The 72089-nt window shown below is 40.2% G+C and overlaps 3 protein-coding genes and 3 pseudogenes across 3 annotated transcripts in view; 3 read left to right on the top strand and 3 right to left on the bottom strand.

Moving 5' to 3' along the window:
- Window positions 1–1194, top strand: part of LOC137271723 (3-oxoacyl-[acyl-carrier-protein] reductase FabG-like) — a 6565-nt gene extending 5371 nt beyond the window's left edge. The window contains exon 8 of the mRNA XM_067804135.1: window positions 1039–1194. Within this exon, the coding sequence (XP_067660236.1) occupies window positions 1039–1194 (156 nt within the window). The remainder of the gene's footprint in view (window positions 1–1038) is intronic.
- A 14266-nt stretch (window positions 1195–15460) lies between these two features.
- Window positions 15461–22843, bottom strand: LOC137271722 (uncharacterized oxidoreductase TM_0325-like; annotated as a pseudogene).
- Window positions 22844–23986: 1143 nt separating this feature from the next.
- Window positions 23987–35637, top strand: LOC137273521 (3-oxoacyl-[acyl-carrier-protein] reductase FabG-like). The gene is made up of 9 exons (XM_067806247.1): window positions 23987–24238; window positions 24894–25033; window positions 27525–27617; window positions 28705–28843; window positions 30029–30069; window positions 30499–30568; window positions 31479–31515; window positions 32823–32898; window positions 34732–35637. Exons 1-9 carry the CDS (start codon window positions 24202–24204, stop codon window positions 34885–34887), a joined length of 789 nt encoding a protein of 262 aa, XP_067662348.1. The 5' UTR covers window positions 23987–24201; the 3' UTR covers window positions 34888–35637.
- Window positions 35638–38745: 3108 nt separating this feature from the next.
- Window positions 38746–46320, bottom strand: LOC137271721 (uncharacterized oxidoreductase TM_0325-like; annotated as a pseudogene).
- A 1497-nt stretch (window positions 46321–47817) lies between these two features.
- On the top strand, window positions 47818–62612 carry LOC137272426 (3-oxoacyl-[acyl-carrier-protein] reductase FabG-like). Its single transcript, XM_067804807.1, has 9 exons — window positions 47818–48141; window positions 49120–49259; window positions 50114–50206; window positions 51243–51381; window positions 52485–52525; window positions 52947–53016; window positions 59777–59813; window positions 60587–60662; window positions 61554–62612. Exons 1-9 carry the CDS (start codon window positions 48105–48107, stop codon window positions 61707–61709), a joined length of 789 nt encoding a protein of 262 aa, XP_067660908.1. The 5' UTR covers window positions 47818–48104; the 3' UTR covers window positions 61710–62612.
- Window positions 62613–66623: 4011 nt separating this feature from the next.
- Window positions 66624–72089, bottom strand: part of LOC137271720 (uncharacterized oxidoreductase TM_0325-like) — a 9244-nt pseudogene continuing 3778 nt past the window's right edge.

The following is a 72089-nucleotide window of genomic DNA, read 5'->3' as shown; positions in this document are numbered from 1 at the left end:
CTGAGATTCTTACGATTTGGTTGGATAACGAGAGATGACCTCTCATGCAGTTACGTGACCGAACTACGTTTCCATTCATAACAAGCACGTGAATTCACGTTATTGCAGTGTAACTTCATGCAAAAAGTGTACAACAGTACAACATTCTTCCGCAAGGTCTTTCTGAAAACGGTTTTGGTTTTTCGTTTGAAATCATAAAAATAACAAAACAAACGCTATTTTGTCAATTCATGCACGTGGGTAATAAATAAAATACCACAGTTGGTCTCATTACATACGAATTATACGAAACTCGTGACCTTCCTATGGTATTCGGACACTCGTTCCGTATAATTCGTATGCAATGTGACCTATTAGCTATTCGCTGTGTGGCATTCGCTATTTACGTGTCATATCTCAAAGGAGGGTGACAACTGAAAATATTACCCGCTGCCACGGTAAGTGGCAAACTCTCCACCGCGAAGCTGTATTTTTAACAGTGCAGGGTTTATAGTGCTAGTTCACCTAGATACCATGCCGCAGTTAACAAGTGGTACCACTGGTCAAATAATTCAGAACATCACATTTTTGGTTACGCCAGTTACTATAAAAATGAGATCTAGAACTGACTGTCAGCAGTTGGTACCAGACAGTCAGAAATAATTTTTCTCGAACTTCACGGTACTATGGAACAGTTACTACTTTCAGACTGACCACTCTCAGGCCAGGCCATGCGCAGAGATATATTTTTAATTCTTCATTTGCAGTGCAATGGGTAATTTCTGAAGAGTGACTGAGACTGAATGGGGGTACTTTCCATGGACAAAAGAAAGTGTCATCCTTTTAAGATGTCTCTCGATAAGTAGATACGAATCAGTCGTTCATGACATGAGAATGCCAGGTGTTTATAACAATTTTCGCATTCGCAGTCTCTGACTGATCGGCCGTTCTGAATTACACGTGTAATGAGATGTCTTCAGATCTATGTTTAGGGGAGATTGTAATAGGAATGACCGTTGTGGTAATATCTAAAGAAAGGTTGTTATTATACATTTACAGCTCCTGGAGGCACAAGCCAATGCCACGCCTCTCGGCAGACTGGGAACACCCCAAGACATTGCTGAAGCTATTGGCTACCTTGCCTCCGACGCTGCAAGTTACGTGACGGGACAGATCCTTTTAGTTGATGGGGGTCGACATTGTACCTTAAAGTGAAGCTCGGGTTGTGAAGTCGAAGCTGAGGACGCATCAGTTAAATTCAGCATGGTCAAACCAGATCTGCTTATAAGCTTGGATTACTTTGGGAAAATGCGTATATGTAATAAAGATGAGAAGTGAATTGTCGCATATGTGAAACCGCTTGATGCTTGGTAAGAGTAGAGTCGTCCGCCATAGAATGATTACATCACACAGTTATTGCAGCTTGAGCTGGTAGGTTGTAGTCATAGTATGTATTTCTCTCTCACGCACACGCACGCACACACACGCAAGCACACACTTAGAGGAAGGCGCGTATTTGGCAGTATAGCTGCTTATCATTTAAGTAGAGCATTTAACCCGGCGTAGTTGTTTAAAGAACCGAGGAACAATTTTTCTCAGCGAATTAGCATTCCCTACAGAAGTTAACAGGTTGATTATTTTGATTCACGAGGCCGTGGAAAATATGTAACACTGCGCATGATATCTACGTATAGGACTTTCGGTTCCTGATGGTAAGTTTGATGCATTATTTCTGGAAAAGGAAATAATTTTAAAATAGTATAGAGAATTCATCACGAGTGTCCTTTATACTGGGAATATAAGGATTGTATGCGAGAATATTGAAAATGGTTTCAATTGATAAAGTCACGTGGCATTAATCATGTTTTGCCATGTGTGCTTCACTTGTCAGAATAAAGAACAATTTATCGTTCTTTTTGCGTTTCTATTATCACTTCTAATTATTCCACTTGATTCAGGTAGCATGTTTTCCTGAGGTTTGGATGAGTTTCCTTGCAATGCTTAATCTATGCGTGAAGAACAGGTGAAGGCAATAGGGCTCGATGGATTGCAATTGCTGAATCTCCGATAGTAATTAATCGATGATAGAAATGAAAAAAAGAACTATCGATGAATCGATAGTATGTGTGACTATCGATAGTTTAGTAATTGGCTTCCGTTGATAAATGCGCAGCGCAATATCCACCTGGGAGCTGGAATGTTTGGGAGCAGACTTGCAGCTGCAGCTTCATTGAGTTTGTGTTTTAACCGTTTACTTGATCTAGGTTTCAGGTTTCTTGTCAGTTATTTGAAGAGACTGAAACTAACCCAACTTGTTTTTATTCCATATAAACAATACATTCAATCGGAAAATGACTTCAAATGAGACAATTAAAGGGGAAAGACTATTGCAATAGTATTGGAATAGTAGGTCGCAACAGACTATCGCTATCGCAATAGTTGTTTCCCCCTCAATAGTCACCTCATTTCAGCAACCAATGCTTGTTGTAATAGGCAATTCACGGGTTCGGTTGGTCTGGACGCGGACTTGATTGACACTTGTGTAGATTGATGTTCATAATGTTGATCACTGGATTGGACTGTACTGTTAATTTAGAGTGATTTTTCAAAACGCCTCGCCCATGGGCGAAAACCATTTGGCCCATGGGTGAGAATATTTACTTTTACTCAAAATACACCTTTTCCCATGTTTTGGAAAGTATGTTCATAAGTATCATGTCACAAAATTCAACTCAGTTTGAATTAATTCCGTTAATTTAGAGCTATTTAACAAAATCTCACACATGGGCGAAAAACATTTTGGCCCATGGGCGAGAATATTTCCTTTTACCCCAAACACATCTTTTCCAATATTTGGAGGATGTAAATGAATGAAAGTACATTTATGAGTATCATGACAGAAATTTCAACTCATTTTGACTTAATTCCTCTAAATGAGAGCAATTTTGAAAACTGTCGCCCATGGGAGAAAGACATTTTGGCCCATGGGCGAGAATATTTGCCTTCACTCAAAATACATCTTTTCCTGTGGTTTGGAGGTTGTAAATGAATGAGGATATATTTATGAGTATCATGGCACAAAATCCAACTCATTATGACTTAATTCTGCTAATTGAGACCGATTTTCAAAAACATCTCGCCCATGGCCATGAGAGAGAATATTTCTTTTTCACTCCAAATACATCTTTTCTAATGTTTTGGAGGATGTAAATGAATGAAAGTGCCATTGTGAGTATCATGACACAAAATGCAACTGATTTTGACTTACTTTTACGAGTTCAGGAAGATTTAAAAAAGATATGCCAGAATAATTACTTTTACTCAAAATACATCTTTTCCTGTGTTTCGAAGGTTGTAAATGTATGAGGATATATTTGTAAGTATCATGGCACAAACTTCAACTCATTTTGACTTAATTCTGCTAATTTGTAACAAGTACAAGAATCTAGACTTCCACTTAAATTTTCATAGTTTTTTTTTTTTATTATTGTCTTGGAGGTTGTAAATTTATGAATGAAAGTGTGTTTATAAGTATCACGACAAAAAAATGAAATCATTGGGGTCTTAATTCGACTAATCTCGCTCGTGGAAGAAAATATTTTCGTTTGCTTGTTTTCTTTATTTTGCAAACATATGGTTTAAAAATAGATGAAATTCTAATGACAATTCAGTTTAATTTCGTGAGTTTTTAATTTTATGTCGCACTCAGCAATATCCCAGCAATATGGCGGCGGTTTGTAGATAATCGAGTTTGGATCAGACAATCCAGTGATCAACAGCATGAGCATCGACCTGCACAATTGGGAACTGATGACATGTGTCAACCAAGTCAGCGAGCCTGACCACCCGATCCCGTTAGTCGCCTCTTACGACACGCATAGTCGCCTTTTGTGGCAAGCATGGGTTGTTGAAGCCCTCTTCTACTCCAGATCTTCACGGGTCCCGAACACAGAGCTTTACTTCCAGCAACATATACAGTACACTTAGAATACTAAGCCTTGAGATTCTTTTGAATTTAGGTATTCTATAAATATAACAAAATTCAACCTATATCTATGAAGTTGAAGTTATTTGTGAAAGCCCTAATCAAGAGTGACCAAACTCCAGTGACTTTGCTGGGACACATTAATAAACGGTGTTGTGAGATCTTTAAACTGTATTGAAATATGTCTTGTCAATTCCACTGACATTCGCCAAATGTACCTACCTAGTAGTTTTAAGTGTACCTACCCAGTTTAGCATGTTTCGTTTTAATAGTGTGGTCTCCATGTTTAGTAATTCCCGTTTGCCCGTCCCGGCTTTTCTTCGTCCGAGGTTTTATGGGGTATTCTCCTATTTGTCAGACCAGAAATAATCTACAACAGGGGTATGTCACTCGCTTGTTTTCTTTACCATTTGTACCAATTAGTATGCGCCTCGTCATGCTCCAATGCACACAGTGACCTGATTCGTTTCCATCGCAACTTAGGCTGCGTTTAACAGTACTTCAGCCAGTTTACTGTATCAGCCGAAATCTTACAATGAGTGAATGAATGAATGAATAGCAAGGAGTATATGTGAATGAATGAAAGAAATGATAAAAGAAAGAAGTGCATATGTGAGTGAATGAGAAAGATATAATATAAGAAAGAAGTACATATGTGAATTAATGAAAGAATACATGATACACCACGGCCATCGCTTCCAAAACATGCTACAGAACGCAAAACTATCGTTTGATCACATGTGTTAGTTAACATCAGCTTGTTATTGTCTCCCTGGTCAGACGTAACAATTGTCAGACAGGTTAAAACAACAAACTATCTGGTTGACTGCACAGCTGCCTGTTGACGTAGTATACCAACATCACCTACTTTTCCTGTGTAACCTTCATCTACATCACCATCCATTGAGCAGAGAGCACAGAAGGCCCTATAACTGTAACCACTGAACCGTGGCGTCTCTGTGCTCCCAAGTTCCCAAGTGGGGGTGTCCTTGTCTACCTCTTCCATTAATCTTTAAAACGTCTAACAAGCTCAACGCATGCATCTTTTTTTTTTTTATTGAAATGTGATGTTATACATATCATAAGAGTATTTTGTATGTATTATTCAGTTGATAAATTATTATTTCATGATACATATATGTACAATATTTTGCTTTGATTCTGTAACTACCCACATTATGACATTGAGACCATTCTGATTTATCGAGTAAAATACGATTGTATAGTTTTGAGTTTGAATCTTGGCATATTTTACCGGTTTGCCACTTTTGCACTCTACCTTTTTAAAGGGGGCGTGCATATTTTGGTGGTTTTTGGTATTCCATCTATTCATTTGGATTTATTAATTTATTTGTTTTTGTTTTGTTTTTTTACTGCTAGTGTGCTTTGATAACTGTAAATTTATTCTGACGTTTGACGAGCGGAACATGAAGTGTTGTTATCATTGATATGTATGTTTATGCTTGCCAATCCAGTCACGATTACTTGAGTAGATTAGTTTAAACTATAGATTAACGTATCCATACTATTAATGTGTAATCATTATATCGGGATATGAGGAATACGTAATATAATCAAGATTGACTTTGCGTTTACTTTTCTATTTTTTTAATAAATTTTCACTATTTTTGCTACACTCGAAAAGATTTACTTTGGCTTTCGTGATTGTGGTCTCTAAGTATTTTAGAAATTATGTTGTTGAGACAACTGGAACTGTTGATCTGCAGTCTTTCAAAATTCATTTTCACGAGATACATTCTCCCTTTTTACCATTTCTAAAAATGAACATATAACCGTTTACACAAAGGTATCTTCCCGTAAAATAAGTAGGAAGAAACGTGAAGCATAGCAGCGCATTTGCCATAACTGAAGTTGTTAAAATGATCCTGAAAACTGTCATTTCCAACATTCACCTTGCAAGCAATTTTATCAAGAAACTAAATAACTCATTACTAATGGAAGGAGTGAACTGAAAGCCCATTTTATTAACTGAAGTCACTGATTGAACTCGCTAACATCGATTCACTTACATTCTGGTACACGTGTCTTATTTCGTTTCCTGAGGACACACATTTTACTTTTTTTAATAGAAAATCCGTGTCTAATCCTATAAAACAACACCGTTGAAACTACACCAAACGATTTCGACCTCGACCCAAAACAAAGGTTTAACTTACAGGACTACCCCGTAGATATCCCTTTCTTGATAACGAGTTTAACAGCTACGAAATGCTGCTTATCTTATAAGAAGTTGTATATCCATAGAACTTTCGGGGTTTTTTTTCAAGTGATCATGACCTGAACACATATTACTTTGTCAGAGACTTCATAAGTGATTTTCAACTTCTAATCCACACACTGATTTCCACTTTTTCATCATTTTGACTTTTATCTCAGTTTGTTGAGTATCGCAGCATAACTCGCAAAGACAATGGAAACTGAGCGGAACGATGACGCTTTCTGTTTCTTCCGCGTTCACTTAAGTATTTTCCGCAAAGCGCCTACGACAATTTGCGCCGAAAAAGTCATGTCTCATCCGCTGGTCTTGTTTATTGGAGTAAAACAGCTGCCGCTTTCAAGTGTATTTTACTTGTCATATACAAAATTCATCCATGGATCACATTAGGTCATTAGGGGACACCAGCTTTGAAATGAACAGGTGTTCGTGAGTCTATATGGATGAAAAAGACTGATTGTGCAAGACGCGCAGCCAAATATCTCACATTCAAAGGAAATCTCGAATTGATTGTTTTATAAGGCGTCGAGCTGACCAGTTGGTTTTGGTGTTGTGTATAAACCTCCTTGGCAAGAACTTTGTCGAAGGTCACATGCAACCAAAAAATCAAACATAATTAAAACACATTTATCACTTATTCATGACATATAATATACATTGCTGCTTTTAAAAAAACAAATAAACAAAATTATAAGCGTACAATCGCGATTCAAAAGTGCAATATTTTGTACTTGGGCTTACTTCCCCCGAAACGAAGCCCTCGGGAGACCGAACCCAGTCTTAGCACCTGGATGTGCACTCACGTGGAACGACGGATTCTGATTGGCTGTTTCATTTGCTGATCTGCTGAGGGTTCATTGTGTGTACAGACAGATGATCTGTTTGATGGGCATTTTAGAAGTATAGCGAGTCACAAGAAAGTAAGATTCTTTATGGATAACAACTTCTTTTTGTGTACTTGATGCGTCGTTTCAGTATGGATTCATGTACTGTTGTCAAACAAAATCATACACACTAAAACAAGTCGTTGTCCATGAAGAATGTATATAGAGATGTTGGGTTTTGAAAATACATGTTCTCCGAATTTGCGCTCGATCCAATCAAAAATGACATCAGTAGAGATGGTAAACTACTGCGTGCCTGGAATCTGTCATTCGTCCAAGTACAAGGCAGGACTTGAAACTGACGAGAGTTTGCACCAGTTTCCGTCAGATCAGAGACCGTATAATAGATCTATTATATGGTCTCTGGTCAGATCCAGTCATCCGAAAAAAGTGAATGTAGTTTGTTTGCAACCCACAGACATAAAAACATGTCATGTGTATCACACGTGCCTAATTACATAATGTGGCAGAGACGGGACTCGGGTGCACGAGTCATAAATCAACTTATTTTTTTTATGTCGTATACTCTGATAGGTGTTAAGTTCAAATTACACGTGGTCAATGATTGAAGTTGTGTACTGCATGTTGTCTTTAGCAGACAGGCAGGCAGATGAATAGGTGTGAATAAACCAGACACTGAGCTTTCTCTGTGACAGAGACTGCTTACCACAATCAACAAGTTTTTTTTACGTAACGAGTAGATCATTTACTTGTTTGTGTACACAACCAAGATTACACTACTGCTCACGACCTCAGACTCTGGGCATGCATACTGTTTCAAGCTCCGCGAACCTATTCACTGCGCATGCGTTATGGACGCAGCGCAGCACAGCTGTTGAAACCAGTTTTTCCCCCAGCGCTGGGGGGAATTTAGTGAAACGTTTGAACTCGCGCGGGCTTTTATTTCATCGCGTTTTTTTCAACTTTATAGGTTGAATTGGCATTTTTTATGATTTGTTTCGGTAAGTGCATACCGAAAGGTACCAGAATCTGCAAAGTTGTGTTTTACTTTGCATGTGACCTTCAAGCATACCTGCTTTGTCCTTTTGCAAAACCTGCACGTATTAGTCTTTCAAAGACATTGACATTTATGTGCATGTGCTCTGGAAAACCTTGTCCGGCACGATATTCCTTCCAATTTAGTTATTGTGTGCATGCTGCATTTCAATTTTGGAAATGTGCTTAAAACATATTTTGATTCTCAAAGAATGTGGTTCGTTTAGCAGGCAAACTATTGCTTTGATTAACACTTCACCAGTACTATACAATATTACAGAATACACAAAACCGGATACACAAAAACGACAAATTATAGCATTGTGATTTGGGGTATATGGGGTTATAGGAGTCCCTTTTTATCCACCGAGACAAGTCCTACACGCCCTGGTGGGGTGTGGATTCGGGGGAGGGGGTAACGGAGGAGATGACCAAGACACACGTATCAAGTCTTTGAATGTCATTTAGAAGTGTAAATACATAAGAATGAAGATTTTATGGATATCAACTTCTTTATGAGAGAACACAACGTTTCGGAGACCATCAAGACCTACCTAAAAGCCAACGGTAAAGGACCCAGCTGTGAACACCCTAACCCGAGAGGATGCATCTACCAGATCCCTTGCAACTGTGGCGACCTATACATTGGAGAAACGCTGAGACCAATCAACACCAGAATGAAGGAACATCAGACCTCAGTCAGGAAACTCGACCAGAAATCGGCCATCTCTGAACATATTCTCAAGAACCCTGAACACTCAATTCGATGGGAGGACACTAGGATACTATCTACCAACAACAACAACTGGCGCCAAAGGAAACTCCAAGAGGCCATCGAGATCCGGAGACAGAAACCAGCCATCAACCGCGACCAAGGAGTGTACCTACCAAGTGCCTGGGACTTATTGATAAATTAATCTCATCTACCTGTGTACATTCTATCTATGTAATTCATGTATAGCCTATCTACCCGAGTACATACTTGTGTTTGTACATCACCAACCCTCATGTAAACATGCTCACCCCCTATCGTGTGTTATGTACATCATCCTATCATGCGTAATGTATCACCATTGGCTTCCATCCTTATCCCCAATCATGTTATGTAAACATATCCAATCAACTGTAATGCATTACCGTTGGCTTCCATCATTGTTATCTTAACTATCGGCTTCCTATCAGTGCTTGTTTATACTAGCTTTCGTTAACTCATTCCACTTGTTACTTTGTTATTGTTTTACCTGTACATATAAATACACCTCTGTATCCCTTTCTCAATCACCTGATGAAGGAGTAAGCATTAACTCCGAAACGTTGTGTTCTCTCATAAAGAAGTTGATATCCATAAAATCTTCATTCTTAAGACACACGTACTCCATACGCTATCATGGTCTTCCTTACTGCTTGAAGATCGACCTTTTCTCACTGTGGTCTATGATGACTTCGGTGAACGGAAAAGAACTTATTCACTGTGAAAACCAGAAAATAGTTTAATCCGTCCACGATTTTATCATAACACACAAAGCTTGATTTTTAATTTTTAACAGGAAACTAATTAACTTGTCAAAAACCTTCTCACAAATGTTCAGTGTTTCTACAAAGAGCTAGTCAGACACAACAAACCATAACTCTATTTTTCATGTTTACTTGTATGATAGTTGTATTTGATGTAATGATATGTATGCATATGTTATTATATGATAGTTCATATGGATGACGAGACATGCTTCATTTATATTTTGTATTATATGCTGTATGGGTGAGGTACTTTAAAGCTTGTTCACCAGTCCCAATCAGAGGTACAAAACACACAAATATACAACAACATGGAGATGTGTGGCGAAAATAAAGACCTATGGAGAACATAAATGTCTTAACTGAACAGAAATCATTCCCTCTATAGGTGAAGGCCGTGTGAGATTAATTAAACAAAGAAATCTAGTCGACCATGCCTCCTAATCCTCTTACTCCTTAAACAAACAACTTGCCTGGGCTGTCTAAAATTGAATTGAAAATTTTGTAAATTCGATGTTTCGGGTATCACGTAAGGAGGTAATCAGGTGTCAATACTATGACTTTCGACGCTCCGGACATGTAGGAAAACCAAATACGTTATAAAGTACAGTAATGTGGTCACTATGAGAGAGGCAGACAGTCTGGTGAGCGCAGCTCATTACGGAAATCTCTTGTCTTTGGAGCTGCTCGTTGAGGCGCTGAAGCCTTCTGTCAAGTTCTTCTTTATTCTTTATTGTGGCCACTGTGTCACAATATGCAGTTTACATTGCTCACAGACCCTCGATTCAGGATGACGCCAACTTTCTCGACTACTGTTCGTGCGACGACTATCATTCAGGAATTGGTTCCACAGCTCATTCTTTCATTCATATCTTTGTGTATGTGTTTTAGCTCGTTAATTAGCGTAGAGACGAGTCTTCTGCTATTCTCGGGCACAGGTTCTCCAAGGCAGTCGACGCTCCAGGTGTTATTAGAACAGCGTTGAGCACTGTCACACTCCACTGCTTTTCGACAGTCCTGTTGTGTATTTGATAAAACATTCGACAATCCGGGTGTGAACCAAAAGAGGATACCACCATTCTCATCGGTGGATGAAATGGGATGAAGAAAGCCCGCATACTCTTCATCATATTGCTACACCGTATTTACCATAACGAATGTTTAAATATCACTTTATGTAAATAGAGCATCAAAACAAGCTGAAACCATGTATTATATTAACATGGTACTAACTATAGTCGATTCGAACCACTGCTTTACAGTTCACTGACTGCCGTGGATACAGGCTTTTCCCACGTGGCGGGGTAAAACTTAATGATCTATTCTCCCTCGCAAGGCCACGTGAACCAATCAGAAATGGACATTCTTAAATGGGGTAGGAGAAATGTGCCCTGTACGTTCTTATGAACCTTGATCTTTCAGGTACATTTCATCAGTTGTGTACAAATACTGGTCTAGAATAATGCTTCAAACACTTTAATACGTATTGATGAAGGGGCTCCATATATGTTCTTGTTTACGTCCCGCTCGTCAAACGTCAGAATAAATTTACAGGTGTCAAAGAAGACTCACTCGCTAGGCCACTAGCAAAGCAAAACAAAACCCAAACAAAGCAAAAACAGATAAATCAATTACTTTAAACAAATAGATGGAATACTAAAAAACACCTAAATATTAGTATGCACGCCCCATTTAAAAAGTGGCTAAAGTGGCAGATTCACACTCAAAACTATTCAATCGTATTTTACTCGATAAATCAAAATGGTCTCAATGTCATAGTGTGGGTAGTTACAGAATCAAAGCAAATATTTTACATGTTTATGTACGATTTATTTAGCAAAGCCAGAAAAATCCAGGACAAACACGGCCGCCTCTCCTCAATACGTGGGTTTGTGAGAGTGAGGGTACTCCCTACAAGGCTCACTCCCATTAGTTAACAAGGCGTCCTCCCATTTTATGTATTTTTTACTCGATAGGTACGGAAAATTAATTAGGCGATGTGGGTATGTCCTGACTGGTTGATTTCTCAGGATTAGGTGAATTGGGTATGGGAGAGCCGATATGTTATGATCATAGGGGATTTAGGAACCATGTTGGAGTGAAGGAATGACAAAACTCTGTGATAGATTAATGAGTGTCTTTTTTAAGCATTATGAAAATGGGAATGGTAAATAAACACAAAATGCCCTAGACCTGTCCAACGGGTCATGGATATATGTATCATAAAATAATAATTTATCAACTGAATAATACATACAAAATACTCTTATGATTATGTATAACATCACATTTTAATAAAAAAAAGATGCATGCGTTGAGCTTGTTAGATGTTTTAAAGATTAATGGAAGAGGTAGAGAAGGACACCCCCACTTGGGAACTTGGGAGCACAGAGACGCCACGGTTCAGTGGTTACAGATATAGGGCCTTCTGTGCTCTCTGCTCAATATATTAAGGATGGTGATGTAGATGAAGGTTACGCAGGAAAAGTAGGTGATGTTGGTATACTACGTCAACAGGCAGCTGTGCAGTCAACCAGATAGTTTGTTGTTTTAACCTGTCTAACAATTGTTACGTCTGACCAGGGAGACAATAACAAGCTGATGTTAACACATGTGATCAAACGATAGTTTTGCGTTCTGTAGCATGTTTTGGAAGGGATGGCCGTGGTGTATCATTTATTCTTTCATTCATTCACATATGTACTTCTTTCTTTTATTATATCTTTCTCATTCATTCACATATACTTCTTGCTGTTCATTCATTCATTCATTCATTCATTCATTCATTTATTCATTGTAAGACTTCGACTCATACAGTAAACTGGCTGAAGTACTGTTAAACGCAGCCTAAGTTGCGATGGAAACGAATCAGGTCATTGTGCATTGTGCATTGGAGCATGACGAGGCGCATACTAATTGGTACAAATGGTAAAGAAAACAAGCGAGTGACCTACCCCTGTTGTACATTATTTCTGGTCTGACAAATAGGAGATTACCCCATAAAATCTCGGACGAAGAAAAACCGGGACGGGCAAACGGGAATTACTAAAAATGGAGACCACACTATTAAAACGAAACATGCTAAACTGGGTAGGTACACTTAAAACTACTAGGTAGGTACATTTGGCGAATGTCAGTGGAATTGACAAGACATATTTCAAAACAGTTTAAAGATCTCACAACACCGTTTATTAATGTGTCCCAGCAAAGTCACTGGAGTTTGGTCACTCTTGATTAGGGTTTTCACAAATAACTTCAACTTCATAGATATAGGTTGAATTTTGTTATATTTATAGAATACCTAAATTCAAAAGAATCTCAAGGCTTACTATTCTAAGTGTACTGTATATGTTGCTGGATGTAAAGGGCTTCAACAACCCATGCTTGCCATAAAAGGCGACTATGCTTGTCGTAAGAGGCGACTAACGGGATCGGGTGGTCTGGCTCGCTGACTTGGTTGACACATGTCATCAGTTCCCAATTGTGCAGGTCGATGCTCATGCTGTTGATCACTGGATTGTCTGATCCAAACTCGATTATCTACAAACCGCCGCCATATTGCTGGGATATTGCTGAGTGCGACATAAAATTAAAAACTCACGAAATTAAACTGAATTGTCATTAGAATTTCATCTATTTTTAAACCATATGTTTGCAAAATAAAGAAAACGAGCAAACGAAAATATTTTCGTCCACGAGAGAGATTAGTCGAATTAAGACCAGAATGATTTCATTTTTTTGTCATGATGCTTATAAACACACTTTCATTCATATATTTACAACCTCCAAGACAATAAAAAAAACCTATGAAAATTTAAGTGGAAGTCCAGATTCTTGTACTTGTTACAAATTAGCGGAATTAAGTCAAAATGAGTTGAAGTTTGTGACATGATACATATAAATATATCCTCATTCATTTACAACCTTCAAAACACAGGAAAAGATGTATTTTGAGTAAAAGTGATTATTCTCGCCCATGGGCCAAAATGTCTTTCTCCCATGGGCGACAGTTTTCAAAATTGCTCTCATTTAGAGGAATTAAGTCAAAATGAGTTGAAATTTCTGTCATGATACTCATAAATGTACTTTCATTCATTTACATCCTCCAAATATTGGAAAAGATGTGTTTGGGGTAAAAGGAAATATTCTCGCCCATGGGCCGAAATGTTTTTCGCCCATGTGTGAGATTTTGTTAAATAGCTCTAAATTAACGGAATTAATTCAAAATGAGTTGAATTTTGTGACATGATACTTATGAACATACTTTAAGCCATTAACAACCTCCAAAACATGGGAAAAGGTGTATTTTGAGTAAAAGTAAATATTCTCACCCATGGGCCAAATGGTTTTCGCCCATGGGCGAGACTTTTTGAAAAATCACTCTAAATTAACCGAATTAAGTCAAAATAAGCTTAATTTCGTGTCACGACACTAATAAATACACGTTCATTTATTGAAAAGCTGCAAAGCCTGGAAAAAAACATGTAGTTTCAATGAAATTAATTATTCTCGTCCATGGGCCAATATGTTTTTCACCCATGGGCGACATTTTTAAAAATCGCTGTCAGTTAGCAGAGTCAAGTCACAACAAGCTGAAATTTGTGTTATGATACTTATTAACATTTTGTCATTCATTTACAACCTCCGAAACATTTATTCTGGATGAAATTAAACACTTTCGCCCATGGACCTGCCCATGGGCCTACCCATTGGCCACTGTTCGCCCATGGGCGTGCCCATGGGCGAGCGAGTTTAAATTTTGAGTTTTCGAAAAAATTTTGTATTCATTTTTTTTATCCTTAGCACGTATACATAACAGCTGCCTGTTTAATTTTTCCAAATCCCTTGTAAGGGAGTGGCCACAGTGCTGAGAGTTTCTGGACTTTTGTGAGTCCAGAATTAAATCGTGACGTGTTATTTGCATACTCGTGTGATTGGGGGGTATGACCTATATATCAACCTCTACCTATATGACTTACTGAAAAACCAAAGGTATCTTAGTAGGTTACTTAACAACACAGCTTTAAGCAAATCACGAAAAAAAAATCTCAAAAGATTTAAGATTTAGGTGAGCTGCATCGTTTTCAGAAGAGTTAAATTATCCCATTTTCAGCATGTCGGAATATACCAAATAGCAATGATTTAGATATCCAAAAGAGATATTGAAATACATTTCTGCTTTCAGAGAAAGATAAAACATTTAAAGGCACCATTTTTAAAACTTTTAAAACAAGAAACAATTGTAGAGTGTAAAATTGTAAAAGAATCATTGCTATGATTTCAGTCTTTGAAAATAATTTTTGCTGATTTGCTTGAAAACAAGTAAAACGTGTCGTGATAATGTGAAAATGTGTTTAGAAACATCTGAAATTATTTATACATTTGCATTTGTCTGTTTACACATAGCAATATCAGTTGCCAACACGTAGCTGTAGTCAAGCAGTACAAGCTATATTTGCATCAGTTCCACGTGTAGAATGCTTCTATAGGGTATAAAGAGAGCATGATATGATACACAAGTAAGAGAAATATGCACCGACTAACAGTTGAAGAGAGAGGGAAAGTCATTGGGATGGTGCAGATGAGGTCGACAATGTTGTTGCCAACGCCCTCGGATGTCACCATATCACGGTTATAACACTGGGGTCACCGTAGACAGACCAAGAAGTGGACGTCCACACAACACATCGTCAACACATCGGTAACCCCGTCACAAAGAAATGAGGGTAACGTTTATTTTGGCGTTTAGTATAGGAGTAATATTGCTGACAGCAAGTTGTCTGACAGATATCTATATGGGATACGAAGTACTTTCACATAACGCCATGATGTAACTATTCTACGGTGGAAGATACTGGTCTTCATTCACTTGAAGGCACAGCCTCGACCCCCATCGACTAAAAGGATCGTAACTTGCAGCATCGGAGGCAAGGTAACCAATTGCTTCAGCCACGTCTTGGGGTGTTCCTAGTCTGCCGAGAGGGTTGACAGTCTCTTGGTTTTCCAAGAACTGTAAATGTACACCAATAATTTAATTGAGGAAAATAGTACCACAACGGCCATTCCCATTAAAATCACCCTACAAAAAGATCTGAAGATATCTCACAAGTACCTTTTACCCGACCAATCAGAGATTAGTTTACATAAGATCGAGAAACTGAAAAGCCGAAGTCCGTTTCTGATCATGCACTCAGGCACTAACCTGAACTCCCATTTTATTTAGGTAACTCTGAGTTGCAAACTGCTTCCAACTCGCAAGCGAGAACCGAGATTATGAGAGGTGAGGTGAGGTGAGGTGAGGTGAGGTGAGGTGAGGTGAGGTGAGGTGAGTGAAACGTGTCTTCGCGTTGCATTACAAGAATATTTCGTTTATAAAGAGAGGTGTATGCCACAATGGGGTTTCTTGAAGCAGTCCTGATTGATGCAAGCTATATTTCTAGCATACAGTATCATACCGAAATATACACAGATTCCCCGTTGATGTTGAGAGCTATCCTCGGAAACAATAAGTACAATTTTCTTAGCTTCTTTCGGAATCGAACCACTTCCGGTCTCCGCGGCGTGACACTGTTTAATTGACTACATGGGGGTTTGAGAGCGACCGTAGTTACTGACCTTCTTTATCTCAGCGTCTTTAAAGTGGAGGACAGAACCCTCTCGTCCGAAGATTGCAGTCGGCACAGTGCTGGGGCTACAACAAGACAGGTGCATGGAGCTTAGATGACTGTGGGGTATGATATTGTATTGTGTTCAAATTCTTATATATAACAGCAATCCTTCAAAGTAGACATTTTTGTTGTGATCGAAGTTCTAGCGTTCCTAGATATGTGACTACGTTAGTATTAAGCGTTGAATGAAACTGGGGTTCGGCCGAGGCCCGGCCAGTTCGCAGTCCACGGAGGTGTGATTGGGAGCATTCGCAAAACTCTGAAATATGAAACGCATATGATGTATGCTGAACAATTCTTACACTCTGAATGGATATAGTTCACAATAATAGCAATATCAAACTCCAGACGCTTCCTGTGAAAAAAACGCTAAGAACCATATTTATATAAAATGTTGAAAAAGCATGCATTACGTATTCCCACATGGAAACTGTGATGTGTTCCCATATGATGGTGATGCAGCTAAATTGAATGTTTTTGGTAATTTCGATTTCAAAGTGGTAACGTTTCTTTAGCCCGTCAATCTTATTATAAATCTGTCCGACATAATCAATCTTGCACGTCGCACGTCATCATTGCTGAAAAGAGGAAACACTTACCTCACTTAATTCACCCGAACTTTTTTGGGCGCGAGTTCTGCAGAAAATAATTTTCAGAAACACATTTATAAACACCCATGGTCCGTTGAATAGTACTGTTAGCAACCTGTTTCGCCTCAGTATGTGTGCGTATGAAGTTATGATAAATACACCCAAAAGACACTTACAGTCTGTCACACCTTACTTTCCAGCCACACTTGTTTGTATAATACACTGATATATCAGCACAATCAGTTTTAGAGTTTAATATCACAAGTTATTGATTTTACTTGAGAGATATATCCCACCCACAATCAAAACTGTCACAATCAACCAACGGAGAGTGCCATCCATTGCAAATTGCCATCGTACCATTAACATTTGAACAGTCACCCACCCAAACAATGAACCAACCAAAAACAGTCATCTCAGTGAAACAGCCAATCCATCCATGTCATCTCATCTAAAATGTCACCAGAAGCAGAGATCACTCAGCCAAAATCCCAAATAGATAAGCACCCGTTCACCCACCCAGACACTCACCCAAAGCCAGGCACTGTGTGAACATATCAAGGGCAGCCTTGCTGACACAGTAGATTCCTATTTCCGGCATCTGGAACACGTGACAGCATCAGATTCCCCATAAAACATCCACGTGGGGCATGCCCATGGCTATATATATATTCAGTAGACGTTATTTTGCTTTCGATGATGGGTGATGGTCAGGAGTCAATAAAATTTTCGATGATGGGTGATAGTCACGAGTCAATGATGGGTGGTGGGTGATGGTCACGAGTCAGTGATGGTGGGTGATGGTCATGGGTCAATGATGACGGGTGATGGTCACGAGTCAATGATAGTGGGTGATGGTCATGAGTCAGTGATGGTGGGTGATGGTCATGAGGCAATAAAATTACAATTTACATTCATGTAGTTACCTTATCCACATTCAACACAGAATTGACCTGTTGACCTGATGTGACTCGGTAGATTTTAGTGAGAGGAGGTAACTCGTTTATTCGGTCAATATTTGAGACAAACAAATTTACACATAAACGAGTTTCGACTGTTCGTCTTTAATATAATAAACAACATGCAAGTCTATCTGCACCCAAACCATTTACAGATCTAGTAGTTGAACTCACCGCCCTGTACCCGCTAAGACCTGTTATGTTTACAATGTTCCCTACAAAGAGAAACAAACAGGTTTAGTAAGACAAAGCATTTCTTTAAACAAAATCGTGTATTTAGGAATTGCATCATTCCATGTTTTAAAAACAATGTACAATGCTGATAAAACAGAGCAAGAGAAACTTATCAACTCACTGGAGACAAAAATAGAAACATGACAATATTTCAGACAGAAATAATTCTCCAATAATTTGACTGAAAATCCATCGCAATGCTGGTCTTACATTTACCTCTGTTCATTAAGAAAGAGCCAATGAGTCAAAATTAAAATTTGACAAATCGTAGATAATTCCAAATTGCATATTATGGGACAGGAGTCTGACGACACGCCATCAGCAGCGAGTGGGACTACGTTGGACATCCATGCACGCAAACATACGCCCCCTCACTGACGTCGTCAGTCGACGGAAGAAGTCAGATGCAATGCTTTTCCTTAAGTTCAAGAGGGTCTGTTCAAGTTCCTATCGGTTCGGTGGAGGTAGTACACACTGTCTCAGTTGACCATCAACATGATCCTAAAGATGTTCACTGGAGTTCATATCTGAAGAATGCTCTGGCCAAGGCAGCTGTGCAGAAAACAGGATCAATTCTGACTGTGTGAGGCGATGCGTTTTCATGACTCAGAATCCAGCCTTGTTTTGCTCTGGCCACGAATGACGCGCCATACGCCTTCTCCACCGAACTGATGAACTAAAAACAGATCGATCTCCAGCTTCATTTCTGATCAGACTTGCTCTTGTCAAGAGCTTTTCCCCCCACTCACATCGCTCCCATCGGCGTACAGTTCGTGACCATTGCAGTCTGCGTTCACCCTGTAGACATGCCAAGACCATTCCACTGAAGCGGCTCCAGGTCGTATACTAGCTATATCAAGTAGTGTTCTAGTAATGACGTGTTAATTATATAAGGCCATTAAAAGGAAGAGGCGGTAGGCCCGTATACCAGCCGTACCAAGTCGTCGAATGACTGTGTCCTAGTTCTGTCACCGTCATTATCTGTTCCGGAGGTGCTCTTCCTGATCTATGGCGGTCTTGGATCAGCTCTGTTTGCTGGTGTCAGTTACATTGTCCTTGCGAAATTCTTGGTTTATTCGTGGTGGTTGTTTGGTTAATGCGTTCGTGTTAGGTTCAACATCGATATCAGTATTTGTGTCACAAGCATGCACGTTCATTCGGACCAATGTTCCATAATTACGTTTTTCACGTTTTGATAACTGTAGGGATTCAAAAGAGGTTTTCGGACAGCTGCTTTGCTACCCGGATATCGTTGCATTTTGGCGAGCGTTTCCTGAAGTCAGACCTGTTTCACCGTTTTTTTTTTTTATGTTATAAAAATAAATTACTTTCAAAGTAGCAACGTTCTCTTGCCCGGTAGGTAAGTCATGGAATATTGTTTGCATGCTAAAAGTAAACCCATCTATATCTGCGCACCCACTTTACCCTCCCCCCATCTCGCCAACAGATGTACCCACCCTGCGCCTCCCCAGATGTACCCACCCTGCGTCTCCTGTAGATATACCCACCCTGCGTCTTCTCCAAGTGGGGGACTGCGAGCTGTGACAGGAGGAAGGGCACCTTCATGTTGAGGTCCATCGTCTGGTCGTACTGGGTCTCCGACATCACCATGGACTCCTCGGGGAAAACCAAACCTGCGTTGTTTACCTGCAGTACAGGTACGTCAGGTGAGAAAAACGGAAGATCAACATTCATACATGGTCCAATCTCAAATCCAAATGCATCTTTAAATTACGACTGTGTACATGCTGCCAAAGCACCACGGCTATCGTAACCATTGAGGATGTGGCCAGTGCCTGACTTTCCTTAGTTCGTAGACGATTTAGTCTGTTTTCACGGGTTGATTACAATCGTCTCATCACCGTGTTACTGCGGACAGGATCCGTGAAGATCCGGGTTAGAACTGATCTTCAATAACCCATGCTTGTACATGTATAAGGGAATTGGGTGCTCATTATAGGTGACATTGTTGACACACGTAGATCAATGCTCATGTTGTTCATCACTGGCCCGTCTGGCCCAGACTTGATGATTTCCAGACCGCGACCATATAACTGAAATATTGCTATGTGCGGCGTAAAACTAAACTCACTCGCTCCTGGTGATGCCGTGACCCTGATGACGTCATTGCGAACATCCGGTTGCGCAGATGGAAATGCACGGGTGATGGTTATCCTTTGAGGTGGTGGTGCTTGGTCTTCAGTTCATGGACGTTCAGATTTGTGGCCAGCCTTGCTGACTGAGGATGATGTGCAAAATGTTCAGCCATCACTCCACTGGCGAATTCTCGCTCCGCTGTTGATAATCTTGGCATGTGCCTTTAACAGGTTTATGACTTACAATCTCAGTCGAATCTGTTGTCTGATTCAACAAAACAGTAATTTTCACAACGCTCTAAAGGATATTTTGCGGCAATTTGGCACCACACACACACACACACACACGCACTTTTGGTATTTGTAATGAAAGTACTCTCAATATCTTTACCTTTTCAAAAGGTAAAGGTATTCCCCAAATACCCTATGCGTCGTTTCCTTTGTGTGATTATAAACGGCGACCCTTGATGGAGTGGTCACCATTTAAATGATGTACCATATACCAGATAACCCACACTATGGAACATATTCGAGACAAATAAAAAGAAAAAAAACCCCCGAAAAACAACCCCCAAAAAGCCAAAAAAAAAAACCAACCCAAAAACCAATACACCCCCCCCCCCCATAAAGAAAAAACAACAACAAAAAAAACCAACAACAACAACATAAATAAATGAAATGAAAAACAAGGTGTTCCCTACGACCTGTTCAGGGGAGAAGCGTCGCCGAACGCGTGCACGTACCAGGACGTCGAGCCTGCTAAATTTGGCTACCGTCTTTTCAATGGTGGTCTTTCTGAATGCCGCGTCAGTCAGGTCACCAGTAAGAGTCAGAATCTGAAAATCATAAGAGATACGAATTCATCTGTTGTCTTATCACATCCACTGTACTACACAGAATCTGTAAACCATACGAGAGAGGATATCATCTGTTATCACCTCTGTTGGTCTACACACAATCTCGGCTGTGTACGTTATCACGTTTGTAATCCATGTTCCATCTATTCCAGATGACCTAACGAGTGCTATCTGATACTATACTGGACGAAAGTATTTAGGGATATTCCAATTTTGGAATGATGAGCAATGAGCAGTATTTATTCATTGACATACTGATAAAATAACAGTCATAAAAATGCCAATATCCCTAACTTATTTTGTCCATTATACAATAGGTTACGGGTTAGACTATTGTTGCTCACTTTGAGTTGATACTATTTGAGCATGCCGTAATCACGTAGAGTTGATACTATTTGAGCGTGCCGTGCTCACGTAGAGTTGATGCTATTTGAGCGTGGCGTGCTCACGTTGAGTTGATACTATTTGAGCGTTCCGTGCTCCCGTTGAGTTGATGCTATTCGAGCGTGCCGTGCTCACGTTGAGTTGATGCTATTTGAGCGTGCCGTGCTCACGTAGAGTTGATACTATTTGAGCGTGCCGTGCTCACGTTGAGTTGATACTCACGTTGCGTTTGAGCATGCTTTTGATGATGTTGAGTTTGAAAAGATACTGTTGTTCACGTTGTAGAAAACTACGTGAAGATCTTGTACATATACGAAGATCTTGTGCATAGCCATCTTTTATCACCTCTACTGACAAATGACTAATACAGATGACAAGCATTTCACATGTTCTTGTCATCTTTTAAAAAGTTTAACAGCAGCGTGGAGTAAATTGGTACGTGAACAACAAATATCGTGTAAGCAACAGGACTCTCTGACAGCACGTGACCAACAGCATACTCAAACTCAATATCATGTTCAACAGCATTCTCAAACTGAACGTGAGAAGCAGTGGTTGAGTAACCAGAATTTCTACATTTTCAGCAGAAGAAAATACACTGAAGAACACACACGCATCGCTTTTGGGGTTGGGTATGATTAGGTTGTTACGTTTATAGCATCTTCACATTTGACTCTTGGACACATTCCGTCTTGGAATGTTCACCCATGTACTCGTTAACAAAAGCACATTATATGGATAGAAATATGTAATACCAAAGTAGAATAAAATGTTAGTTGTAAACACGCCGTTGGTAATTCGTAACATGTGTGTAACATTACGGAGGTTATGTCGAATATTACAAACTAAACCTACATGGGGTGTACAAAACCGAATGTACCAAACCTCATCCACAACACTCATATCCCCATCAGGTATCCCGCACTCCAAGCATCGCTTAACAACACCTTCCAGTCTCGTCGTATCTCGTCCCGTTAGCGAGAGTTTGGCCCCCTTTTTGGCAAAATGCAAAGGCGCCCCCTCCCCAAGTCCGGCACTCGCTCCTGAAGAATGGAGAAACAGGAACAGGATGTTATTTAGAAACATTGAAAAAACCAACATTCGACAAACTTGATATTGCATCAACAGAACAGCAATGAACAGTACCGAGCAATGTCGACAACAGAGACACGCATCAACAGCAATAATTCGGTATCAGTGAACATAAGCGGGGTGTGCGTGCGTGTGTGTAAACACGGATAAAATTCAAGAATTTTTCGCCTTGTCTGTTGGTGGCTTCAGTTGAGGTTCATAGCCCTGCTTGTCCACTGCAAGTAATACCAAACACCAGGCATCCTGACGCCACAAGAGCGTTCCTGAGCTGACTTGAGTTTACAATCGTCTACATGCACTTCTCAATGCAGGAATAGTTTGTTATATTTACCCGTAATAAGTACAACTCGGCCTCCGAAATTCGCCATCACGTCGCTTCTGCTGTCCCGACTGTCTGGCTCGTGTAAGTGTACCTAAGTGTAACTCACTGCCCTAGTAAATCATAGAGAATAAATAGAGGTAACCGTCGACTTGCAGGCTGATAATGTAGGCCGCAGGCAGAGGACAGACAGGGATTGTGAAAAAGAGCATCAACACACTTAGTGCCTGCTGTATGATGTGCGTAGAGCTCAGGTCATATATCAGTTGAAGCTGAAGACCACATGAAACGCAAAACACAACTTTCCAGATTCTGATATCTTTCGGTATGGACTTACAGTAACAGATTATCAATTTAAAAAATTAACTTAAAATATTGAATATTGAAACTTGAAATATTAGGTGAATAACAACCCCCCCCCCATCCTTCCCCCGAATGGCTAGGAAAATCTGAAAACTAGCAGTACACATGCAGTACACCTAAGACCTGCCCACACGCAGTACAGCTAAGACCTGCCCACATGCAGTACACTAAGAGATGCCCACATGCACTACACCCAAGACCTGCCCACATGCACTACACCTAAAACCTGCCCACATGCAGCGCACCTAAGACCTGTCCACATGCAGTACACCCAAGACCTGCCCACATGCAGTACACCTAAGACCTGCCCACATGCCGTGCAACTAAGACCTGCCCACATGCAGTACACCCAAGACCTACCCACATGCAGCGCACCTAAGACCTGTCCACATGCAGTACACCTAAGACCTGCCCACATGCAGTACACCTACGACCTGCCCACATGCCGTGCAACTAAGACCTGCCCACATGCAGTACACCTAAGACCTGCCCACATGCAGCGCACCTAAGACCTGTCCACATGCAGTACACCTAAGACCTGCCCACATGCAGTACACCCAAGACCTGCCCACATGCAGTACACCTATGACCTGTCCACATGCAGTGCAAATAAGACCTGCCCACATGCAGTACACCTACGACCTGCCCACATGCAGTTTTTGATAAACAGGAGAGTGTTCAAAATAGAGTATTTCGTGCAATTTAGAATTTAGAACTTCTGCTTCATTAATGCACAACGTGTGCACTTAGTGAAGAAACATTGTGAAGAGCTGTAATGCATATCTACAACTGTTTAAGACCGGCGGTTGGGTCATGTTGGCTTTCTTCGCTATCACTGACTGTCAGAGCTAAGGCATTACGGGCAGCCTCGTTCTGTATGACTTCGTCGTTACTGAATCAGCGAAATGATTCGTTAGGCCAGGTAACATCGATAGCAGCCCACAAAGCGTCGGTGACGTCTATTGAACGTTTTTAATTTACATATACGTCGAAGAGTACAAGTGAAGCGTGACAGCTGACACAAGTAACAGCAAACACGACGTGATGGCGAATTTCGTAGGCCGAGTTGTACTTATTACGGGTAAATATGACAAACTGTTTTTCCTGCACATGTACATGCATGTAGAAGGTTGTAAGTGAGCTCAGGAACGCTATCAGTGCGTCGGGGAGTTACGCTGGCCATATCATGCCTGTTCGTTTTTGTTATCGCCCTACTAAATGTGCAAGGCCATCGTTACAGTGCACGAGCGGGGCCATGTCCCTCCAGGAGAAGGCTTTACGACAATTTTCTATAATTTTTCGTTCTGTTAATTTCCAGTATGTCGGATATCAGTTGTATCAAATGTAATTGATTTGTTTTTAGAAATAGTGCAGAATTTAATGTGTGTCAGGGAGTGAGATGAGTTTATGGACCCACTGAAAGTACTAATTATAAATTAAAAAGTTATGTATGTTGGCTTGTGAGTGGCTGACCGAGTGAGCGAGTTAGCTATTTTGTTGTGTGAGCGGATCCTTGCAGAGCCAAGGTAGAAAATTGCGAAGAAAGAAATTTGCCACTAATTTGCAAATGGAAATGAATCCCATTGTTCAATTACATTTTCTAGGTCTTCCGTCCATTCAGTTAACTAAAGACACACTGTGTACTAAACGTATTTACCATAAATAATAAACATCAGACAGACAGATAATCTGCATAACCTAATTTACGTGTTTATTTTTGCTCCTCTATTCCCCAGGAGCTAGTTCCGGACTTGGGGAGGGAACAGCTTTGCATTTTGCCAAACATGGAGCCAAACTCGCGTTAACGGGGCGAGATAGGACGAGACTGGACGATGTCGCCAAGCGATGCTCTAACTGCGGGATACCTGCTGACGACGTGAGTGTTGTGAAGTGTATTGTACTTCCGGTTTTGTGCATCATTAGTACCAGGTCGTATTACCTGACACACCCAGTTGACTTCTTACATACATTATGAATTAACACAGATAATATTTTGGTATGGCCTCTTCCTATCCGTGCAGTGCGCCCATCTGAGTGAGAACGTGGGTGAACATATCAAAACGTAACATGTTCAAGCATGAATACTGTCTGCTATACTCAGCCCCAAAAGCACTTTGGGCTGAACGTTCAAGTTGTTACACAACACTCCAAACAGATGATATACAGTGTTCCCAGAAAGTATTGAGAAAATCTTTGTTTTTTTTCTAATGATGCTAAGATTGGAAAAAGGGCTTTCACTATGCACTAAGCATACTAAATAAAGGGAGAGAACTCCCAACAAGAGTTATCTGCCTTGTCTGAGCAGACGGCTTCCTGTGTTGACATGGCAGAATTTACAGCAAGAGAGAAAAGAAAGCTCATTCTAGATGATTTTGAAAGGGGTGAGGCTGCTGCTAAAGTGTTAGCTTGTAGACATGGTATTCCTCTGTCTACAGTATACAGAACTTTGAAGTGTATTCAAACAGGAACCGGGATAGAGCACAAAGCAGGGGCAGGTCGGCCTAGGGAATTCAGTGTTGTGGATCGCCGAAGACTTGGGCAGATTGTGAGTAGGGGAAAATTGAAAAGTGTTGAGAACATCAGAAATGAAATGATTAGCAGAGGAAGTCCTCAGGTATGCAATGAAACAGTTAGGCAGGAATTACAGAGACTTAATTGGGGAAAAAAACGTGGAATTCCCTCGCCGTTGATGAAAGATGCACAAAAGGAAAAACGTTTAAACTGGTGTCGGACTCATGAAAATCAAGATTAGGATAATGTTTTCTTTTCGGATGAAAGTTCTGTTTGGCTTTTCCCTAATTGTGTGAAAATTTGGACCAAAGATACTGTCAAACCTATCTACCAACGACCAAAACATGTTTCACATGTGGGGTGGCATATCGGCTCGCGGAGTGACGCCATTGTGTGTTTTCACGGGAAACTTGAGAAAAGAAAGATACGTTGACATTCTAAGTGGTCACCTTCTTCCGACAGCACAAACATTGTATGAAGATGATTGGATTTTCCAGCATGATAATGACCCAAAACACACTGCGCGCTACACAAAACAGTGGTTGTCGGGCGAAAATGTTCAAGTTTTAGACTGGCCCAGTTACAGCCCAGACCTAAACCCAGTTGAGAATGTGTGGGGAGTCATGAAGGACAGAATAAACCAAAAGGGACTGAGAAATATTGAAGATATGAAGGCCGAGGTGGTCAAATATTGGGATACCCTGTCACACGATTACCTACAAACTTTGATGGGTAATGTGCCTAGGCGTATTCAGGCATGCATTGCTGAGCGAGGAGGTCTCACAAAGTACTAATACAAGACTGAGACTGTAAAAGGATGATGTTTTAACATGTTTATGTAAGTAAAACGCCAGAAGTTAATAAACGTAATGAGTTACATGACGCAACATGATTCTCAATAATTTCTGGGAATACTATACTAAGGGAAAAGAGTAACGGAACACCACTTCATCGCAGTATGTATTCCCAGATTTCAACCACACCGCGAAACAAAGCTTACAAAGGAACCTGAAGAAAAGAACAAAGCTAATTCTTACCAACACGAGAAGCATAATATCATGGATGACATACAGCAGCTCAAACTGAACGTGAGCAACAACACGCTCAAACTGAACGTGAGCGACAGTATGTTAAAACTCAAAGTGAGGAACAGCACTCTCAGATTCATCGTGGGCAACAACACGCTCAAACTGAACGTGGGCGACAGTATGTTAAAACTCAAAGTGAGGAACAGCACTCTCAGATTCATCGTGGGCAACAACACGCTCAAACTGAACGTGAGCGACAGTATGTTAAAACTCAAAGTGAGGAACAGCACTCTCAGATTCATCGTGGGCAACAACACGCTCAAACTGAACGTGAGCGACAGTATGTTAAAACTCAAAGTGAGAAACAGCACGCTCAGGTTCATCGTGGGCAACAACACGCTCAAACTGAACGTGAGCAACAACACGCTCAAACTGAACGTGAGCAACAGCATGTTAAAACTCAAAGTGATGAACAGCACTCTCAGATTCATCGTGAGCAACAATACGCTCAAACTTAACGTGACCGACAGCATGGTCAAACTCAACGTCACCAACAGTATGCTGAAACATAACGTGAACACCACCATGCTAACCCATAAACTATTGTTAGTATTCGAGCTTGACACATGGTTAGGCTATGTGGAATAGTTGGAATATCGCTGAAAGTGGCGTTAAACAATAAACGTGATAACATACAGAGTAGAGATTGTGGGTAGAACAGTGGAGATGATAACAGATGATATCCCCTCGCGTTTAATTTACATATTGTGTGTAGTGCAGTGGAGGTGATAACAGAACAGATGAATTCCTCTCTCTTTTGACTTCCAGATTCGGACCCATTACGGTGACCTGACTGACGCGGCGTTCCGGACGGCCACTATTGAAAACACGGTTGCCAAGTTTGGCAGACTCGACGTATTGGTACGTGTGTCAACCGGTCACCGACGTTTATTGCCTGAATTGAAAATAAGCATACTCACACGCACACACCACACACACACAGACACACACCACTCACACACACCAGACAGACAGACAGACAGACAGACAGACAGACAGACAGACAGACACACACAGCTAATGGAAGGAATTACGGCAAATTTCTACATTATTTGTTAACGGCGTCATATGTCATGCCCTCGGAGGCTTCCTAATTCCAGACGTAAACAACCTCCGGGGGCATGACTTATGACGCCCTTTTGCAGTGACGATCTTTTCCTTAATACTCTATAGCTCCGACAACACCCCACACCTAAACGCATCCAACACGGGTGGTCAAAGATGGATAATTATAAAAATGAAAACAATAGAATCTAGAAACAAAACTCACCGAGACGGGTGTTCCTTCGAGTGACGCCATGTTTTGATGTGTGAGTTTCAGGACGCAACCAACAAATCACGGAAGAGAGCCGAGAAATCTCCGAAGATTGCCGAGCTTGTTTCAAGCATTAACGACATTGTTTCCGATAGGCGCGTTGTGTTTCTGTTATTACCGCGAAACTACGAAATCACTGCAATTGTTTCGCGAGTGGGCTGCGTTTGTTTACATTTGAGATGCAATTCCTTCAAATTTGCCGTAATTCCTTCCATTACTTAGAGGGGCCTCATACTCACAATGCAACATGTGTGATTTTAGTCTTTTGGTCTGGGCATAAAAAACATGAACATTTTTTATCACGCAATTTTAAGCTTGCTAGGGTAGGGTATATTAGATGTTAAAATAGCACAACCGGTGACCTACCGTCTAGTGTCGCGGTTTTTATAAACACACCTGGTATTTCGAGATTAATTCCCCCCTTACTCTCTGTGCAACCCTAAAGAAATGTTTCAGTTTACATATGTGTACAAAATTGTAAGTATCATTTTTTAATTTCATTTTGCGTTTCTTTTTTGTAGAGTATATATACAATCGTAATTTTAGGATGCTTTTTGCTTTACGGCTACACGTGTATGACTGGGTGTAAGTGTTGATCATCCGTTTGTCTCCCCTCTCCCACCTGTACTGCAGGTAAACAACGCAGGTTTGTTCTTCCCTGGGGAGTCCATGGGGATGTCGGAGACCCAGTACGACCAGACGATGGACCTCAACATGAAGGTGCCTTTCCTCCTGTCACAGCTCGCAGTCCCTCACTTGGAGAAGACGCAAGGTGGGTAACTTTGGGGTAGAGGCATTGTGGATACATCCGTTGGAGATGCAGGGTGAGTACATCTGGGGGGTGGGGGTGGGAGTGACGTATGGTGGGTATATCTCTAGACGACGCAGGGTGGGTACATCTGGCGGAGTATCGGGCGTATCTGTTGGTACATAAGGTGGGTACGTCAGAGAAGAGCCTTATGGGTAGAGCTTCACGGTATTACCGGTATATAGCAATACGCTTTTCAAACGATACGTATTGCAATATTACTTCTGAGAACCGGTATATTGGGTAAAACAACATATAAAGTTCTTTGTGATCATCCTTACGTTTTGAATTTAAATTTCATACACAACAAGTTTTTCCTGCGTTATTCAATGATAAAACGGCATGCTGCAATACTACGAATTGTATAATAAAAAGAAAATAGACTAAGCAAGACTCCCTGACTAAGCAAGTTAATTTTGAGATTGCTGCTATCTGAGCCATGAGCTATATATGGGGACTAATGTAGAAAATAGGATCGCCATGAGTAATTAGCGGTACTTACTGTCAAACACTTAAGTTTTCAATATATCGCAATACAAATTGCAATAAGGGTGCCTGAATCACAATATGGAAGCTGTCTAAACGGGCAGTCATCGGGATTGAAAAATAATCCTGTTTAGACAGAATGCCGGATTGTAGAGTTTATGATAAATGCACAAACCACGGACGAAACTGAGATTATATACTGGTGTTGACAACTTGCCGGATTGGTCAGATGCCGGTTATGACAGCTTCCACTGTATTGCAATACATTTCATTTGCCAATACACAGCCCTACTTATCTGGAGGAGACTTAGGGTGTGTATTGTGCCTTTGTCTCCAAATGAGAACGACGAATTGCAAAATGATTCGTTTATAAGAAAACGTGATTGGTTAGACATCAAGGCATCAGCAGAAGGGTGAATTTGGTGTTGGACTGCTGTATGCTCAAGGTTGTGGACAAGGGCTACAACTATAAACCGTTTTTGATATAATTAAATAAATAGTATTATTTGCTTACTTTTGGTTTACTTTTGACTTGCAAATAATATACTATGATGTACCAACCTTCGTAGTATTGTGCATTCTTGTAAAACGTGAAATGGTGTAATGCAATGCCACCAAACACTGTTTTTTCCATTGAAGAATTAAACATGATTTTCGTTGCAGGGAACATTGTAAACATTTCAAGTCTTTTCGGGGCTAAGGTGGTAAGTAAAACTGGATTTTTCTTTATGAAATGGTCATTTTTCTATATTTCGGACTCGTGAAGAACCGGGTTATAATTGTTCTTAACTAACCAATGTTTGGCGTGGTGGTCATATCGGTGACGTGGTTGACTATGTCATCCTGCAGTCAAAACTCATTTATCCGGACGTTCACGGTTCCTCCTATATTGATAAACGAGTTTCCGGTTACCTGAATTTCCTGTGACGTACGCGGAGTTACTCCATCTCACTAATATCTACCGACTCGCCTGACATGAATGTAAATTGTAACTTGATTGTCACGTGATCTAGTCCGATTAACTTGGGATTACATTTTAACTGGAGCCCCCAAATTAAAAAAAGCTAAAAAACGAAACGTTTGTTAAATCATCTGTTGCCATAGGGATACTCCAAGTGTGGCATGTGTTCCAGACACCGATGGCTGGAATCTACTGTGTCAGCAAGGCCGCCCCGGACATGTTCACTCAGTGTCTGGCTTTGGGTGAGTCGGGGCGGTGGGGTGACAAGCGTTCGCCCGTCACACTGAAGACTTGTTTGAAAACAATTTCTGGTGCCCACTACTGTGATATTGCTGGAATATTGCTAAAAGCGGCGTAAAACTAAACTCGCATACTCTTACTAGGTCGAATTAAATTGCTACAAACTAGTGTAGGGAACTGATTGAAATATCACAAATAATATTGTTACTAACGAAAAGTCATTGAAAATTGTTAGCGTCATCTTTTAGATTTTTCTATCCAGGGTTTTAAATATTGCAGATATGTATGACATGATGCACCTTGCTACTTTAAAGTGATGGGTAATACATCATGAACGTAAACTTCCTGGAGTCATTTAACAAGTATTCAGTTATGACTTTTCAGTTAGTGCAGTTATTTTTCTGAGAAAAAAACATGTTTAAGGTCCTGACAGTTTCAAAGATATGTTCCATTATCAAGTATTTGAAACACTAAAACATTCGTTCCAAAATCGTTTGTGTTCGATATTGAGAAAATGTGATCGATTTCTTGGTCGGTTGTTCACCGCAACCAATCTTCGATTATTTCAGTTAATCGGAGGTGTTGGCCATCTATAGCCCGATTTCATATCGTATCGTCCTCAATAGTTACACTGATTTAGATTTAATTACTAATTTTAAATATCTAACTGTGATGATCTAGTTATTTTACTGTCCTTCGTTGAGAAGTGCTTATAATTTAATTTTAATCATTATAAATCTCTACCTTGTTTTAGTCACGATATGGCTGAAATATTGCCGATCTTAACTCACTCATTTAGTTCAAACATTCAAGCAGACAGGGTGCAAAAAATGTTTTACTGACTGAAAGTGTATGTATGTATATTTATTGTAACATGCTAGTTGTTTATGCAAGGTTTATTTTATTTTGCAGAGCTCGCGCCCAAGAAAGTTCGGGTGAATTCTGTGAAGTGAGAATTAGCTGTTCATAATATTGATGACCACGATCTTTTGTGGATAAATCTTCTTTTAATTGTTTGACACACAACATTTCGGGATCATTTCAGACCCCTTCATCAAATGACCCCGGAACATTGTGTGTCAAAGAATTAAAGATCTTTGTCATATATAACAACTTCTAAATGCTGCTAAACGATATTGCAATAGTGATGCCTGGTGAGTGACGAGTAAGGCTGGTTGATTATAAGTGTTGCCTGCGTGTAGCTAACCTTACTATGTAACATAGATGACAGCAGAGAGACACTTTAAGGGGGGTGGGGTGGTGGGGTGGTGGGGGTGTAGAGGGGCGGAACTATACCCAACAGTCTGCCTTTTTCTGAAAGTGGCCTGTGACTCGAGAATGTGTATTTAGGGAAATCATCTGTCCTAAATTGATATATACTAATCAAAAGTAGTTATGGAACACGATATTTTTTCTGATTTCTATCAATATATCATGCTATAAGTATTACACAATAAGTCGGCCTCACATACCCTGAACCACATTATTTTCCAATGCGGAAACTGGAGTGAGTCCAGATTTTACCAGCTAACTGAAACTGCTTTTTTTATTTTAAATGGAGTTGGATATTACTAGTTCTGTGAACTACATACATTTAGAGACTAAACGGTAGTCAGTCTGCATATGTATTTTATTGTAAGTTGATTGTAAGGTGTTTTGAATCATATTTCTAGGCGTACCAACTGCCCCAAGCCAAGTCTCTTTTAACACTGGAAGACAGCATGAAATCTACTAAGAAGGAATGTAGTCTATCAATACCAACACAATCACAGCCCGTTCAACTTTGTAATTGTCTGTCCATCAACACAAGTACTATCATATACAGTTCATTTATACCCCTGATACCCGTGAAGGTCCCGGGGTAGAATAGGACTTCAGCAACCCATGCTTGCCATAAAAGGCGACTGTGCTTGTCGTAAGAGGCGACTAACGGGATCGGGTGGTCAGGTTTGCTCACTTGGTTGGCACATGTCATCGGTTCCCAATTGTGCAGATCGATGCTCATGTTGTTGATCACAGGATTGTCTGGTCCAGACTCGATTATTTAAAGACTACCGCCATATAGATGTGATATTGCTGAGTGCGCCGAAAAAGTGAACTCACTCACTCACTCATACCCCTGATAAAAACCGTCACGATATGGTGGAGAGACTGCCTACGTGGCGTTAAATATTTACTCACTCACTCAGATAAAGCTCACTGTCTGTGCTCAACGTCAAACTAGCATCTAAGCTATTTGCACCATATTTGTTTTAGCCCAGGCACTGTGCAGACACCGTTGTTTGACCGAGAAGGTTCTGTCCTCCACGGCAAAGACGACGAGATACAGAAGGTCAGTGTAAATTTCTATACAACGTTGACGCTGGTCAGAGAGATCTCATCAGCACTGTAGGATGCGTCGAAATACACGTCACCTGTTACATCAGTAGAGATAGAGAGCACTTCACTAGGTCTCATTACATACGAATTATACCAATCGAGTGTCCTTGTCACGAGGTCACGAGTATCGTATAATTCGCATGTAATGAGACCGAGTGTGATATTTTATTTATTACCCACGTTTTACATACATTAAATTGACCAAATATTGTATTTTTGTTATCTTTATGGTTTCAAAACGAAACCGGTTTCATGAGGAGGTTGCGGAGGCATTGTGTACTTTATTACCCACGTGGTCAACGTACGGGTAGCTGCATGTGTCGTGACGACGTGACTTGAGATTCTAACGATTTGGTTGGATAACGAGAGATGACCTCTCATGCAGTTACGTCTCCATTCATAACAAGCACGTGAATTAACGTCATTGCGGTGTAACTTCATGCAAAAGTGTACAACAGTACAACATTCTTCCGCAACGTCTTTCTGAAAACGGTTTTGGATTTTCGTTTGAAACCATAAAAATAACAAAACAAACTCTATTTTGTCAATTTATGCATGTACAACGTGGATAATAAATAAAATACCACAGTTGGTCTCATTACATACGAATTATATGAAACTGTTAACCTCCCTATGGTATTCGGACACTCGTTCCGTATAATTCGTATGCAATGTGAGGTATTAGCTATTCGCCGTGTAGTATTCGCTATTTACAGGTCACATCTCAAATGAGGGTGACAACTGAAAATATTACCCGCTGCCATGGTAAGTGGCAAACTCTCCACCGCGAAACTGTATCTGTAACAGTTGAAACACGTCATGGTATGACGCATGCAGTGCCCGGAGCTCACTGTGTAGAAATTTATTTTACCGGCTTTAACTGCCCTACTTTTAACTATTTTATACATTGACTTATTTGCACAAACAACTAATAAACAAGATTAACCATCTTATAACAATTTTGAGCAGTTTTGAATATGTTTCACTGCTTTTTAAAGCCAGTCGAGAGACACACGCCATTTTATTTACATGCCATTTATTTCGTAGCGATCTTCAAAATAAAATGATATTTTGTACATTTAACATGGTGGTAAGATAAACACGTTGTATGGTTATGTAGAGGGTGATGGGGTCTGATGTACTCTTTGTAGCGGTGTTACCCGAGCCGGTAAGAATACAGGTTACTAATATTGGCAAAGGTATTGTCTATACATTCTGGAACGACGAAATAATACACTATATACCCGTATGTGTGGCTGCTTGTGCAGGGTTTATAGTGCTAGTTCACTGAGATACCATGCCGTAGTTAACAAGTGGTACCACTGGTTAAATAATTCAGAACATCACATTTTTGGTTACGCCAGTTACTATAAAAAGCAGATCAGAAATGACTGTCAACAGTTTTTCTCGAACTTCACGGTAGTATGGAACAACTTTCAGACTGACAACTCCCAGTCCAGGCCACGCGCAGAGATATATTTTGAATTCTTCATTTGCAGTGCAATGGGTAATTTCTGAAGAGTGACTGATACTGAATGGGGGTACTTTCCATGGACAAAAGAAAGTGTCTTCCTTTTTAGATGTCTCTCGATAAGTAGATACGAATCAGTCGTTCATGACATGAGAATGCCAGGTGTTTATAACAATTTTCGCATTCGTAGTCTCTGATTGATCGGCCGTTCTGAATTAGACGTGTAATGAGATGTCTTCAGATCTATGTTTAGGGGAGATTGTTGTTGACCGTTGTGGTAATATTTGAAGAAAGGTTATTATTATACATTTACAGCTCCTGGAGGCACAAGCCAATGCTACGCCTCTCGGCAGACTGGGAACACCCCAAGACATTGCTGAAGCTATTGGCTACCTTGCCTCCGACGCTGCAAGTTACGTGACGGGACAGATCCTTTTAGTCGATGGAGGTCGACATTGTACCTTAAAGTGAAGCTCGGGTTATGAAGTCGAAGCTGAGGACGCATCAGTTAAATTCAGCATGGTCAAACCAGATCTGCTTATAAGCTTGGATTATTTTGGGAAAATGCGTATATGTAATAAAGATGAGAAGTGAATTGTCGCATATGTAAAACCGCTTGATGCTTGGTAAGAGTAGAGTCGTCCGCCATAGAATGATTACACCACACAGTTATGGCAGCTTGAGCTGGGAGGTTGTAGTCAAAGTAGTCTCTCTCTCTCTCTCTCTCTCTCTCTCTCTCACACACACACACACACAGACACACACAGACACACACACACACACGCACGCACACGCACGCGCGGACACATAGAGAGGAAGGCACGTATTTGGCAGTATAGCTGCGTATTTAAATAGAGCATGTAACCCGGCATAGTTGTTTAAATAACCGAGGAACAATTTTTCTCAGCGAATTAGCATGCCCTACAGAAGTTAACAGGTTGATTACTTTGATTCACAAGGCCGTGGAAAAAATGTAACACTGCGCATGATATCTAGGGCTTTCGGTTCCTGATGATAATTTGGTAATTTTCATGCGTTATTTCTGGAAAAGGAAATAATGTTAAAATAATACAGAGGATTCATCACGAGTGTCCTTTATATTGGGAATATATGAATTGTATGGGGAATATTGAAAATGGTTTTAATTGTTTAAGTCATGTGACATTAATCATTTTTTGCCATGTGTGCTTGTGTTGTCAGAATAAAGAACAATTTATCGTTCTTTTTGCGTTTTTATTTTTCTTTCAGTTATTCCACTAGATTCAGGTAGCACGTTTTCCTTATGGTTTGGATACCCTTGCTATGCTTAATTTACTGCTGAAGAACAGGTGAAGGCAATAGGGCTCGATGGATTGCAATTGCTGAATCTCCAATAGTAATTAATCGATGATAGAAAGGAGAAAAAATAGAACTGTCGATGCTACGATAGTATGTGTGACTATCGATAGTTTAGTAATTGGCTTCCGTTGATAAATGCGCAGCGCAAGATACAGGAGTTGGGAGCTGGAATGTTTGGGAGCAGACTTGCAGCTGCAGCTTCATTGAGTTTGTGTTTTAACCGTTTACTCCTTCTGGGGTTCAGGTTTCTTGTCAGTTATTTGAAGAGACTGAAACTACAACTTTTTATTCCATATACACAATACATTCATTCGGAAAATGACTTCAAATGAGACAATTTAAGGGAAAAGACTATTGCAACAGTATTGGAACAGTTGGTCGAAACAGACTATTGCTATCGCAATAGTTGTTTCCCCCTCAATAATCACCCCATTTCAGCAACCAATGCTTGTTGTAACAGGCAATGAACGGTATCGGTTGGCCTGGCTCGCGGACTTGGTTGACACGTCTTCGTGGCCCACTTGTGTAGACTGAAGTTCATAATGTTGATCACTGGATTGGACTGTACTGTTTATAGAACGTCGACATATAGCTGGATTACTGCTGATTGATTAACCATCCATCCAGCCAGCCAACCAACCAACCAACCAGACATTGTATGTTTAGTCACATCAGCAGTTGGTTGGTGATAAAACAAACTTTTACACCATTAACATGTCAAAATCATAATATATACCGCTAGTTCAATCAGTATTATTTTTTCCTCCCAGAATTATGTTTACGTCCTTTATCTGAGCAGTACAGTATAGGTAGCTCCGTAGTACACAAAGTGCAGCGTACCCTTGATTAAATTGTGAAATGTCATGCTGTTCACAGATATGTATAAATATAATGGTCAAAATAAGCGTGTAAATGAAGTGTTACAATTTCAGATGTTTCTAAACACATTTTCACATTATCAGACACATTTTACTTGTTTTCAAGCAAATCAGCAGAAATTGTTTTCAAAGACTGAAATCATAGGAATGATTCTTTTACAATTTTAACTCTACAATTGTTTCTTGTTTCAAAAGTTTAAAAACTGGTGACTTTAAATGGTTTATCTCTGTCTCAAAGCAGAATTTCATTTCAATATTTCTTTTGTATATCTAATCATTATTTCGTGTATTTCGGCATGTCGAAAATGGGACAATTTAACTTTTCTGAAAACGACGCATTTCACCTAACTATTAATTCTTTTGAGATTTTGCTTAAAGCTGTGTTGTTAAGCATTCTTGTGAACTAATACCTACTTAGGTACCTTTGGTTTTTCAGTAAGTCATAAAGGTAGAGGTTAATGTTTGATTTGACGTTTAGTGTATATCAGGGAGGCATGTAACTGGCATAACAGATGTATCACTTAAGTAAAGCATTCATCTGTGACATCATGCTAGGACATGATAGCGTATAGGCCATGCCCCCAACCACACAAGTATGCAAATTAGATAATGGACTTTTACTTTCTGTCTGAGCACAATTTCATTGAAAAGTTAAATATCAGTGACATTGTGCCAGAGATAAAATCAAATGACACAGAACAGTTGTTGCTACCGTTAGTTTAGTTTCCAGTAGTTTCCGCAAAATTCTGTTTGTTGCTAATGTTGGTAGTTACTTCTTCAGATGGAACCAGTAACGTGAACATGATATATAGAATTCGTGTACTCGTGAGTTTTGTTGTTGTTTTATTTTTCAATATGGGCAGTATTTATCACTATTTTTGCTATTTATCTGTGGATAAAAGTACAACGATTGGTAAATAAGGCATGGGAGGTGGTCCAGAAGCTGAGAAACTACAATTAGGAAAAGCCATCACTTTTGCAGTCAATGGATTAACGTGTTTGCATTTAAATCCAAATAAAATATTCTTTTGTGAAAAATAAATTCCACCCTCTGAAACAGTTGTAAGCCATTTTTCAACTTCCTTCCATATGGAAATTGATTGAAATGTTGGCTCAAAATTAGTCATCAATGTCTTCCAGTGAAGATCCTGGTTAGAACTGACCTTCAGTAACTCGTGCTTGTCGTAAGAGGCGACTAACGGGATGGGGAGGTAAAGCTCGCGGACTTGGTTGGCACATGTCATCGTCTCCTAACTGCGTAGATCAACGGTCATGCTGTTGATCACTGCATTGTCTGGTCCAGACTCGATTATTTACAGATCGACGCCATACAGCTGGGATATTGCTGACTCAGTCATCAGCCGTGACGTCCCCCGCAAAGGTAAACACGCTGTCAGTATAATTTCTTCACAGCTAGAACTACCTATATGCCGAATGCAGTCACTGTGAATATTTAGAATTTATCAAATGAATTTCAAGATCTGCTCTGATCACCAAAGTTTTGTTTTGCATAAAATCTCAGTCCCATCCATGGCTTGTACATTTATCATCAGCTCTACAATCCAGCACATTTTATGCCAATGTTGACAACTTGCTGGATTGGACAGATGTCGGTTTCGGCAGCTTCCCCTGTAATACGATCAGATAATCGGAAAAACAAAGGAACAAAACTTTGGTGCATAATACATAAATCCGGTTATTCTTGTTTAACAATACACACAATGCATTAAACCAAATTCATACTTTTTGCCTCATGCAGTACTTCACATTTTAATCATTGACACAGAGATATAAATAGATTAATTCATTTTCTTTTAACATTCAAGGTAAATATTGACGTCTAGTGCCGTTTTCGTTTGCTCGGGGATATCACGATAACCAGAGCAGATCTTGAAATTCATTTGATACTTCTAAATATTCACTGCATTCGGCATATAGGTAGACAGATATCTATATGGGATACGAAGTACTTTGACAACTGTCTGTCAGATCAAGCTGACATAACGGCATGATGTAACTATTCTACGGCGGACGATACTCGTCTTCACTTGAAGGCACAGCCTCCACCCTCATCGACTAAATGGATCTGTCCCGTCACATAGCTCGCAGCGTCTCAGGCAAGGTAACCAATAGCTTCAGCCACATCTTGGGGTGTTCTCAGTCTGCCAAGAGGGTTGACAGTCTCTTGGTCTTCCAAGAACTGTAAATGTACACCAATAATTTAATTGAGGAAAATAGTACCACAACGGCCATTCACATTAAAATCACCCCTACAAAAAGATCTGAAGATATCTCACGACAAGTTTAGTCACAAATACCTTTACCCGTCCAAACAGAGAGTAAATTACATAAGATCGAGAAAAGCCGAAGTCAGTTTCTGATCATGTACTCACACACTAACCTGAATGACGATTAACCCGAACGACGCTAATGGGCCTTACGACTGACTCGTCGCTATTAAAGGGAGAAAACATCTAAATATCTTTCCTTTGGGAATTACCTTCAGACAGTGTCGGTCATCTTTCAATATCCCAGGTGTTCTTGTGCTCAGTTTTGTCTTGGAGAATCAGGAACTCAACATATTTTTCTGAAATTTGGGTTACCACTTCGATCTCCATTCTGCAACATTCGCTAGCACTCTCATCTTAATTAGGTAACTCTGAGTTGCAAGCTGCTTCCAACTCACAAGCGAGAATCGAGATGTGAGGTGAGGTGAGGTGAGGTGAGGTGAGGTGAGGTGAGGTGAGGTGAGGTGAGGTGAGGTGAGGTGAGGTGAGGTGAGGTGAGGTGAGGTGAGGTGAGGTGAGGTGAGGTGAGGTGAGGTGAGGTGAGGTGAGGTGAGCGAGACGTGTCTTCGCGTCGCATTTCATTTATATAGAGAAGTGTATGCCACTATGGAGTTTCTTGAAGCAGACCTGATTGATGCAAGTTATATTTCTAGCATACAGTATCATACCGAAATATACACAGATACCCCGTTGATGTTGAGAGCTATCCACGGAAACAATAAGTACAATTTTCTTAACTTCTTTTGGAATCGAAGCACTTCCGCTCTCTGCGGCGTGACACTATTCAGTTGACTATATAGGGATTTGAGAGTGAAGGGGTTTCCACAGCCCTAGAATCGAACCACTACCGCTCTCCGCGGCATGACACTGTTTAATTGACTACATAGGGGTCTGAGAGTTTCGGCTGTTCGTCTTTTATATTCGAGCGTTGATAAGACAATCCAGGGAAAAACAACATCCCAGTCTATCTGCATAGACACAGATGACCACCCAAACCATTCACACCACAAATCTAGTGGTTGAACTCACCGCCCTGTTCCCGCTGAGACTTGTTATATTTACAATGTTCCCTACAAAGAGAAAAAAACAGGTTTAGTAAGACAACAAAACCGTGTATTATGCTAAAACTACAGAGCACATGAAACTCATCAACTCACCTGAGAAAAAATAGAAACAGAGACGTATATGAGATTCATGACAATATATCAGACAGAAATAATTTTTTTCAATAATTTGACTGAAAATTCATCACGATTCTTGCCTTGCATTTACCTCTGTTCATTAAGAAAGAGCCATTGAGTCAAAATTAGAATTTGACAAATTGTAGTTAATTCCAAAATGCATATTGTGGGACAGTAGCGAGTGGGACTACCTTGGGCATCCATGCACGCAAACATACGCCCCCTCACTGACGTTGTCAGTCGGCGGAAGACGTCAGAGGCAATGCTGTTCCATAAGTTCAAGAAGGTCTGTTCAAGTTCCTATCAGTTCGGTGGAGGTGGGACACACTGTCTCAGCTGACCATCAACATGATGTTCAATGGACTTCATATCTGAAGAATGCGCTGGCCAAGGCATTGCGTTGACGTTAAAGTTGCGCAGAAAAACTGGATCAATTCTGACTGTGTAAGGCCATGAGGTGTCATCACTCAAAATCCAGTCTTGTTTTGCTCTGGCCACGAATGACGCGCAAAACGACTCCGCGAACTGATGAATTTAAACAGGTCGATCTCTGGCTTCGTTTCTGATCAGACTTTCATCTGTAAAGAGCATTCTCCCCAACTGTTTGCTGGTATCAATTATGGCCTAGCTGCAGCTTAAAGGTCTTGCCCCCAAATTAGCCCTGTCTCATTGTGCTTGTAACATTCTTGGCTTATTCGTGGTGGTTTTTTGGTTAATGCGTGCATGTTCGGTTCAACATCGATATCAGTATTTTGTTTATCAGGATATTGTTGCATTCTGGCGAGCGTTTCCTCAGGTCAAACCTGTTTCACCGTTTTTGTTTTTTATGTTATTACTTTCAAAGTGGCAACTTTCTCTTGCCCGGTAGTTTTACCCGGGTAGGCATATCATAGAATATTGTTTGCATGCTAAAAGTAAACCCTTCTGTATCTGCACACCCACTTTACCCTCACCCATCTCGCCCCCAGATATACCCACACTGCGTCTCCAACAGATGTACCCACCCTGCGTCTCCCGTAGATATACCCACCTTGCGTCTTCTAAAAGTGGGGGACAACGAGCTGTGACAGGAGGAAGGGCACCTTCATGTTGAGGTCCATCGTCTGGTCATACTGGGTCTCCGACATCCCCATGGACTCTCCTGGGAAAACCAAACCTGCGTTGTTTACCTGCAGTACAGGTGGGACAGGTGAGACAAACGGATGATCAACATTCACACATGGTCCAACCTCAAATCAAATGCATCTTTAAATTACGACTGTGTACACGCTGCCAAAGCACCACGGCTACAGTAAACACTGAGGACGTGGCCAGTTCCATAGTTCGTAGACGATTCAGTCTGTTTTCACGGGTTGATTACAATCGTCTCATCACCGTGTTACTGCGGACAGGAACCGTGAAGATCCGGGTTAGAACTGATCTTCAATAACCCATGCTTGTATAAGAAGCAAGTAAGGGAATTGGGTGCTCATTATAGGTGACACTGTTGACACGTGTAGATCAATGCTCATGTTGTTCATCACTGGATCGTCTGGTCCAGACTCGATGATTTCCAGACCGCGACTATATAGCGGAAACATTGATGTGTGCGGCGTAAAACTATATGCACTCACTCCTGGTGATGCCTTGACCCTGATGACGTCATTGCGAACATCCGGTTGCGCAGATGGAAATGCACGGGTGATGGTTATCCTTTGAGGTGGTGGTGCTTGGTCTTCAGTTCATGGAAGTTCAGATTTGTGGCCAGCCTTGCTGACTGAGGATGATGTGCAAAATGTTCAGCCACCACTCCACTGTCGTATTCTCGCTCCGCTGTTGATAATCTTGGCATGTGCTTTTAACAGGTTTATGACTACCAATCTCAACCGACTCTTTCCTTCGATTCAACAAAACAGTAATTTTCACAACGATGTAAAGGATATTGTGCGGCAATTTGGCAACACGCACACGCACTTTTGGTATTTGTAATGAAAGTACTCTCAATATCTTTACCTTTTCAAAAGTATTCCTCAAATACCCTATGCGTCCTTTCCTTTGTCTGATTGTAAACGGCGACCCTTGATGACTCCTTGATGGAGTGGTCACCAGTTTAACTATACCATCTAAATGATGGATATATACCCCCCCCCAAAAAAAAAAAAAAAAAAAAAAAAAAGAAAACAAAAAAAAACAAAACAAAAACAAAACAAAAAACCCAACAACAACAACAACAACAAAAAAACAAAGACAAAAACCCCAAATCCCCCAAAACAAACAAAATAAAAAAGGTGTTCCCTACGACCTATTCGGGTTAGAAGCGTCGCCGAACGCGTACATGTACCAGAACGTCAAGTCTGCCAAACTTTGCGACCGTCCTTTCAATGGTGGTCTTTCTGAATGCCGCGTCAGTCAGGTCACCAGTAAGAGTCAGAATCTGAAAATCACACGAGAGACGAATTCATCTGTTGTGTTATCACATCCACTGTTCTACACAGAATCTGTAAACCATACGAGAGAGGATATCATCTGTTATCACCTCTATTGGTCTACACACAATCTCGGCTGTGTACGTTATCACGTTTGTAATCCACGTTCCACCTATTCCAGATGACCTAACGAGTGCTATCTGATACTATACTGGACAAAAATGTTTAGGGATATTTATCAATTTTGGAATGATGAGCAATGATGTATTTATTCATTGACATACTGATAAAATATCAGTCACACAAAGTCCTTAAGTTATTTTGTCGATTATACAATAGGTTACGGGTTAGATTATTGTTGCTCAAGTTGAGTTGATACTATTTGAGTGTGCCGTACTCACATTGAGTTGATACTATTTGAGTGTGCCGTGCTCACGTTGAGTTGATACTATTTGAGCGTGCCGTGCTCACGTTGAGTTGACACTATTTGAGCGTGTGGTAGTCACGTTGAGTGGATACTATTTGAGTGTGCCGTGCTCACGTTGAGTTGATACTATTTGACCGTGCCGTAACCACGTTGAGTTGATACTATTTGAGCGTGCCGTGCTCACGTTGAACTGATACTATTTGAGCGTGCCGTACTCACGTTGAGTTGATACTATTTGAGCGTGTGGTACTCACGTTGAGTTGATACTATTTGAGCGTGTCGTACTCATGTTGAGTTGATACTATTTGAGTGTGCCGTACGCACGTTGAGTTGATACTATTTGAGCGCGTTGTGCTCACGTTGAGTTGATACTATTTGAGGGTGCCGTACTCACGTAGAGTTTATTCTATTTGAGTGTGCCGTGTTCACGTTGAGTTTATACTATTTGAGCGCGTTGTGCTCACGTTGAGTTGATACTATTTGAGAGTGCCGTACTCACGAAGAGTTCATACTATTTGAGCGTGCCGTACTCACGTTGAGTTGATACTATTTGAGAGTGCCGTACTCACGTTGAGTTGATACTATTTGAGTGTGCCGTGCTCACGTTGAGTTGATTCTATTTGAGCATGCCGTACTCACGTTGAGTTGATACTATTTGAGTGTGCCGTACTCACGATGAGTTGATGCTGTTTGAGCATGCCGTACTCACGTTGAGTTGATACTATTTGAGTGTGCCGTACTCACGTTGAGTTGATACTATTTGAGCGTGTCGTACTCACGTTGAGTTGATACTGTATGAGTGTGCCGTACTCACGTTGAGTTGATACTATTTGAGTGTGCCGTACTCACGTTGAGTTGATACTATTTGAGCGTGCCGTGCTCACGTTGAGTTGATACTATATGAGCGTGCCGTACTCACGTTGAGTTGATACTATATGAGCGTGCCGTACTCACGTTGAGTTGATACTGGTTGAGAGTGCCGTACTCACGTTGAGTTGATACAATTTGAGCGTGCCGTACTCACGTTGAGTTGATACTGTTTGAGCATGCCGTGCTCACGTTGAGTTGATGCTATTTGAGCGTGCCGTACTCACGTTGAGTTGATACTATTTGAGAGTGCCGTGCTCACGTTGAGTTGATACTATTTGAGAGTGCCGTACTCACGTTGAGTTGATACTATTTGAGTGTGCCGTACTCACGTTGAGTTGATACTATTTGAGCGTGTCGTACTCACGTTGAGTTGATACTGTATGAGTGTGCCGTACTCACGTTGAGTTGATACTATTTGAGTGTGCCGTACTCACGTTGAGTTGATACTATTTGAGCGCGTCGTGCTCACGTTGAGTTGATACTATATAAGCGTGCCGTACTCACGTTGAGTTGATACTATATGAGCGTGCCGTACTCACGTTGAGTTGATACTGTTTGAGCATGCCGTGCTCACGTTGAGTTGATGCTATTTGAGCGTGCCGTACTCACGTTGAGTTGATACTATTTGAGAGTGCCGTACTCACGTTGAGTTGATACAATTTGAGCGTGCCGTACTCACGTTGAGTTGATACTATTTGAGTGTGCCGTACTCACGAAGAGTTCATACTATTTGAGGGTGCCGTACTCACGTTGAGTGGATACTATTTGAGTGTGCCGTACTCACGTTGAGTTGATACTATTTGAGTGTGCCGTACTCACGAAGAGTTCATACTATTTGAGCGTGCCGTACTCACGTTGAGTTGATACTATTTGAGGGTGCCGTACTCGTGTTCAATTGATACTGTTTGAGTGTGCTGTACTCACGTAGAGTTCATACTATTTGAGCGTGCCGTACTCACGTTGAGTTGATACTATTTGAGTGTGCCGTACTCACGTAGAGTTAATACTATTTGAGCGTGCCGTACTCACGTTGAGTTGATACTATTTGAGCGTGCCGAAATCACGTTGAGTTGATACTGTTTGAGCATGCCGTACTCACGTTGAGTTGATGCTATTTGAGCGTGCCGTACTCACGTAGAGTTAATACTATTTGAGCGTGCCGTACTCACGTAGAGTTAATACTCACGTTCAGGTTGAGCATGCTTTTGATGATGTTGAGTTTGAAGATACTGTTGTTCACGTTGTAGAAAAATACGTGAAGATCATGTACATATACGACGATCTTGTGCATAACCACCTTTTATCACCTCTACCGACAAATGACTAATGCAGATGACAAGCATTTCACATGTTCTTTTCATCTGTTAAAAAGTTTAATAGCAGCGTGGAGTAAATTGGTACGTGAATGACAAATATCGTGTAAGCAATAGCACTCTCAATCAGCACGTGGCCAGCAGCATACTCAAACTCAATATCATGTTCAACAGCACGCTCAAACTGAACGTGAGAAGCAGTGGTTGAGTAACGAGAATTTTTTACATTTTCAGCAGAAGAAAATACATTGAAGAAAACTGATAAGGGAACACACAAAAGGTCAAGTGTGGCGTATTGAATAATCACTTGATCGCATCGGTTTTGGGGTTGGGTATAATTAGATTGTTACGTTTATAGCATGTTCAGTTTTGACTCTTGGACATATTTCGTCTTGGAATGTTCACCCATGTACTCGTTTGTAAAAGCACATTATATGGATAGAAATATGTAATACCAAAGTAGAATAAAATGTTAGTTGTAAACACGCCGTCTGCAATATGTGTAACAGTCCGGAGATTGTGTCGGATATTACAAACTAAACCTACTTGGGGTGTACAAAACCGAATGTACCAAACCTCATCCACAACACTCACATCCCCATCAGGTATCCCGCACTCCAAGCATCGCTTAGCAACACCTTCCAGTCTCGTCTTATCTCGTCCCGTTAGCGAGAGTTTGGCTCCCCTTTTGGCAAAATGCAAAGCCGCCCCCTCCCCAAGTCCGGCACTCGCTCCTGGAGAATGGAGAAACAGGATATTAATATTTATAGAAACATTGAAAAAAAACCCCCAAGATTCGACAAACTTGATTTTGCATCAACAGAACAGCCAGGAACAGTACCGAGCAATGTCGACAACAGAGACACGCATCAACATCAAGAATTCGGTATCAGTGAACATAAGCGGGGTATACGTACGTGCGTGCGTGCGTGCGTGTGTGTGTGTGTGTGTGTGTGTGTGTGTGTGTTTCTGTGCAACACGAAACAAATTCAAGAATTTGTCGCCTTGTCTGTTGGTGGCTTCAGTTGAGTTTCATAGCCCTCCTTGTGCACGGTAAGGAATACCAAACACCAGGCATCCTGACACCACGAGAGCGTTCCTGAGATGACTTGAGTTTACAATCGTCTACATGCACTTCTCAATGCAGGAATAGTTTGTTATATTTACCCGTAATAAGTACAACTCGGCCTGCGAAATTCGCCATCACGTCGCTTCTGCTGTCCCGACTGTCTGGCTCGTGTAAGTGTACCTAAGTGTAACTCACTGTCCTAGTCGAGGAAAATCATAGAGAGTAAATAGATGTCACCGTCGACTTGCAGGCTGATAATGTAGGCCGCAGGCAGAGGACAGACAGGGATTGTGGAAAAGAGCATCAACACACTTAGTGCCTGCTGTATGATGTTGTGCGCAGAGCTCAGGTCATATATCAGTTGAAGCTGAAGATCACATGAAACGCAAAACACAACCTTTAAGATTCTGATACATGTCAGTATGGACTTACAGTAACAAATTAATAATTTAAAAAATTAACTTAAAATGTTGAAAAATACGTTGAATAACATCCTTACCCCCACCCCTCGAATGGCTAGCAAATTTGAAAACTAGTCCAGCTCAAGACAATGCACATGTAGTGCACCTAAGAGCTGCCCACATGCTCTACACCTAAGACCTGCCCACATGCAGTACACTAAGACCTGCCCACATGCACTACACCCAAGACCTGCCCACATGCACTACACCTAAAACTTGCCCACATGCAGTACACCTAAGACCTGCCCACATGCAGTGCACCTGAGACCTGCCCACGTGCAGTGCACCTGAGACCTGCCCACATGAAGTACACCTAAGCCCTGCCCACAGATCAGATACTAGTTAGTTATGAGTAGAAAGCGTGTGTGCAAGGATTTGTCGGGTGCTTCTTTCACTATCTTGTTCATGACACATCTGAACTCGACGATAACCATCAGGCAGCATAAATACAGAGAAATGTGCAGTGGTGGGGTATTTGGGTAGCCTAGTTGTTAAAGGGTTCATTTACTCATTTACTGCTACTGCAGCTGAAATGGCAGATGTGAAAAAGATGTTATTTCATATGGTATAAGTTCATTCGACGTTTGTTGTGAACCGCACAGATAATGTTCGAAACAGAGCCCTGGACACCTTAAATGGCAAGACAATTTAACAGGAACACAACCAGGAACCGTTCACAGCAACAAAACCATAGAAGGTTCAGACGTCGAAGTCGTAGAGCACCTATCGTCACCATAGATGGCAAGACAATTAAACTAAGTGTCACCACTATTAGACAGGACAGTGGATTTGAACTATTCAACCTGACAAGAGTTTCGACCTGTCTCTCTGTTATAAGGCCGTGGTGGATGTAAGACGGAATGACGACCCCATAGTTTGTGGAGACATCGTCTATGTCAGGTTGCCAAACAACATGTAATATATTCATATTATAATCGGAGGTATGTTTAATTCCAACATGTTGTTTGTTCCATCTCTGTAACTAAGGTAAGAAACGTTAGTTGCAATGTTTTATGATAAACAGAGTGCTCAACATAGATTATCTCGTGCACTTTGGAATGAGAATTTCTGCGTTGTTAATGCATAACGAGTGCACCAAGTGAAGAAACATTGTGAAGAGGTGTAATGCATATCTACAGCTGCATGTTTAAGGTCGACGGTTGGGTCATGTGGCTTTCTCCGTGCAATCCCAACCTGGCATGTACACCGACCTAGCACGGTTCATGCACTGTGAGGCCGGCTATCACTGACTGTCAGAGCTAAGGCATTAGGGGCAGCCTCGTTCTGTGTGACTTCGTCGTTACTGAATCAGCGAAATGATTCGTTAGGTCTGGCAACATCGATAGCAGCCCACAAAGCGTCGGTGACGTCTATTGAACGTTTTTAATTTACATACTATTCCTCGAAGTGTACCAGCGAAGCGTGACAGTTGACAAAAGTAACAGCAAAAGCGACGTGATGGCGAGTTTCGCAGGCCGAGTTGTACTTATTACGGGTAAATATGACAAACTGTTTTTCCTGCACATGTGCATGCATGTAGAAGGTTGTAAGTCAGCTCAGGAGCGCCATCAATGCTTCGGGGAGTTACGCGGGCCATATCATGCCTGTTCGTTTTTGTTATCGCCCTACTAAATGTGCAATGTCATCGTCACAGTGCAAGAGCGGGCCATATCATGCCTGTTTGTTTTTTACTAGATGTGCAATGTCATCGTTACAGTGCACGAGCGGGGCCATGTCCCTCCAGGAGAAGACTATACGACAATTTTCTATAATTTTTCCTTCTGTTAAATTCCAGTATGTCGGGTGTAATTTGTAGCAAATGTAACTGATTTGTTTTTTAGAAATAGTGCAGAATTTAATGTGTGTCGGGGAGTGAGATGGGTTGATGGACCCACTGAAAGTACTAAAGTTATGTATGTTGGCTTGTGAGTGAGTGAGTGAGTTTAGGTTTACACCGCACTCAGCAATATTTCAGCTGTATGGCGGCGGTCTGTAAATAATCGAGTTTGGACCAGACAATCCAGTGATCATCAATATGAGCATCGATGTGCGCAATTCGGAAAAGTTGACATTTGTCAACTATCCGATCCCGTTAGTCGCCTCTTACGACAAGCGTAGTCGCCTTTCATGGCAAGCATGAATTGCTGAAGGCCTATTGCACCCAGGGCCTTCAAGGGAAAGCTTGTGAGTGAGTGGCAGAGCGAGTGAGACAGTTAGCTATTTTGGTTTGTGTGCGGATCCTTGCAGAGCCAAGGTAGAAAATTTCAAAGAAAGAATGTGTAACTAATTTGCAAATGGATATGAATCCCATTTTTCAATAAGATTTTCTAGATCTTCCGTCCATTCAGTTAACCAAAAACACACTGTGTACTAAGTGTATTTACCATAAATAATAAACATCAGGCATACCGATAATCTGCATAACCTAATTTACGTGTTTGTATTTATTTATGCATGCTCCTCCATTCCCCAGGAGCTAGTGCCGGACTTGGGGAGGGAACAGCTTTGCATTTTGCAAAAAATGGAGCCAAACTCGCGTTAACGGGGCGAGATAAGACGAGACTGGACGATGTCGCCAAGCGATGCTCTAACTGCGGGATACCTGCTGACGACGTGAGTGTTGTGAAGTGTATTGTACTTCCGGTTTTGTGCACCATTAGTACCAGGTAGTATTACCTGACACACCCGGCCAGTTGACTTTTTACATACATTATGAATTAACACAGATAATATTTTGGTATGGCATCTTCCGATCCGTGCAGTGCGCCTATCTGAGTGAGATCGTGGGTGAACATATCAAAACGTAACATGTTCGAGCATGAATACTTTCTGCTATACTCAACCCCAAAAGCACTTTGGGCTGAAAGTTCAAGCTGCTACACAACACTCCAAACAGATGCTATACTAAGAGAAAAGATTAACGGAACACCGCTTCATCGCAGTATGTATTCCCAGATTTCAACCACACCGCAAAACAAAGCTTACAAAGGAACCTGAAAAGAAGAACAAAGCTAATTCTTTCCAACACGAGAAGCATGATATTATAGATGACATACAGCAGCTCAAACTAAAAGTGAGCAACAGCATGTTAAAACTTAAAGTGTGGAACAGCACGCTCAAATTCAACGTGGGCAACAACACGCTCAAACTCAACGTCACCAACAGTATGCTCAACTTAACGACACCAACAGTATGCTCAAACAGAACGTGAGCAACAGCATGTTAAAACGTAAACTATTGTTAGTATTCGATACCCTCTGACACATTATTAGCCTATGTGTAATAGGTGGAATATCGCTGAGTGTGGCCTTAAACGTGATAACGTGATAACATGCAGAGTAGAGATTGTGGGTAGAACAGAGGAGATGATAACAGATGATTTCCCCTCTCGTTTAATTTACATATTCTGTGTAGTACAGTGGAGGTGATAACACAACAGATGAATTCGTCTCTCGTTTGACTTCCAGATTCGGACCCATTACGGTGACCTGACTGACGCGGCGTTCCGGACGGCCACTATTGAAAAGACGGTTGTCAAGTTTGGCAGACTCGACGTACTGGTACGTGTGTCAACCGCTCACCGACGTTTATTGCCTGAATTGCAAATAAGCATACTCACACACACACTACACACACGCACTACACACAGACACACAGACACACACACAGACACACACACAGACACACACAGACACACACAGACACACACAGACACACACACACACACACACACACACACACGGAGGCTTCCTAATTCCAGACGTAAACATTAATAATCTAATAATAATAATTAATAATATATGGCTCCGACAACACCTCACACCTAGACGCATCCAACATGGGTGGTCAAAGATGGATAATTATAAAAATGAAAACAATAGAAACTAGAAACAAAACTCACCGAGACGGGTGCTCCTTCGAGTGACGCCATGTTTTGATGTGTGAGTTTCAGGACGCGACCAACAAATCACGGAACAGAGCCGAGAAATCTCCGAAGATTGCCGAGCTTGTTTCAAGCATTAACAACATTGTTTCCGATAGGGGCGTTGTGTTTCTGCTATTACCGATAAACTACCGATATCACTGCAATTGTTTCGCGAGTGGGCTGCGTTTGTTCACATTTGAGATGCAATTCTTTCAAATTTGCCTTAATTCCTTCCATTACATATGGGGGGCCTGATACTCACAATGCAACATGTGTGATTTTAGTCTTTTGGTCTGGGCATAAAAAACATGAACATTTTTTATCACGCAATTTTAAGCTTGCCAGGGTAGGGTATATTAGATGTTAAAATAGCACAACCGGTGATCTACCGTCTAGTGTCGCCGTTTTATAAACAGGCAAAAGAAAGAACACACCTGGTATTTCGAGATTAATTCCCCCCTTACTCTCTGTGCAACCCTAAAAAAATGTTTGAGTTTACATATGTGTACAAAATTGTAAGTATCATTTTTTAATTTCATTTTGCGTTTCTTTTTTGTAGAGTATATATACAATCGTAATTTTAGGATGCTTTTTGCTTTACGACTACACGTGTATGAGTGAGTGTAAGTGTTGATCATCCGTTTGTCTCCCCTCTGCCACCTGTACTGCAGGTAAACAACGCAGGTTTGTTCTTCCCCGTGGAGTCCCTGAGGATGTCGGAGTCCCAGTTCGACCAAACGATGGACCTCAACATGAAGGTGCCCTTCCTCCTGTCACAGCTCGCAGTCCCCCACTTGGAGAAAACGCAAGGTGGGTAACTTTAGGGTAGAGGCAGGGTGGATACATCTGTTGGAGACGCAGAATGAGTACATCTGGGGGTGGGGGTGGGGTGGGGGGGTGGGTGGGGGTGGGAGTGACGTATGGTGGATATATCTCTAGAAGACGCAGGGTGGGAACATCTGGCGGAGTATCGGGCGTATCTGCTGGCACATAAGGTAGGTACATCAGAGAAGACCAATACGCTTTTCAAACGATACATGTTGCAATATTATTTCTTAGAACCGGTATATTGGGTAAAAACAACATATAAATTTTTTTGTGATCATCCTTACGTTTTGAATTAAAATTTCATTCACAACAAGATTTTCCTACGTTATTCAATGTAATACTACGAATTGTATAATGAAAGAAAATCCCTGACTAAGCCAGTTAATTTTGAGATTGCTGCTATCAGCGCCATGAGATATATATGGGGACTATTGTAGAAAATACGATCGCCATGAGGAATTAGCGGTACTTACTGTCAAACACTTAAGTTTTCAATATATCGCAATACGTATTGCAATAAGGTTGCCTGAATCGCAATATACAATGGAAGCTGTCTAAACCGGCAGTCATCGGGACTGAAAAAATAATCCTGTTTAGACAGAATGCCGGATTGTAGAGCTTATGATAAATGCACAAGCCACGGACGAAACTGAGATCATATACTGGTGTTGACAACTTGCCGGATTGGACGGATGTCGGTTATGACAGCTTCCACTATATTGCAATACATTTCATTTGCCAATACACAGCTCTACTTATGGGTACACGTTGAGGTGACTTAGGGTGTGTATTGTGCCTTTGTCTCCAAATGAGAACGATGAATTGCAAAATGACTCGTCTGTAAGAAAACGTATTTGGTGTTAGACTGGATGCTCAAGGTTGTGGACAAGGGCTACAACTAGAAACCGTTTTTGATACAATTAAATAAATAGTATTGTTTATTTACTTTTGACTTGCAAATAATATTCTGTGATGTACCAACCATCGTAGTATTGTGCATTCTTGTAAAACGTGAAATGGTGTAATTCAATGCCCCCAAACACTGTTTTCTTCCATCGAAGAATTAAACATGATTTTCGTTGCAGGGAACATTGTAAACATTTCAAGTCTTTTCGGGGCTAAGGCGGTGAGTAAAACTCGGTTTTTCTTTATGAAATGGTCATTTTTCTATATTTCGGACCCGTGAAGAACCGGGTTATAATTGGTCTTCACTAACCAATGTTTGGCGTGGTGGCCATATCGCTGACTTGGTTGACTATGTCATCCTGCAGTCAAAACTCATTTATCCGGACGTTCACGGTTCCTCCTATATTGATAAACGAGTTTCCGGTTACCTGAATTTCCTGTGACGTACTCACACTAATATCTACCGACTTGCTTGACATGAATGTAAATTGTAATTTGATTGTCACGTGATCTAGTCCGATTAACTTGAGATTACATTTTAAATGGAGCCCCGAAATTAAAAAAAAAAAAGCCAAAAAAACAAAACGTTTGTTAAACCATCTGTTGCCATGGGGATACTCCAAGTGTGGCATGTGTTCCAGACGCCTATGAGTGGAATCTACTGCATCAGCAAGGCCGCCCTGGACATGTTTACCCAGTGTCTGGCTTTGGGTGAGTCGCGGCGGTTAAAGAGTTCGCCCGTCACGCTGAAGACTTGTTTGAAAACAATTTATGTTGTTCACCAATGTGATATTGCTAGAATATTGCTACAATCGGCGTAAAACTAAACTCGCATAGTCTTACTAGGGCTTAAATTGCTACAAACTAGTGTCGGGAATTGACTGAAATCTCACAAATGATATTATTACTAACGAAAAGTCTTTGAAAATTGTAAGCGTCATCTTTTAGATTTTTCTATCCGGGGTTTTATTGCAGATATGTATGATATGATGCACCTTGCTATGGCTAATATATCATGAACATATACTTCCTGGAGTCTTTAACAACTATTCAGTTATGACTTTTCGGTTAGTGCAGCTATTTTTCTGAGAAAAAGGCTCTGACAGTTTCAGAGATATGTTCCATTATCAAGTATTTGAAACACTAAAACATTCGTTCCAAAATCGTTTATGTTCGATATTGAGAAATTGTAATCGATTTCTTGGTCGGTTGGTCACCGCAACCAATCTTCGATTATTTCAGTTAATCGGAGTTGTTGGCGATCTATAGCCCGATTTTATATCGTATCGTCCTCAATAGTTACACTGACTTAGATTTAATTACTAATTTTAAATATCTATCTGTGATGATCTAGTTGATTTACTGTCCTTCGTTGAGAAGTTTTTATCATTTAATTTTAATCATTATAAATCTATACCTTGTTTTAGTCATGATTTGGCTGAAATATTGCCGATCGTAACTCACTCATTCAATTCAAAGATTCAAACAGACAGGGTGCAAAAACTTTTTGACTGACTAAAAGTGTCTGTATGTATGTTCATTGTAACATGCTAGTTCCAATTAATCAATCTTTTATTCAGTACTCAAAGGCCACATGCCTATAGTACAATATAAAGTACAGTATATAGAATCATTTTACACCTACATGTATATACAGTATTATGTGCTATTATATTTTCATACAATATTTTTGTGACGTTCGGACGATGGTCGGTGGCAATTATTCTTTCCTGAGTTTCATAGCATGGTATATCAGATTCTTGCAGTTTAGTAAGGAGTAAAATTTATCTACAGATGGATGGAGATAATAAAATTCTTTAATCCTCTCAATGCTACCGTCGAACCCATTCGACAGGAGTGCAGGATAATGACATCTCCAAATAAAACTTGCAATAATTATTCAACGAGTCGGATTTACGTGTCATATGAATGATGTATGGAATGTGCTAATTCTCACCTTTTTAAATATGTAATGTTCAATACGTTTATATACCTTAAAACGAAACGCCCGCGAATTAAAAATGAGATCGCCGAATTTCTCGGCACGCAGTCGAAAATAACGGCCATTGTTGACTTCCAGCGCACCACGCCGTGTGGTACCCAGTCTAATATTTTCTTCATAATGAAATATTTTTTGATAGTTTAATCGATATTTTTTGTTCCTTGACGAAGAGAAAGCTCATAAGTTTCCCATTTTCTAAAAATTAGTAACTTTCGGCTCAAATAAATATAAACAAAACCAATCTCAATGTTATATCATCGATTGGACGAATAGAAACGATCATGGCAACGGCGGTAAACAAACAACTCCACATGTATCGTGATGCCGAAGAAAATGTGCCATCCTTTTGACATATCCAATTATTTTATCTGGAATTAATTACACGGTGTGAATAGGTAAATGTTATTGCCTCTGCACAGAAATTACCAGATTTAGCGATTTTATTTTGATTTGGTTTGATAAACCTTCCAACATTCACAAAGTTGACAGCCGTTGGTGACCCGAAAGGGCGTGGCCAAACTCGCGGTCTTTCTAAGTGACAAGATACGAAGGATGTTTGAAAATATGCGTTCATAAGCAGAATCTGAACTCATATACATTGCAAGAAAACGACTCAATACCTATATAATGCAGATCATGAAACAGTATCACAATATTTGTAATTGTACCCACCCTTGATGAAACCGGAAGCACGTACACGGCTTGGCACTCGTGGAAGTAAAATGTGAACGAGTTGGAAAACGACCATTGATACATTTTCTAAACTGATTCAAATTCCCGTAAGATCAATACTATACACCAGAATTACCTTTCAGTCATCCTCAGTCATTTACTGTTAGTTGTGTTCAATAGCAGTTGTCATTTGTCGCTTGTGTTGTAGTATTTCTCCTGAAGTTAGCCGTCGATGTGTTGATCTTTAGTTTAGCAAATCCGAAGTCGATGATTTTCGCGGTCTATTTTTTTCATAGAATGTTCTGACACGGGGAGACATATAAATTGTCAGTGTGTCGTAACAACAACAGAATATTCTTCCGTGTATATCGTTACAAGAAGTACAATTTTGATGATTGAAGATGTCATGAAAAAAAATCATTTTTCCTTTTGCAGAAACGAACGAAACCAGAGCTAGTGTGAGAATGTAACGTACAGTAAATGTATTTCATAAAAATTAATTACTGCTTAGAAAACAACTGTCATCGTCTTTGTGAATCAGTATTTATTTTAGACATTAAAACAGCTAAACATCACATCTTTTGTTCACGAATTTGGAGCAAAATTGAAATTATTTTGTTACTCCAAACAGCAGAGCTTTCGGAGTTAATTCTGCCTAGTATAATGCAGGTAATGTTTCAGATCAAATTGTTTGACGTGTGTGCATATTTGTATAAAAAAATCATGTCATGTGGCTCAGTCCGTGGTTCCATAGAGCTTTTAGATATTGCACTAGTGCAATCTGAACTGCAAAATGTACCTCATGTTTATGGCCATACTTTTTACCTACTTGCACACTGTCTATGTTCATATTTTACTGTTAAAACAGACTTCATCTGGGAAACAGACTGATGATCCAAACTCTTGGAGCAGTGATTACACTGACAGTGATCGAAAGACAGACTTATTTTTTTCTTGTGATGAAATTTCATGAAGTAATATGAAATTATCATACCAGATCTAGAATAATTTTGTTGTAGTGATGTTTTGAATATGGAATATCAAAACTACAAGTGACAGATAATTAAGTGTTGAATAGGAGGTGCAACCTATGTTAGTCTGTGGCATCAAGGTAATCATGTGGTGGCAAGTAAATTTCTTTTTTCCTAATACTGAGCTCTGCAGTGAGTGGTTTTTGTTGTCCAGTTTGGAGATATTCTTTAAGATTTCAATTTGGATTTTTTTCATTGCCATGTGTATATGGCAAAGACATATATATCAAATGCTTCCAGATCTTTAACGGAAGACTGCTCAGTCCTTGGCATTTTGTTATTCAAGGAAGACTGTTCTTCATGTTTCTTGTTTCATGATGGTTTAGGCTATTGAACACTAAATAATTGGAGTATATCATCATCAGACACTTCAGCAAACAGAAACAATCCTTGAAAGTTCATTAGACCCATTTCATATTGTGACATTGTTCCTAAACCCAGGAAAAGACAATAAGGTAGAATAATATATATTTACAGAATATGAAGCCTGTTTACTTTCACCAGAGACAATATAACTTCTTATATGTATATGGTTTCTCTTTTATCAAATGATAACATTTTCTGATAAATTTACATGTACTGTTACTTCAACAACATAATTGACATTATTTGTCACATGCTATTCACAATAATTCAGCAAACAAAGTGGTACTGTTGAAAACAAAAATAACTCATCACTCATTTGTATTTGATGTACATTTTGGCACGATATTATGAAGAAATAAAATACACAAAATAATTTGTAACATCTATCCATATATTTTATGGCATACATGTAGTTGTAATAAAAAATTGTGCAAAACTGTCAGCTTTCCACATTACTGAAAGACATTAATTAAAATTTGGTTATTTACACGTTGCTAATGCATTGACAGATTTTAAGTGTCTTTGCCCTTGTCTATTTGAGAGAGAAAAATAATTGTCATATTATTAATATCATTTAACATATTAAAGTATATGAAAAGATTTAAAGTTGTAACCAGTTATGAAACATAAAGCACTGACAAATCTATCGTAATTGTTCATCAAGAACGTTAATTCATTGCATAAAATTATGAATGTAATTCAACTTGTTCTAAAGTGAGACATATAATTTTCCCAATCATGTAATATGAAAGCAATTTTTATCAAATCATCTCCGATTTCATGTGAAACTATAACTGAAAATATATTTTTGTTTATAAAACATGTATACTGCAGTTCTTACTACACTACATCGTCATAAAAAGAAAAGCATGAATGTTATTTTGAAACACAAATGCCACGCCCATATCCGCGCACCTGTTGTTGAGAATGCTGTTTGTACACGTTTCTGTGTTGGACCATGTGAAAAAAAGAATAAGCTGGGATCAACATGCATCACAATTATATCTTTGCTATCTTTATATTCAGTGGACAATAAAGTAATGTGCCTAATATGAACAAAAATTCAAATAAAAGATACTGAAAAAGTTGCATCTGCAGTGTTGATCGACTACTGTTTCCGGGTCACGGGAGCATACAAGGTCAAACTGGTTCGGCTATGTGCGAATTATATAGTCAAAAATACACCAAGAAAATTCTATGAGCTCTGATTAATCACTTTAAACAGTTATTTGTGCTAAATTCAGACGAAATATCTCCAACTTTTCTGTTCATATTCAATAGCGAATGAATTTCATCAGGCAATCCCCGTCTGTGACATCACATCCGGTGACCTTTGCACTTACTAGAAAACAAGTTAGATTTCACGATCTTAATTTTCGTCCGTCTTTCGTCATGCTAAACGGAAAATGATACATGGAACACTTGTAGAATGAGAAATTCTCCCTCTTTCACCAGGTCTTACACAGAAGAGTTCTGTAATCTTTCTTCTGACCAAAAAAAGCTATATTTTATGTAGGAGTTCGACGAAGCGCGCCATGTTTGTTTTTTTAGTATGCGTAACACGATTTAACACCGTCTTTTTGTGGGTTTGTGCAAAAATTAATGAACCATAAAACTTGATATTTGCACTCATGAATGCTTATGAATCATGTATTTTATTCTGCTATTTTCATTACATGACACGTTTAAATAAACGTAATAGTGCCATTTCAGTAAGACCTGTCATGACATCGAAAATGTTATTTGTTTACGACGAACGTTTTCGATTATTTTTTTTTCAGAATTATTTTTTAATTTGTCGTCGCGCGGATATTTGCCGATACAAATATACGAAATTAAAGTCAGATACTTATGAAATATCAGTAGTAAGAATATTGAAATCGGTTTGCGATAATTGGACAATTTATACGGTTCCTAGTATAAAACGCATCCGGCTACCAATCGAGTAATTCAGGTAAATTCAGGAAATTTTACTATATTTATGTTTGTCTTGTAATTAATATCTGTACGTTTGAAATTATCTGGATATTTTTTGATAATAATGTTTATTTTTGTATGTAGTATTAATGAGCTGAATATTTTTTCAGTTGTCCCTTATTTAGTGACGCACTGAGTGTTTGAAATCACCCACCCTCTTATTAACGCCTTATGCTGAAATTAATTCAGCAGGCTAAAGGTTAAGGTACATTTACGTAGCGTATCATACAGTAGACATGTGAGCCAAAAATGATATTCGTTTTCTAATATATTAATATTGCACGATTTACATAATCTGTCTTCTCTTTTTATCTTCATAAACCTACCTTTTTCAATCCACAAATCATGTGATGAACAGCGAAAACGTGCTAAACTTACTCTAATGTTTTGGTATCGTGACACATGACAGATAATGCTTGGTATAAATGTATGGCTTAAAGGATGCATAGTAATGACATTTCGTAGAAGTGGACAGTTTTTCAAGCCTGTTCTGTTGGTATATATCTTTCAATCTCTGTGTAAATAGCCCAATAAACGTTGAAGGAATCTCAACATACTGCTCATACCACATATGACTAAAGCCTGTTGTAAATAAGAGATGTTTTACCTTCGTAACCCAACTTGTGTGTCCATTTCTGTCATATAAAATCATCATTTCATAACATTTTTTGGTAAACGAGAAGACGACATACGTAAACGTCTTAGCCAATATTTGATTAGTAATACTTTAATTTGCGAATTTATAACAAGAGGAAACCTACCACGTTCACCACAAATCATTACACTAGGTGTGCTCCTCTTTACCCCAAGAAACTTCTTGCAGGCAAATAAATGAACTCTTTCTAGTTGGTCAAAGTATTGCGATCCCCAAATTTCTGCCCCCTATAATAGAATCGGACTGACTTTAAGATCAAGAAGAAGAAGGATGCTAAGTTTAAATCTCCAAGTATTTTTAAGTTTTGCAATATACCTAATAACACCTTTTGTGCTTGAATAGATGCGTACTTTGCATGGGTTGACCAAGAAAGATGATTAGTGAAATGTATACCTAGATATTTGTATGAAGTTGTTGATTCAGTCTGGTCGCCTTTATAGAACCATTTTTCGTGTCGAGACAATTTACCTCCTTTCTTGAAAGCAATTACTTTTGTTTTATTCATATTCACATTCAGTTTAGACTGTTCGCAATAACTTTCTAATTCATTGATTTGCTTCTTCAGACCAACAGTTGTACTTGACATAAGAGCAATGTCATCTGCAAACAATAAAAGAAAAAGCTGAAACACGTTTGGGTGTAGCTGGATACCATTTCTACAATTATTTTCAATTTGAATTGCCAATTCATTGATAAAGAAGGAGAATAAAAATGGACTGAGTACACAGCCTTGCTAGTTGTTTATGCAAGATTTATTTTCTTTTGCAGAGCTCGCGCCCAAGAACGTTCGGGTGAATTCTGTGAAGTGAGAATTTGCTGTACAAAATATTGATGACCAAGATCTTTTGTGGATAAATCCTCGTTTAATTGTTTGACACACAACATTTCGGGATCATTTCAGACCCCTTCATCAAATGACCCCGGAACATTGTGTGTCAAAGAATTAAAAGAAGATTTATCCACAAAAGATCTTGGTCAGATATAACAACTTCTAAATGCCGCTAAAAGATATTGTAATAATGATACCTACGAGTGACGAGTAAGGCTGGTTCATTATAAGTGTTATAAGAAAACTTGTCATATTCTCTATGCTGCGCAACCCCATTTGCGCTACAGTTAGCCTGTGGTCCAGATTTTACCAGCTAACTGAGACTGCTTTTTTATTTATTTTAAATGGAGTTAGATATTACTGGTTCTGTGAACTATATACATTTAGGGACTAAACGTTAGTCAGTCTACATCATTTACATTGTATTGTTAGTTGATTGTAAGGTGTTTTGAATCATATTTCTAGGCGTACCAACTGCCCCAAGCCAAGTCTTATTTAACACTGGAATGCAGCATGAAATCTACTAAGAAGGGATGTAGTCTATCGATATCAACACAATCACAGCCCGTTCAACTTTGTAATTTCGATCACAACAAGATATCATTCATATCCCTGATACAAATCGTCACGATATGGCTTAGAGATTGCCTATGTGACGTTAAATATTTACTCACTCACTCAGGTAAAACTCACTGTCTGTGTTCAACGTCAAACTAGCATCTAAGCTATTTGCACCATTTTTGTTTTAGCCCCGGCTTTGTGCCGACTCTGATATACGGACGAGAAGGTTCTGTCCTCCACGGCAAAGACGACGAGATACAGAAGGTGAGTGTAAATTTCTATACAACGTTGACGCTGGTCAGATAGATCTCATCAGCACTGTAGGATGCATCGAAATACACGTCACCTATTACAACAGACACTCGGTCTCATTGCATACGAATTATACCAACCGGGTGTCCTTGTCACGAGGTCACGAGTATCGTATGATTCGTATGTAATGAGACCGAATGTGATATTTTATTTATTACCCACGTCTTCCATGCATTAACCGGTTTCATAAAGAGGTTGCGGAGGAATTGTGTACTGTATTACCCACGTGGTCAACGTACGGGTAGCTGCGTGTGTCGTGACGACGTCACCTGAGATTCTAATGATTTGGTTGGATAACGAGACATGACCTCTCAGTTACGTGACCGAACTACGTTTCCATTCATAACAAGCACGTGAAGTCACGTCATTACAGTGTAACGTCATGCAAAAAGTGTACAACAGTGCAACATTCTTCCGCAAAGTCTTTCTGAAAACGGTTTTGGTTTTTCGTTTGAAACCATACAAATAACAAAACAAACTCTATTTTGTCAATTTATGCATGTACAACGTGGATCATAAATGAAATACCACAGTTCGTCTCATTGCGTACGAATTATACGAAATGTATATGAGACTGAATTGGGGTACTTTCAAAGGACAAAGAAAGTTTCTTCCTTTTTCGATGTCTCTCGATAAGTAGATACGAATCAGTTGTTCATGACATGAGAATGCCCGGTGTTTACGAGGGCGCATAACAATTTTCGCATTCGCAATCTCTGATTGATCGGTCGTTCTGAATTTGACATGTAATTAGGTGTCTTCAGATCTATGTTTAGGGGAGATTGTAATAGGAATGACCGTTGTGGTAATATTTCCAGAAAGGTTATTATTATACATTTACAGCTCTTGGAGGCACAAGCCAATGCCAACCCTCTTGGCAGACTGGGAACACCCCAAGACGTGGCTGAAGCTATTGGCTACCTTGCCTCCGACGCTGCAAGTTACGTGACGGGACAGATCCTTTTAGTCGATGGAGGTCGACATTGTACCTTAAAGTGAAGCTCGGGTTGTGAAGTCGAAGCGGAGGACGTATCAGTTAAATTCAGCATAATCAAACCCAATCCTCTTATAAGCTTGGTTTATTTTGGGAAAATGCGTATATGTAATAAAGATGAGAAGTGAATTGTCGCATATGAAGAGCCGCTTGATGCTTGGTAGGATTAGACTCGTCCGCCATAGAATAATTACATCACACTGTTATGGCAGCTTGAGCTGGTAGGTTGTAATCAAATTATGTATCATATATGGGGACACAGACACAGAAACACACACCCAGACACAGACACACACCCAGACACACCCAGACACACCCAGACACACCCACACACACACACACACACACACACACACACACTCACTGCACCGTCAAGAGAAGAGTAGTCATGTAATGGTTACATCATGCCCTTATGATAGCTTGACCTGACATGCACGTACACCCACCAACCTGTTTTCGGCAATATTACAGTTCTATCAGGAAGGCACGTATTTGGCAGTTATAGCTGCTTATCATTTAACTAAAGCATATAACCGCGATGTCAGGCTATGACGTGAAAACATGTATATCATACTCGGTGTTGTTGTTTAAATAGCCGAGAAACAGTTTTCCCCTAGTATGCCCTACAGAAGTTAACAGGTTGATTATTTTGATTCACAAGACCGTGAAAAATATGTAACTCTGCGCATGATATCTACGTATAGGACTTTCGGTTCCTGATGATAAATTTTTATGCATTATTTCTTGAAAAGGAAATAGTGTTTTAAAAATGTACAGAGAATTCATCACGAGTGGGAATATAAGGATTGTATGCTAGAATATTGAAAATGGTTTCAATTGTTAAAGTCATGTGACATTAATCATTTTTTGCCATGTGTGCTTCTCAGAATAAAGAACAATTTATCGTTCTTTTTGCGCTTTTATTTCCGTTTTAATTATTCCACTAGATTCGGGTAGCACGTTTTCCTGAGGTTTGGATGTGTTCCCTTGCTATGCTCAGTCTATGCGTGAAGAACAGGTGAAGGCAATAGGGCTCGATGGATTGCAAATGCTGAATATTCGATAGTATTAATCGATGATAGGAATGAAAAAAATAGAACTATCGATGCTACGATAGTGTGTGTGACTATCGATAGTTTAGTAATTGGCTTCCGTTGATAAATGTGCAGCGCAATATACATGAGCTGGGAGCTGGAATGTTTGGAATGCAGCTGCAATGAGTTTGTGTTTTAAACGTTTACTTGATCTGGGGTTCAGGTTTCTTGTCAGTTATTTGAAGAGACTGAAACTACAACTTGTTTTTATTCCATATAAACAATACATTCATTCGGAAAATGACTTCAAATGAGACAATTTAAGGGAAAAGACTATTGCAATAGTATTGGAATAGTTGGTCGCAACAGACTGTCGTTATCGCAATAGTTGTTTCCCCCTCAATAGTCACCCCATTTCAGCAACCAATGCTTGTTGTAACAGGCAATTCACAGGATCGGTTGGTCTGGCTCGCGGACTTGGTTGACACGTCATCGTGGCCCACTTGTGTTGACTGACGTTCATAATGTTAATCACTGGATTGGACTGTACTGTTTACAGAACGTCGACATATAGGTGGATTACTGATGATTGATTAACCAGCCAGCCAACCAACGAACCAAGCAACCAGTCAACCAGACATAGTATATTTAGTCACATCAGCAGTTGGTTGGTGATAAACCAATATTGAACTAGACGGGTTCCAGTCCGCTGGCTCGACACACAGTTTAACACACGTTTACACCATTAACTTGTCAAAATCATAATATGTACCGCTAGTTCAATCAGTATTATTTTTGTTGTTGTTTTTTCCCCAGAATTATGTTTACGTCCTTTATCTGAGTAGTACAGTACAGGTAGCTCCGTAGTACACAAGTGCAGTGTTTCCTTGATTACATTGTGAAGTATCATGCTGTTCACAGATACGTATAAATATAATGGTCAAAATAAGCGTGTAAATGAAATGTTACATGTTGTACAAGTCGGTGGATATAAGTGTAATGATTGGCAAATAAAGTATGGAAGGTGGTCCAGAAGCTGAGAAACTACAATTAGGAAAAGTCATTATTTTTGCAGTCAATGGATTAATGTGTTTGCATTTAAATCCAAATACAATATTCTTTTGTGAAAAATAAATTCCACCCTCTGAAACAGTTGTAAGCCATTTTTCAACCTCCTTCCATATGGAAATTGATTGAAATGTTGGCTCAAAATTAGTCATCAATGTCTTCCAGTGAAGATCCGGGTTAGAACTGACCTCCAGTATTTCCTGCTTGTCGTAAGAGGCGACGAACGGGATGGGGAGGTAAAGCTCACGGACTTGGATGGCATATGCTATCGTCTCCTTACTGCGTAGATCGATGCTCATGCTGTTGATCACTGCATTGTCTGGTCCAGACTCGATTATTTACAGATCGACGCCATACAGCTGGGATATTTCTGACTCGGTCATCAGTCGTGATATCCCCCGCAAAGGTAAACACAGTATAATCTCTTCACAGCTAGAACACCTATATGCCTAATGCAGTGAATATTTAGAAGTATCAAATAAATTTCAAAATCTGCTCTGGTTATCGTTATATCCCCGAGCAAACGAAAACGGCATTAGACATCGAATATTAAAAGAAAATGAATTAAAGTATTTATATCTCTGTATCAAAGATTAAAATGTGAAGTATCGCATGAGGCAAAAAGTATGAATTTGGTTTAATGCATTGTCTGTATTGTTAAACAAGAATAACGGGATTTATGTATTATGCACCAAAGTTTTGTTCCTTTGCTTTTCCGATTATCTGATCGTATTACAGTGGAAGCTGCCCAAACCGCCATCTGTCCAATCCGGCAAGTTGTCAATATTGGCATAAAATCTCAGTCCCATCCGTGACATGTACATTCATCATCAGCTCTACAATCCAACGCATTGTCTAAACCGGATTGATTCTTCTTATTCTACAGCTTTCACTGTAAATAAATAGGCAGATGAAATATTTCCCAGCATCACTAACACCTAGTGTCTTACTGGTCTCTTTTGAAGAGACACCGTGTGGCGTAAGAAGACCTAGAAATGGGTTTTGCTTGTGAAAATAACGGGTTAGAATTGGTCTTCAGCATTCATGTCCTCAGAGGTGACTAACGGGACCGACTGGTTGGCACATGATTGACTGGTCACCAATAGTTGCCATACATGGAATATTGCTGTGTTACTTAAAAAATGGTGACATTGCAATTGCTCACTATATTACGATAGTCTATTAAATTAGGTGTAACAGGATATGATGAATAATAACATTTTAAATAGGTTAGTATTTTTATTGAGATATTATATTCTCAGCAATATTCTAGCAACACTGCTGCTTACAGGCCTTAAGTAACACAGTTATAACGTTAACTATAACACCTATCTGGCATTGCTGAACTATTGCTGACTCCACCCCTACAGTAGAATAAGGTAGCTGTAATATCGCCCTATACAGGCCAATCACGGCATATAGAGGAAAAGGTGTGTGTATCGCCTAGTATTTGGCATAGCAAAATACTGATAAATATTGCCTATATTGAAAAAAAGCCCCAAAAAATCACGAGTACATGAAATTCTACATATCATGTTCATGTTACTGGTTCCCTCTGAAGAAGTAACTATCCACATTAGCAACCAACAGAATTTTGCGGAAACTAATGGAAACTAAACTAACGGTAGCAACATCTGTTCTGTGTCATTTGATTTTATCTCTGGCGCAATGTCACTGATATTTAACATTTCAATGAAAATGTGCTCAGACAGAAAGTAAAAATCCATTATCTAATTTGCATACTTGTGTGGTTGGAGGCATGACTTACATGTTGTCATGTACAAGCATTATATCACAGATGAATGCTTTATTTAAGTGATGCAACTGTTATGCCTCCCTCATATACACTAAACGCCAAATCAAAGATTAACCTCTACCTATATGACTTATTGAAAAACCAAAGGTGTGCTTTGGAGCTATCTATACAAGAATGCTTAACAACAAAGCTTAAAGCAAATCACGAAACAATTCTCTAAAGAATTAATATTTAGGTGAAATGCGTCGTTTTCAGAAGAGTTAAATTCTCCCATTTTCGACCATGCCGAAATATACCAAATAACAATAATTTAGATATACAAAAGAAATAATTATATAAAATTCTGCTTTGATACGAAGATAAACCATTTAAGGTCACCATTTTTTAAACTTTTAAAACAAGAAACAATTGTGTAAAATTGTAAAAGAATCATTCCTTTGAAAACAATTTTTGCTTTGAAAACAAGTAAAACAAGTCTTGATAATGTGAAAATGTGTTGAGAAACAACTGAAATTATCTTTGTTAATATGTTTGCTTGTAACGTAACATTTTTCCATTGTCTGCTTACACATAGCATTATCATTCGCCATCACGTTGCAGTATGCAATCAGTATTTGTAACAGTTCCACGTGTAGAATGATTCTATAGGGTTTAGAATAGAGTCTAGAATGCATGATATGATACACAACTGCAAGTACGAGAAATATGCAACGACTAACAGCTGCAGAGAGAGAGAGAGAGTCATTTGGATGGTGCAGATGCGGTCAACAATGTTGTTGCCAACGCCCTCGGATGCCACCGTATCACGGTTATAACACTGGGGTCACCGTAGACAGACCAAGAAGTGGACGTCCACACAACACATTGTCAACACATAGGTAACCCGTCACAAAGAAATGAGGGTAACGTTTATTTTGGCGTTTAGTATAGGAGTAATATTGCTGACAGCAAGTTGTCTGACAGATATCTATATGAGATACGAAGTACTTTGACAACAGTCTGTCAGATCAAGCTGACATAACGGCATGATGTAACTTTTCTACGGTGGAAGATGCTCGTCTTCACTTGAAGGCACAGCCTCGACCTCCATCGACTAAAAGGATCTGTCCCGTCACATAGCTCGCAGCGTCGGAGGCAAGGTAGCCAATAGCTTCAGCCACATCTTGGGGTGTTCTCAGTCTGCCAAGAGGGTTGACAGTCTCTTGGTGTTCCAAGAACTGTAAATGTACACCAATAATTTAATTGAGGAAAATAGTACCACAACGGCCATTCCCATTAAAATCACCCCTACAAAAAGATCTGAAGATATCTCACGACACGTGTAGCCAGAAATACTTTTTACCCGACCAATCAGAGAAACTGAAAAGCCGAAGTCCGTTTCTGATCATGCACTCACACATTAACCTAAATGACGGTTAACCCGAACGACGCTAATGAGCCTTACGACTGACTCGCCGCTATTAAAGGGAGAAAACATCTAAATATCTTTTCTTTGGGAATTACCTTCAGCAGTATCGGCCATCTTCAGTATTCCAGAATGTTCTTTTGCTCACAATTTGTCATTGAGAATCAAGAACTCTTTGGGGTTGGGTTACCACTTTCTCCATTCTGCAACATTCGTTAGCACTCCCATCTTAATTAGGTAACTCTGAGTTGCAAATTGCTTCCAACTCACAAGCGAGAAGCCAGATTATGAGAGGAGAGGAGAGGTGAGGTGATGTGAGTGAGACGTGTCTTCGCGTCGCATTTCATTTATATAGAGAAGTGTATGCCACTATGGGGTTTGTTGAAGCAGTCCTGATTGATGCAAGTTATATTTCTAGCATACAGTATCATACCGAAATATACACAGATACCCCGTTGATGTTAAGAGCTATCCACGGAAACAATATTAAGTACAATTTTCATAACTTCTTTCGGAATCGAACCACTTCCGCTCTCCGCGGCGTGACACTGTTTAATTGACTACATAGGGGTTTAAGGGCGAATGGGTTCCCACAGTCCTAGCGTCATGAACAGTTTGTGGAATGGGCTCTGGTGAAATAATCTGATGGCCCCAGAAACAAAAGAGAATACCTTCGCCGATATATGTTAGTCATCAATACGACCCCGTATGTTAAAACTCTGTCCACGGACGCTAAATGTATGTGCTTATATATACAGTCACTCGTATTTCGAGGCATCCCACATCACAATTGTCCAGGTCTATCTGACCAGACACTAACGCCGTAGGTACTGACCTTCTTTATCTCAGCGTCTTTGCCGTGGAGGACAGAACCCTCTCGTCCGAAGATTGCAGTCGGCACAGTGCTGGGGCTACAACAAAACAGGTGTGACTGAGGAGTATGATATTGCATTGTGTTCAAATTCTTATATATAATAGCAATCCTTCAAAGTAGACATTTTTGTTGTGATCGAAGTTCTAGTGTTCCTAGATATGTGACTACGTTAATATTGGTAAATGTATGTTCGAGCGTTAAATGAAACTGGAGTTCGGCCGAAGCCCGGCCAGTTCGAGCATTCGCAACACTCTTAAGTATGAAATGCATATGATGTATGCTGAACAGTTCTTGCTCTCTGAATGGATATAGTTTACAATAATAACAATATCAAACTCCAGACGCTTTCTGTAAAAAAACCCATAAGAACCATACTTGTATAAAATGTTGAAAAAGCATGTATTGGATTCGGTATTCCCACATGGAAACTCATTTCCGCGTTTGGGTGATTTGTTTCCATATGATGGTGATGCAGCTAAATTGAATTTTTTTGTAATTTCGATTTCAAAGTGGTAACGTTTCTTTAGCCCGTCAATCTTATTATAAATCTGTCCGACATAATCAATCTTGCACGTCGCACGTCATCATTACAGAAAAGAGGAAACACTTACCTCACTGAATTCACCCGAACCTTCTTGAGTTCTGCAGAAAATAATTTTCAGAAACACATCTATAAACACCCATGGTCCGTGGAATAGTATTGTTAGCACCCTGCTTCGCCTCAGTATGTATGACGTTATGATACATACACCTAAAGGACACTTACAGTTTGTCAAACCTTACTTTCCAGCCACAGTATGTTTGTTTAAGACACTGATATATCAGCACAATCAGTTTTAGAGTTTAACATCACAAATGATTGATTTTACTAGAGAAATAGATCCCACCCACAATCAAAACTGTCACAATCAACCAACGGAGAGTGCCATCCATTGCAAATTGCCATCGTACCATTAACATTTGAACAGTCACCCACTGAAACCCTGAACCAACCAAAAACAGCCATCTCACTGAAACAGTCAATCCACCCATGTCACCTCATCTAAAATGTCAGCTGAACCAGAGATCACTCAACCAGAATCCCAAATGGATAAGCATCCATAGATAGTTACCCGTTCACCCACCCAGACACTCACCCAAGGCCAGGCACTGTGTGAACATATCAAGGGCAGCCTTGCTGACACAACAGATTCCTATTTCCGGCATCTGGAACACGTGACAGCATCGGATTCCTCATAAAACATCCACGTGGGGCATGCCCATGGCTATATATATTCAGTAGACGTTATTTTGCTTTCGATGATAGGTGATGGTCATGAGTCAATAAAATTTTCGATGATAGGTGCTGGTCATGAGTCAATGATGGTGGGTGATGGTCACGAGTCAATGATGGTGGGTGATGGTCACGAGTCAATGATAGTGAGTGATGGTCATGAGTCAATGATGATGGGTGATGGTCATGAGTCAATAAAATTTTCGATGATAGGTGATGGTCATGAGTCAATGATGGTGGGTGATGGTCACGAGTCAATGATGGTGGGTGATGGTCACGAGTCAATGATAGTGAGTGATGGTCATGAGTCAATGATGGTGGGTGATGGTCATGAGTCAATGATGGTGGGTGATGGTCACGAGTCAGTGATGGTGGGTGATGGTCATGAGTCAATGATGGTGGGTAATGGTCATGAGTCAATGATGGTGGGTGATGGTCATGAGTCAATGATGGTGGCTGATGGTCATGAGTCAATGATGGTGGGTAATGGTCATGAGTCAATGATGGTGTGTGATGGTCATGAGTCAATGATAGTGAGTGATGGTCATGAGTCAATGATAGTGAGTGATGGTCATGAGTCAATGATGGTGGCTGGTGGTCACGAGTCAATGATGGCGGGTGATGGTCATGAGTCAATGATGGTGGGTGATGGTCATGAGTCAAAAAAATTTTCGATGATAGGTGATGGTCATGAGTCAATGATGGTGGGTGATGGTCACGAGTCAATGATAGTGAGTGATGGTCACGAGTCAATGATGGTGGGTGATGGTCATGAGTCAAAAAAAGTTTCGATGATAGGTGATGGTCATGAGTCAATGATGATGGGTGATGGTCGCTGATGGTCACGAGTCAATGATGGTGGGTGATGGTCATGAGTCAATGATACTGAGTGATGGTCATGACTCAATGATGATGGGTGATGGTCATGAGTCAATGATGGTGGGTGATGGTCATGAGTCAATGATAGTGAGTGATGGCCATGAGTCAATGATAGTGAGTGATGGTCATGAGTCAATGATGGTGGCTGGTGGTCACGAGTCAATGATGGCGGGTGATGGTCATGAGTCAATGATGGTGGGTGATGGTCATGAGTCAATAAAATTTTCGATGATAGGTGATGGTCATGAGTCAATGATGGCGGGTGATGGTCACGAGTCAATGATGGTGGGTGATGGTCATTAGTCAATAAAATTTTCGATGATAGGTGATGGTCATGAGTCAATGATGGTGGGTGATGGTCACGAGTCAATGATGGTGGCTGATGGTCACGAGTCAATGATGGTGGGTGATGGTCATGAGTCAATGATAGTGAGTGATGGTCATGACTCAATGATGATGGGTGATGGTCATGAGTCAATGATGATGGGTGATGGTCACGAGTCAATGATGGTGGGTAATGGTCACGAGTCAATGATAGTGAGTGATGGTCATGAGTCAATGATGGTGGGTGATGGTCATGAGTCAATGATGGTGGCTGATGGTCACGAGTCAGTGATGGTGGGTGATGGTCACGAGTCAGTGATGGTGGGTGATGGTCATGAGTCAATGATGGTGGGTAATGGTCATGAGTCAATGATGGTGGGTGATGGTCATGAGTCAATGATGGTGGCTGATGGTCATGACTCAATGATGATGGGTGATGGTCATGAGTCAATAAATTTCCATCATGTAGTCACCTTATCCACATTCAACACAGAATTGACCTGTTGACCTGATGTGACTCGGCAGATTGTAGTGAGAGGAGGTAACTCGTTTATTCGGTCAATATTTGAGGCAAGCAAATTTACATACAAACGAGTTTCGACTGTTCGTCTTTTATATTCGGGCGTGCATAAGACAATCCAGGGAAAAACAACATGCCAGTCTATCTGCATAGACACAGATGCCCACCCAAACCATTTACAGATCTAGTAGTTGAACTCACCGCCCTGTACCCGCTAAGACTTGTTATGTTTTACAATGTTCCCTACAAAGAGAAACAAACAGGTTTAGTAAGACAAAGCGATTCTTTGAACAAAAATCGTGTATTAAGGAAGCACATCATTCCATGTTTTAAAAACAATGTACAATGCTGAAAATACAGAGCAAGAGAAACATATCAACTCACTTGAGAAAAAATAGAAACAGAGACTTATGTGAGATTCATCATAATATTTCAGACAGAAATAATTCTCCAATAATTTGACTGAAAATTCATCGCGATGCTGGCCTTGCATTTACCACTGTCCATTAAGAAAGAGTCAATGAGTCAAAATTAAAATTTGACAAATCGTAGTTAATTCCAGAATGAATATTGTGGGACAGGAGTGACCACCCTGGGTATCCATGCACGCAAACATACGTCCCCTCACTGACGTTGTCAGTCGGTGGAAGACGTCAGAGGCAATGCTGTTCCATAAGTTCAAGAGGGTCTGTTCAAGTTCCTATCAGTTCGGTGGAGGTGGGACACACTGTCTCAGTTGACCATCAACATGATCCTAAAGATGTTCACTGGAGTTCATATCTGAAGAATGCGCTGGCCAAGGCAATGCGTTGGCGTTAAAGTTGCGCAGAAAACTGGATCAATTCTGACTGTGTGAGGCCATGCGTTGTCATCACACAAAATCCTGTCTTGTTTTGTTCTGGCCACGAATGACGCGCCATACGCCTTCTCCGCCGAACTGATGAACTGAAAACAGGTCGATCTCTGGCTTTGTTTCTGATCAGACTTGCTCCTGTAAAGAGCTTTTCCCCCCACTCACATCGCTCCCATCGGCGTACAGTTCGTGACCATTGCAGTCTGCGTTCCCCCTTTAGACGTGCCAAGACCATTCCACTGAAGCGGCTTTAGGTCGTATACCAGCTATATCAAGTCGTCGAAAGAATGTGTTCTAGTAATGACGTGTAAATTATATAAGGCCATTAAAAGGAAGAGGCGGTAGGCCCGTATACCAGCCGTACCAAGTCGTCGAATGACTGAGTGTTTGTGCTGGCAC

Source organism: Haliotis asinina, chromosome 2, assembly GCF_037392515.1.
Source record: "Haliotis asinina isolate JCU_RB_2024 chromosome 2, JCU_Hal_asi_v2, whole genome shotgun sequence".
Lineage (NCBI taxonomy): Eukaryota > Metazoa > Mollusca > Gastropoda > Lepetellida > Haliotidae > Haliotis > Haliotis asinina.
Note: the sequence above shows the minus strand (reverse complement) of the source record. Positions and strands in the feature narration are given on the sequence as shown.

Bases quoted from the DNA above. Each gene is read 5' to 3' on its own strand.
- LOC137273521 (XM_067806247.1), top strand. From the start codon at position 24,202: ATGGCGAATTTCGTAGGCCGAGTTGTACTTATTACGG. The intron at 31,516-32,822 runs GTGAGAATTAGC...TATTTGTTTTAG, and splicing joins GTTCGGGTGAATTCTGTGAA to CCCAGGCACTGTGCAGACAC. The intron at 32,899-34,731 runs GTCAGTGTAAAT...ATACATTTACAG, and splicing joins AAGACGACGAGATACAGAAG to CTCCTGGAGGCACAAGCCAA.
- LOC137272426 (XM_067804807.1), top strand. From the start codon at position 48,105: ATGGCGAGTTTCGCAGGCCGAGTTGTACTTATTACGG. The intron at 51,382-52,484 runs GTGGGTAACTTT...TTTTCGTTGCAG, and splicing joins CCACTTGGAGAAAACGCAAG to GGAACATTGTAAACATTTCA. The intron at 52,526-52,946 runs GTGAGTAAAACT...CATGTGTTCCAG, and splicing joins GTCTTTTCGGGGCTAAGGCG to ACGCCTATGAGTGGAATCTA.